This window comes from Chanodichthys erythropterus, chromosome 13, assembly GCF_024489055.1.
Source record: "Chanodichthys erythropterus isolate Z2021 chromosome 13, ASM2448905v1, whole genome shotgun sequence".
In the NCBI taxonomy this organism is placed as follows: domain Eukaryota; kingdom Metazoa; phylum Chordata; class Actinopteri; order Cypriniformes; family Xenocyprididae; genus Chanodichthys; species Chanodichthys erythropterus.
The window spans coordinates 86,652-152,643 of record NC_090233.1 but is presented as its reverse complement, the minus strand read 5'-3'; the positions used below and the strand labels follow the sequence as shown (position 1 = coordinate 152,643).

Genomic DNA, 65,992 nt, shown 5'->3' with positions numbered 1-65,992 from the left:
GCTATGATATTACATCTGCATCGGTGCAGTTCTTTGTCATAAATGCATTGCAGTTTACATAATGTATTGTTACTGGAGCATTGGGAGCACACGGGACGGCTCGGTTTCTCATCCAATACAAATACGTTTCGCTGCGTTCACCTTCAGCCCTTGTGTGATAGTTGTTTTTTATCCCTACAAAAATGAAGTGATTAACACCCATGAAAACATACTTTAGATTCAGAAAACGATCATGATTTATTTTAATTTACTTTTTACAATTACAGACATATTATAATGTATTTTGACATTACATTATGCAGCCATGCACAGAAATGACACACATCATTGTCTGAAAGCACTAGATGGCCCAGAGAGAGAATGTGGAGCTATTTTGTTTTGTATTATTAAATATAGTTTTGTATTAAGTAATAATGAATCAGGAGGAGTGTCATGATACATAAATAAGTGTAGAGTAAAGGGATTTTTGATTTTCTTGATTTATACTATTTATACTAGATTTGAATTGATAATTCATGTTGTTATTTTTAATAAATAGAAATAAATATAGAACAGATTAATCATATTGCCAATAGACAATTACATTAATACATGGTTTGTCTATATTCTTAATGAATATTAGCTGGTTAGTTAATCTACTTAAAATGACATCAATTTTCATGGGGTGACTTTATGAATATCCAACTGTATTGTTGATTATAAAGGCTAAAAAGCTAAAAAACTAAAATATTTTCATTGTAAAGATGGCTGCTAAAATCACACTGGGCATCTTGCAGAGACGGCGAGCTTGAGCGGGGAGTTCTTTTGGCGTGAGTGAGCAGGAGTAAATATTCTGATTAATTATTTTTGTATAATATTTTAAAATGTAACGCCAGTATGCCATATTAAGTTAATGCATACTATTGCCTGCGTAGCTTCTCCTCCTGTCTGTACGGTAATTTTCTCTACTGTGCGACAGAGAGTCGAGTGGTTATGACGCAATCGTTAGCCTATTTTTACAAAAACTGTTTCTACGGGGCCATAATGTAACATAGAAGGTAATGGAGCCCTTTATACATTGTCGTGTATGTTTAGAAATAAATTATGGACAAATGGAGTCTTTTAAACGCCTCAGATGTAAAGTTATTCGCTGTCAAAGTGACGCCAAAATGAATGGGAAAGTCAATGGGATGCTAACGCAAGTGAAGTTCTGCTACAGAAGATGGCGGCACGCAGCCGACTTTCAACTTCCTGGTCGACATCCTTGGGCACTTGGGCAACAGTCAGTCAAATAATATTTTTTTAATCATAGGTTTCTGGCTGGGGGCTGAGCCCCCTAAAATCAAAATCCTAGAATCGCCCCTGGCTGACAGTTATAACTATGTACACCAGCCGCCAGGTCATGTACAGCGACCCCGAGGCTTGAAGAAGAAAAAAGAAAAAGAAAATCACAAGCCGTGACTCTTTTTAGACGCCGATGCAACTAACTCTAATTTCCTCAGTCCCCGATTTCTTCACATGACGTCCCGTGCGTTGCAAGCCACGTCAGATTTACTTAAACACAAGTAACCAAACCGAATTCTCAGCCGCGTCCAGACCCACAATGTCTTTCAGTGGAACATACCATAACTTCCAGCCTAGGCAGTCAAGTATCCTGCGCATCGTCTTCCCAGAGAGATTGCGTTGATGTTCCATCATCGAAGCAGTTGCAGAAGGTTTCTTTGATGGGAGTAGGCTACCCGGAGTCTCCTTGGTGTCGAGGAATTTCTCTGCCTCTTGTGGTGTTTTGAAGATCAGAGGTTGGCCTCGATGTGTCAGTTTCAGGCTCGGCTGGGTAAACAAGGAATGGCCTAAGACCAAGGGCGATCATCTTCTTTCGTCAGACTTTGCTGAATTCCATCCGCTTTTCGTCGTCTCGTTATGCTGAAGTCGGGATAGAAGGACAGGGATTCGTTCCTTGTGTTTCTACAGGGTAAGCCTCTCTTGCGCCCAGAATTGCTCTGCCGATCAGCGTAATCCAAAAAGTTTGAAGATCAAAGTGCGAGAGCGCGATGTTTCAGTTTCCCTCCTGTTGTAAAGGCGATGCGCTCTCTCAATTTTAATCTCACGACCAGCCAGGGAGGGTATCCATAACGGTAAAAACTTCTTGATAGGTAAAACCCAATCGGATCTGACCCCTCTTCAGATTCTGGGTAAGCCCACTAGCCTCAGATTTGAACGGCGATTCCTGTCTTCGCATTTCCGTTAATCTTGCAGAGAGTGATGCAATCTTTCTATCGTGGTCTCTAATATCTTAATTTTTTAAGCACGTACCGTGGCATGGAGGGAATCAAATCGAGAGTTCGCCTTTTCGCTGAGGATTTACCCCAGTTCTTCAACGCGTCACCGGGCGAGACCGCTGGACAGATCTGCCGTTCGCCTGCTTGACTTGACATTTCAGATCTGTTAGTTGTGGTATCACAAAATTATCTACAGCTCCTTTAACCGCTGCCTGAACTGCCTTATCAAAGTGCTGTTGTTGCTCAGTCAAGGCCAGTTTAACAGCTCTTAAAATGGCGTCGTCGAGTTCCTCGGTTGATAGGCCTAGGATTTCTTTCGGTCTTTTCTTAAATTGGGAATTTGTACATTCCCTTTGTGTTGCCGATTTGCTAGACGACATTAGTAATCAGATGAATGCGGATTCTTAGCACGGGAATTCTCCAATATGTTAACTTTTATGGGGATTTGAGGATGAGCCTAAAAACTTACAGCCACATCGCTGGTCGAGGTCACGTGACTCCTAGATCAGATTTTTTGGATGATAACCCCCTTTCTAAAAATATACATATAAATATTCATTGTGTAAAGCACAGTGTGAGAATTTGATATTAAATGTACAAAATGTTGATTTTATTTTATATTGTTACTTGTTCTGAAGCCAAAATTAAAATAATGTCTGAAAATTGTTTTTTAAGTGATTAGTGTTAGATTTTAAGTTCAGATTTACTTGTATATGACTTTTCACCAATAAATACAGTTTCAGAGCAGTTTACAGTTTACATTAAGGTCCTATTATTTAACATTAGTTAATGCATTAACTAACAATGACCAAATACATTTGTTATAGTATTTATTTATCTATGTTAATGTTATTTAATAAAAAATATAACTGTTCATTGTTAGTTCATGTTATTAAATTTAAACAATGCTAAAATGTGTTACATAGAACTGAGAGTACTTCACTATTTTTGGTAGCTAAAATCATAATAAAATTAGCCAAAATATTTAATAAACTTGCACACAGGGAACAGGGAATACATGGAACTTGTGCTGCAGGGTTTTGTGGATGCTGATTCCATTGGTGCATGGAGAGCATGTTCAGATGAATCCTGGGTAACTGGATGTGCTTAGGTGCATGGTGCAGCACTTGTACCAAATTATTTTTAAGTACACCCATTTGATCTTTTGCCAACACCAGGCACAGTTCCTGCAGCAACTGTGAGGTTGTCAGCAAAGAACTAGTAATACAGTGATTTTTTTTTTCAGTCTTATGCAATATAAAATGAGATTTGAATGGAGGAAAGGTGGCATGAGGATAAATGGAATGAAAGAGAAAGAAACTGTAAACTCTGGTAAACCTATTGCGTGCTGCTCCAGAGACTAGCATGAAGACAGAAGAGTTGTAGAACAATCCCATTCCTGCTTACATAACCAACATATGTATACCAACACCCACAAGACGCGGTCGCCTCAGGCTCCCAATGACACACTCTGCAGAGATTACAGAAGCAGAGAATGTGCTCTGTAACCATAGTGTCAGATATGTTTGTCTTCACTAACACACAAACTTTAAGGGTGTTTTTGTCTCTAACTTTGTGTTTAAGTAGAGAACGTGGTGGTTCAGGTCAGGTCTCAGATGATAGTCACCCACAGGAGTTTTTGGACGAACGTGAGGAACCATTGTCCAGGTCATATTTTACACCAAAATCAAAACAGAAATCTGCAGTTATATTTGCCACAAAGTAACTGAAGCCTATTTTAGGTCCATTACAATTTTTGCATTATTAACACTATTTTGTATGAAAATTAAGTATGTTTTCCATCAAATTAAGTTTTTATTTTTGATTTATACTTTTTTCTTTTGTTCTCAGTGATGATTCTCATTACTGTAAATAAAGTATTACAGTAAAAATACTGTAATACAATGATTTTTAATTAAATCAACAAATTAAACACTGTATAAAAGTTACAATTTTGTATAAATATGAATATAAAATAATAAATAATTAGTTTTTATATATATATTCTATCACTGAAAAATTTGGGGTTGGTAAGACTTTTTATTGTTTTTGAAAGAAGTGTCTTATGCTCACCAAGCATAAGACACTTCTGAAGACTTTTTCTACTCTTGCTTTAATATTCACTTTTCTACTCTTACTATAATATTAATTTCATAATAAATCCAAAAGCAAAACACATGAAAAGAACTATAAAACAGATTGGAAATGGCAAATGAGCTAATGAGTGGCCCCCTGCAGCCATCTACTAGTTATATTGGTAATTTCATGTCATTTTAATGTTAAAAATGTTTGTTTTCCACCAGGGGACAGAAATCTTCCATTAAAGCATGGCAAATTGTCCATGTTAATGCTATGAATGAAAATGAGAAGTGTTTACAGTTAATTTTACTGCACAAATGAAGAGTTAAAAGTGTTTAAAACATTACATGTTCAAAAAAAGGTTTAAAAAAACATTTACTTCTGTATGAATATAAATATATTACCTAATAAATATTTTCACCCCTGATACGTTTGAATCTCTGTATTTAAACTGATAATAAGAGTGAATGACAGAGACAGAGAAACATCATGTGGAGTTAATTTGTTCTAAAGATTCTAATCCCCTATATTGAAATCCTAATATTTAATTCCTAGAATCACCCCTGATACTGAGGTAACTCAGCACACAAAGAACGTTACACCTTTATGTCTCTCTTCTTCCTCTCCCTCCATCTTACATCTGGAGACTTAAAAACTGCATGGTGATGGAATCAGCTCACCCCTCCCTCTCTCTCTCCTTTTCTCCTCCCACTCATTCTTCCTCTTACCCTCTGTTTTCTGGGGATCAGACGTTGAGGAAAGCGCAGCAGAGAGCAGCGGGAGAGAGATGCAGGTGGAGGAGAGAGTTACTTTAATATCCACTGAAGGATCTATACTTTAAATATTAAACTTGAGAAAAGGCAGAAACATGGCAATGTTTACTTTCCTCCAGAAATGAGCCCTTTATTTCACAGGGTTCATTTTTATGTTGATTTTCTGTATCATTTTGTTAATCCATCTTCAGAGAGCACTCAACTTAAGAAGTGAAGAATTTTGTCTTGTGATCTCCAAGTAAAGACACAAGAAAAAAAAGTTGTATTTTTTATTTTAGATAAGTGTTTTTTATCCATTTGCTGTGAAGAATTTGGGAAGAGTTTGATTTTACCTTTGGGAACCATTCTACTGGTGTTCCAGGAGTCAGCCCCCCCCCCCCCCCCCTCTTTCTCTGTGCGTTGCTGTGAGAGGAACACAGACAGGATGACCGAGATTGTGGTGACGGACTGTAATCTGAACTCAGTGTGTGAGCGCGTGGAGCGGCACTGCTGCGTGGACGATCCTTCAGCCATCAAAAAACACACCAACAGCGGCGCCAAACTGTGGGGCCGTGTGCGCAGTAAACTGCTCCGGCAAAAGGTCACTTGCTCTTTCATTCTTTCTCCATCTGTTACATTCTCTCTCTGCAGCTTCTGGTCTCATTCTTTTCATCTGTCCTGGCTTTTAACTCACTAAAAATCTCTGAATGAACCTGCACTTTTTCATGCTGTCTGTCTCGAAATGCAGAACGTTGATCCTATAAATAGTTGGTCTCACTTTATTTTAAGTGTCTAGCATTGTACTAGCATTTAAAAATAATCAAAATGTACAAGCATTTAAATCAATCATTTTATGCTTATGCTTTTACATTGTAAATATAAATATTGTAAGTACATAGTAGTTAAAGACAAATATAAAATGTATAAACAAATAAAATGTAAACAAATAGTTTTTATTTTTTGTATTAAAAAGGTATTCGCAACTCTTGCAACTCTCATATTGCAAGTGAACTGTACATGGAGACATTTAAATATATATTTTGGGGGTAAATAGCAATAGAAGTATGTATTTTCTCCTTTCTTTAATTTTCTATATTGTTTTACGTGTGTGTGTCGGTGTGTGTGCGTGTGTGCGTGCGTGTGCGTGTGTGTGCGTGTGTGTGTGTGTGTGTGTCCACTCTTGTTTTATGAATGAGTGTGCTCAATGTTGTTGAATGTTAGATGTTAGGCTGCTGTGTGTGTGTGTCTGTCTTCAGAGCCCTTGGCAAGTATAACCCACCCACTGATAAAGATCGATTAATCATACTTTTACTCTTACACACACCATTGTATAATATTTCATTAATAATTTTATTAATACATGGTAATAAATAAATTAATCTATGAATCTTTATTCACTGATGCAGAATCAAAATCCAACTTTTTTCAGACAAATGGAGGTTTTGATGATAGAACATTTGTGAGTATGATAGAAATCCCAGTTGAAAATAAAATTAGAATTAATAATTAATTAATTTTATTTTTAAAAATAAATGTGAAAAACGAAAATGAATAAAAAATCAAAAATATGACTAAAAACAAGGCACAAGGCATAGAGGGAAAAATAGAGGAAAAACTTGATAATTACAATTTTATTACAATTTAAATAATTGTTTTCTATTTTTATATATTTTAAAGATTTATTTATTCCAATAATGGCAAATCTAAATTTTCATCAACCATTACTCCAGTCTTCAGTGTCACATGATCCTTCAGAAGTCATTCTAATATGCTGATTTGAAATCATTTTTTTTTTATTGATTCTTTGAGAAATTTGAAAAACAGCGTTTATTTTAAATAAAAATCTTTTGTAGCAAAATGTTAAATTATAATTCTTACTGAGCCCAAAGTTTTGAACATTTTTTTGTGTAAATGACACCTGCTCTAGAGGGAAGGAATGTATGTCATTTCGATTATGAGTAGTATAACATTGATGGGATTGCATCTAGCTCAGCATTCACTGTTGCTGAATGATCGTCCTGCTGTGATGATATCAGTGCCTTCAGACTCTGCATGTAACTTGTGGGAGTAGGTGTGTGTGTGTGTGTGTGTGTGTGTGTGTGTGTGTGTGTGTGCTTTTGTTTATATTACATTGTGGGGACCAAATGTCCCCATGATGTAATATAAACCTGAGTTCACCTACATCGTGGGGACCAGCCAGCGGTCCCCACAATGTAAATGGGTTTATAAATCATATAGAATGAGTTTTTGTGAAAAAGTAAAAGTTTGCACAGTTTCCTGTGAGGGTTAGGTTTAGGGGTAGGGGCAGGGTAGGGGGATAGAATGTACAGTTTGTTCAGTGTAAAATGCATTGAAGTCTATGGAAAGTCCCCACAATTCACAAAAACAAACGTGTGTGTGTGTGTGTGTGTGTGTGTGTGTGTGTGTGTGTGTGTGTGTGTGTGAGAGAGAGAGAGCGAAATCTAGGTCTCTCCACATGGGGTATCTGCCCTGCCAGCACTTTGAGCAGTAATTTATGTGCATAGTCTTTCTGGCTGTAAAAATAAAGCATTTAGACTCTGCTGTACTTATGTGTGCCTTCTGCCCATGGGGTCAATACTCTTCCCGATCCATTGACCCAGGGCTCACCGTAGAGACAGACAGACGGATTACAGACAAAGACCCCTCGCATATAATCCTGTGGCTGTAACACCTAATTTTCACTCTACAATCTTAAAAATAAAGGTTCTTTATTGGGATCTAACATTCATGAAACCTTTCCTTTACACAAAAGTGTTCTTCAGATTAATTATGTTCTCAAGACTAAGGGGGGAAAAATGGTTCTTCTATGGCATCACTGCAAAACCCCAGTTTTTTTTTTTTTTTTTTTTTTTTTTTTTAGAATTAATAAAGAATTAATTTTGGTATGAAAAAACAACAAAACAGGAAACGTGTGTTTCCATTTGATGAGCCCATGCTCTTTGAAGTTCTCTTCCTCTTTTCTTTCCTCCTGTCTGTCTTTCACTGACTTCCTCTTCTTCTGTTGTTTCTGAAACATCATTCTGTATTGTTTTGATCTAGTAGCATAATCCTTTATAGGATTATGCCTGTAAATCACGTACATGTACTGTGCAGACACACCCTGCCTTTGTCTTCCCACAGTTATTGGTACATAAAGACTGTCTTTCAAATGTATATACTCATATTCAGACTCAGGTGTAATAGATATACACATAATTGCCACTTACTTTCAATTACATTTATAAACAAACCTCATTTTGCAGCCATTTGCACTATAAAATGCTTTGAAACACACAGTATGAACTCTCTCACAGATGGCCAGTCTCATTGACTGAATATTGAATGAGTCTTTGTGGCCAACAGAGTGTGTGTTTATCTGTGTGTGTCTCTATGATATGGTCATGAATGATCCCAGTGTTGTCTCATGACCTGCTTATAATGTCTGACCTCCACAGATGTGCTTTTATTTGATAAACGTAAACCTTATCAGAACACACTGCCACTTTAACCCCTCAGACCACAAACAGCCTGTCTGAAATCATATACCCTTATATACCCCCTATAGCCTTATATAAGTGTACTATTTGAAGGGACAGCCATTTGTAGTGGTGTCAAATCCACAGTGGACATTGTGTGCACTCATTCAATCCCATAATGCACTACAATAACTAGTGTACAACCGATGTACACTCAATGGCTAGCCACTAGAGAATACCAATGCACTGAGCATTGCGCTGAATAAATTCTATGTCTCTCCAAAAGATGACGTCCACAGCACTTCTGACTCACTCAGTGTCTGAATTCACTCATTAGTTTTTATTTGCTACTTAAAATGTACTATATTAGTTATTACTTATTAGAAGTAATGTAGGGAATAGTGCATGATGGTGTAAGGAGTTATTTTAGATAAAGCCATACTCAATACAGCAGAGGTTCTCAATTGGTTAGTCTTGACCCAGAAAAGGATTGCAAATATGTTAGGTCTGTTTGGGGCAGCACAGATAAAGTGGTAAATGCTAATAATAAAATGAAAATAACAGCATAATTGTGTAGAGTTAGGACAATAATATAGGCTTATCACCTTGCTCTTGAATATTTGGTTGTCGATATGAAAGGTGATATGCTCATCCGTATTTTGGTGCAAATTCATCTGTCACTAGTCAAATTATGTAGATGATTGACTGAAAAGAACTTTTGTGTTACGGCTGGTGGTGTAGAGATGAGGCAGATAACAGATTTCCACAAACATATAAAGACTTTAATATAAACAAAGGCAGCGTACACCAAACTAGCGTCTAACATACAACGAGAACGGACAAGGAGTGAATGGGAACACAGGGTATAAATACAGATGACTAACAAAGGGATCTAAACAAGGTGATGGGATGATAAACAAGACACAGGTGAATCAAATGAACTAATCAACAGAACAGGGAAACTAGGTCACAGGGGAAGACAAACATGGGGCTCTGTAACATTTTGTATGATTGTAATATTTTTGCTACTGTGTTGGATCGCCACTTGATGTGTAAAATCAATGTAAAATCTTAGTCCTGAAGCAAAAGCAGCTGAGAATCATTGCTCTTTACGAAAGCACAGATGCGAATACTTTGCCAACCCATTGCAAGTATGATTCATTTGTGCAGTATTTTATGATCACTTTTTCCTTACTGTGGCATTAAAGGGAAAGTCCACTCAAAATTTAAAAAAAAACAAAAAAAGATATTATGGGTCCAAACAACACTGGACACTATTGACTTTCATTGACTTCTTTTATACTCCACAGAAGAAAGTCTATACAGTTTTGGAACAAATTGGGGGTGAGTAAATGATGACAGAATTTTTGCTTGATTGATTGAACTCTCATTTTAACAAACCTCAGTACTCAAGGAGTGTGGTGCTATTATACTGAATTTTCTAAATTGTTGCCATGACATGAAAGAGAAAACTGACTGCATCGAAGAACACAGTTTATGCTAATGCTCGCTATAGTGACCCTTGTGGCAATTGTTCCTCTTTTGAAATGAAAGGAACAACAGAAGGAGGGAGGGTCTATGTGAAATAGATTATGCATGAGAAGAAGAATATTTCCCCAGAATGAACCCATTCTCTGCTGTAACTATCTTCTCTCCTGCCTATACTGCCTCACAAATGGTGTTCGAGGTCTTAACACGCTAATGACTGAAGCACTGATGAACTTTGCTCCTCTTTAACTCTCTGGAGTCTGTTAACATGCCGACGCGTTTTGCAGGATTTTTTTCACATTGCAGGAAAGCAGACTTAAAAATACTCCGTCATTTCTTGTCATAGAGACATAAGTAATATATCAGTTGAAACTATGGATATCTTCTTTTATTTGTGTACACTCAGAGTAAAAACACAATGGTGTGCTTTTTGTAAAATAAAGAAAACTAACATGAAGCGTGATCTCTCGTCTGCCTCTGAAGTCCAATCTGATAGTTCTCAGAAAATGAACTGTAACTTATGAATACTAATGACAAAAAAATGACACATATGTCTAAAGAAACGCTGAAATGTCAGGTTTTAAATCGTGCAAGTCAAATCGAAAACAAACATTCTGTGTTTATGTAATCTGTATGAAAAGAGAGTCATGTCAGAAGTCTGTGATTCAGCTCATTATCCGCTAATTCGGCCACGCCCACGGAGCCAGCACTATTCAGAGGCAAATTCAGAGGCAATACTTGTATGCATTGTCTCAATCGTGTATTTATTGTCCTGAAAAGTGTTTATCTGGATGTTAAAACCATGGTTAGCGATCTCTAGAAGACATGCCGTTGGTTCTTTTTCTTCTTTATATGAATCTGTGGCCTGAAGATGTACAGAGAGCGCCCTCCGGCTGCAAGTATGAGTTGAAAACACCATTCCTGAAATGTCCTCTTCTTCTTTAGAATAATTTGTGGACTAAAGGTGTACAGAGCGCCCTCCGACTGCAAGTATAAATTGAAAACACAGAATCCAGCACTCATAGTGATGACAATACTGAATAAATATTACTCCTCTGTATAGAAAATTGACATAAACATATAAGAATCCATCAATATTTCTCCAAATGTGCATGCTTTTAAGCTAAAAGGCTATATGAAATGCCATAGAGGTAGCATAATTGTTCAGATACTTTGCATCACAGAAATACATGATATTTTAAATAATATAATAGAATACCATTATTTTAAATTGAGCTGAGACATGATTACAGAGGGTTTTTTCACAGCCTACCTGACTGAAAAGCCTCATTAATATGCAAGTCATTTCAGGTCATTATTATGTGATTCTTTTGTCTTCTCAGATGTAAATGACCCATTATTCATGATGATGAATAATGGCCTCCATGCATACTGTGTTTCTTGACAAAAAGTGTCTTACAAAAACTAAATCAATATATTGTTTTATATGAAGGAATAGGCAGCATAATTTTTACATAATTCTGAAGCAAAAACTCCAATACCCAGAAGTCTTGTCAATACAGATTTAATATACTTTTTTGGCCTTATTTCAGTGACTTAAGTTCTTTGTTTTTTCAATAACCACGCATAAACATTATTCCTTCAAAAACACAAACATGTACATACATGTTCCTCACATATTATTGTAGCCTAGTTTGTGCTGACATGCTGTACTTCACAGGAGTGTAATGACACTTGTGTCATTAATATGTTTATGAACAACTGAAAAAAGCAGAAATGTCAGGGCATGTCAAAACCTCTCCAGGCCCCAAATCAGCCTCAGACTCCAGAGGGTTGAATTCCAGCTATATGCTAATGGATGCTTTTACCACCCACATAAATCTTCTGCTGCCAATGTGAGGGCACCAGAACCCTTTGAGGGGCTACTGAGCCCCCACAAGACCTTGCTTATTGGGCTAATGGGACTGGACTCAATGGCTGTTGACCTGCTTAGATTTCTTTTTACAATTAAGTGCTCTGGCAGTACTGTAGTACAATGATGGGAACACCATGGTACTTTGATATATATCATGGCTCTGGATGATTTCGTAAAACTTTATTTTAGTCTCCTCGTTATATTGTTGTTACCATGTACTTACCATAGTAATAATGGCAGTGGTATTTACTGTGCATGGTACATCAAAATTACCGTTGTTGTTGTTCAGTCACCAAGTCATGTCCAACTCTTTGCGACCCTGTGAAGTACAGCATGTCAGGCCTTCCTGTCTTCCACTATCTTCTTGAGTCTGCCCAAATTCATGTCCATTGCATCGGTGACACTATCTCTCAATCTTCCTTCCCCTTCTCCTTTTGCCTTCAATCAATCCCAGCATCAAGGTATTTGAGCTTTAGCCTCAGTATCTGTCCTTCCAATGAATAGTCAGGGTTGATTTCCTTTAGGACTGACAGTTTTGTGACTAGTCATGGAAAGTAGGGACACAAGTCGGTTCTGGGGCATTTTGAGCCATACCCCTGTAAAGCTGCATGGTTGCATAGCAACGACAGACGCAACGGGAAAATCGGACCGCATACTATTAATAATAAAGGATAATGTGCATTGTAAATGTCAGTAATTTATCTTTTTTGAGATTAGAACTTTTTGAACAGGATTCTGTGATAACTGTATAGTCCTGATTTAGACCTTAGTGGTTAGACCTGGTTTGAGTCAAAGGATTAAAAAATTCCTGTACATTAAACTCTTCAATACTTTTACTTTTGACTTATAACGCACATTTTACGGCTACGGATACTTTATACTTTTACTAATGTAGGAATTTAATCTGATACATTTACTATTACATTAGTAAATCCTTGTTAAGAAGTAGTAACTGGCTAAAATTATTAGCATCACATTCAATTCAAGAATAGTAAGGTTTACATGAGCTAAGTCATTCACACCAGTCAATTCAAGCAGTTGAAGCGTTATTCAAATTAACATGCTAACATTACCATCTAAAAGCCCACTATAGTAATGGGGGTTTTTGGCAAGTGATACGGTAAATTGCCGTATGTGTTCTTAGAATGAACACCAAACGACAAACTTTGATGTTTATGGAAACTCACCCCATAAGAAGCAGAAAAGATCTTGTTGCCTCCAATGAAATAAGATGTTCGGGCACACTTTCTCTTTGTCGGGGTCTTCTTTGTGGATGTAACCATCTCCGAAGTTTGCACTATGCATCTGTTTGCCTCTAAATGTCCAAAAATTTGCATGTCCTGCCACTCTTTTTCCGCAGCTAAAGAATCCAGCCGTATGTTTTACTTCAAAACATCTTAGTCGTAACGGCCACGGTTCGGCTCGTCTGCGATATTCTTTGCGGCGTCCATCTTCATTAAATTTTGATATTAGCTAGAGCCGGCCAGAGCGCTGCATACGAAGTAGCCACGCTTCCCTTGGAGGACGGCGTCAATAACAAAAGAAACAAAAGCTGGTGTATCCGATTCCAGTATGGAAATACAAACAGACAATGACACGCCCCTACTGCGAGACAGAATCTTTGAAAAACAAGCCGATTTCAACCTCAAAATGTACACTTTTAAATAAACCAATACTGCTATCTAAAACACAGAGATGCTTCTTCATGATCTCAACTAACAGATTCTGCAAAAAACGAAAATCACCAATTTTGACAAAAAACGCTTATTTCTCAGTTTGCTCAATAGTTTGCTGCCGACTTGTGTCCCTGGTTTCCGTGACGGGTCAAATTTGATCTCCTTGCAGTCCAAGGGACTCTCAACAGTCTTCTCCAACACCACAGTTCGAAAGCATCAATTCTTCGGCACTCAGCCTTCGTTATGATCCAGCTCTCACAGCCATATGTTATTACTAGGAAAACTTTAGCTTTGACTCTACAAACCTTTGTCGACATAAGACCATTGTACCATGTTAAAAATACATTGTAATGCTTTTTGGATTTTTTTAATGTTATTCTGATTCAGTACTACTTTCATGTTTTGTCTTATAATTTGTGCATTTTACAGAATGGGTCTGTGAGGAGTTGTTAATATTATTCATGGCTCTTTTTTAACGGATGTTTAGCTTGATTTGTGATGCTGTCCTCTTTTAGTTTAACTGGTTTGCATTTATTAGCAACAGAGACATTAGCATCTAATAGTAACTGCCATTATAAACATCTGTTAAAAATATATCTTATGCTCCATAACTATCGGGGTACTTACTGTAGTTGGGTTTCTCAACTCCTGGGGTTGTTGTTTTAGTTCCTTAGTTACTTAATTCTATTTTTAGTAGTCAAACACAAAAACCATTTTAGCATGTTTTTTGGACTTCCTCAATTAGCAATATCATGTTTTAAGGCATACAGTATCCTATTGTGTTCTTTAAAGAATCTTCCCATATAAAAATTTACTCTGGCAGCACCATGGTAATACATGGTACTTTGATATTCATGATCCATGGTACTTAAATGGTACTCCAATAATACCATACTAATTTCAAAGAAATAAAAGTAACAAGGAGCTTTTTAACTCCTCTTTTACAGGAACAATATATAATAATCATTCAATACTAGGGGTGTAACAATATATTGTGTCACAATATATCGCAATACAAAAATGCTACAATATGTATTGTGGATAGTGACAATATATATTGTGTATAGTTCACCCAAAATTAAAATTACTGCATAGTGTGAATATCTTTAGATCCCATCTAAAATAATTCTGTATTTTCAGCATCAGAATCATTAATATTTTTATTATGGTATGACCATTGTCATGTGCATTGGGTCACCAGCATCAAGTCCAAGCCTATTCATTTCCACCCCCAATGTAATACCAACTTTAGCATTTTAATCAACAGTTTATTTTTTGTTAACCTTTTAACATATGTCTTAGAGTATCGCAATAATTTTGTTTCATTAGTTCAGTATCATGATATGTATCAAATCATGACATGACGGTATCGTTACACCCCTATTCAGTACCATGGTATATAGTTCTATAGTGTTGCCATATTGATACTGTTGCTGTACCATGGTAGTACCACAGTATATTTTTAAGGATGGTCAAGTGTTGTGTTTACCTTATATGGAAGAGCTTTAAATGTTGTACAATAAAATATGATGATGATGAAAGATGTGAGGATGTCATTGATGACAGTTGTTTATGAGTCATCAGATTATTGGCATTTCCTGTGTGATTAAGTTACATTTACTGGAAGAGGCCCAGCCCAGCAGGCCCAGCCTGTGACATCAGCCCAATGCATCAGAACACTAAAGCAAACATCAGCATGACCTCTACACTAAACTCTGAATACCACAGTAATCACGGCTTTTTCCCACACCACGAACAAACACAAATTCTCCTGCAAATGCCAAGATGTTTCCAGAGTTAGAGCTGTAACAACTGGCCTCATGCTATAGAGAGATGTGTGTAGGGTAACTTGAGCATGTCATCTGATATTGATGAATAGGATGGTCAGGACATTGTGAAACAGTGTGATATTTTACTAAGAGTTTGTTGAACAAATTGGTTTTCATGACATTCGGTTCCAATATGTGTTCTTTAATGTCTGGATTCATATAGCTCAAATTGCTCAAGAAGTTAATGCTGGTTCTGATAGAAAGGTGTCAGAATACACATTGCATCAGTTTGTTGAGTATGGGGCTGCATAGCCGCAGACCAGTCAGGGTGCCCATACTGACCCCTGTCCACCGCCAAAAGCACCAACAGTGGGCATGTGAGCATCAGAACTGCACTGCAGAGCAATGGAAGAAGATGGCCTGGTCTGATGAATTGCATTTTATTTTACATCATGTGCATGGCCGTGGGCGTCACTTACCTGGGGAACATATGGCACCAGGATGCACTATGGGAAGAAGGCAAGCTGGCGGAGGCAGTGTGTTGCTTTGGGCAATGTTCTGCTGGGAAACCTTGGGTCCTGCCATCCATGTGGATGTTACTTTGACACGTACCACCTACCTAAGCATTGTTGCAGACCATGTACACCCTTTCATGGAAACAGTATTCCCTGGTGGCTGTGGCCACTTTCAGCAGGATAGTTCACCCTGCCACAGAGCAAAAATGATTCAGGAATGGTTTGAGGAGCACAACAATGAGTTTGAGGTGTTGACTTGGCCTCCAAATTCCCCAGATCTCAATCCAATTGAGAGAGAGAGAGAGAGAGAGAGAGATAGATAGATAGATAGATAGATAGATAGATAGATAGATAGATAGATAGATAGATAGATAGATAGATAGATAGATAGATAGATAGATAGATAGATAGATAGATAGATAGATCTAGATTCAGAATATGTGTACTACCCAAATAATGACTAAAAGTAATCCACTATTTTGAACGACAAAGCAGTCAGGAGTTAGATTAACCTCGGTGGAGTTAAACTTGAAAAATTGTGTATATTAACATCTTTCCGCGTTTAAAACGACATTGATTCTCATGTTCATTCATGTTTATTTGATGCTGTGGACTCGTAGTAAGAGATGATTGGTTTACGAGCCTCTTGAGCTGAGGGGCTACAGCAATCTGTCACAACCATGGTTTGACATTAACTTTTTTGCTCACCAGCCACTGTGGCTAGTGGTTTTCCAAAGTTACTAGCCACTCAGCATTTTCACTGGCCACAATTTTGATGTTGGTAAATTACATTTTATATGATTAAAGTTGACTTTGTTATGCTTAAATTACTTTATTTTGAGTAATTTTACTTGATTTAGAAGATTTAAAACCCTTTCAAACTTTTAAATGCAGATTGACCACCCAAATCAAGACTACCTTGTATATCAGCTGGTATGTACAGGTGGGCAAGAGGTGGACAATATGAGCATGGGCTAATATGAGATAAGTTATTTGTGTTAGGCTATATAAAAGAACAAAGAAGCTAATCACAAAAACAATAGTAAATTAAAAATAATCTTTTTTTCAGATACACTAGGTTTAACATATAGCCTACATTCATTTAACATCTTTTGTTGTTTGATTAACATTAATGACCTATTTAATTGGGCAGCTGAATGCATGGACGTAACTGACGCATATTCAGTTATTACTCGCCTGTTAACGTCCACTTAAGCCATAACCGACTGTATTCACGCGAGATACTCCACACGATGGACATTTAGACATCTGTGTGCACGTGTATTTAACTATTCAGGCGCGAGGTGAACTGATCGTGCTTGTGACAGAGAGAGAGAGAGCGCACGCGAGAGAGCACTTTTGTTGTGTGTCATTCAGCGCAATTCCACCTATCCCTCCTTCACTAACTGCACATAAATAATTAATTGTGTGATTGGATTGTAATTTTGTGCTACGACGGTCTTCGGCGATCATTTGGCTGTAAACTGAAATTATATTCAACCCACCAAAGTGGCTAGTGGGAGTGGCTGTCTTACCCGCCAGTTGAAATCTACCCGCATTTGGCGGGTTGGCGGGTGTTAATGTCAAGCCTCTGAGCTCTTCAGGCAGTTCCTTTGACCTCATGATTCTCATTTGCTCTGACATGAACTGTGAGCTGTAAGGTCTTATATAGACAGGTGTGTGGCTTTCCTAATCAAGTCCGAATCAGTATAATCAAACACAGCTGGACTCAAATGAAGGTGTAGAACCATCTCAAGGATGATCAGAAGAAATGGACAGCACCTGAGTTAAATATATGAGTGGGTCTGAATACTTAGGACCATGTGATATTTCAGTTTTTCTTTTTTAATAAATCTGCAAAAATGTCAACAATTCTGTGTTTTTGTGTCAATATGGGGTGCTGTGTGTACATTAATGAGAGGAAAAAAATGAACTTACATGTAAATGATTTTAGCAAATGGCTGCAATATAACAATATATATATATAGGAAGGGGTGTATACACTCATGATGGGGGAAGAGAGAAAGTGAGCAAGAGGGAGATTTGAAGAAAGACTGCAGAAAGCAGATGGCTGAGAGACAATTACAAAAGAGAAAAAGGTCAGATAAATATAATTGTAAAAAGAAGAGATAAGAGATAGAGAATATATAATATATATATATATATATATATATATATATATATATATATATATATATATATATATATATATATATATATATATATATATATATATATATATATTATACTGCTTTCAAATGGAGCGGAATTTAATAGACAGAGCCGTAGATCACTGATAAGCCACGCAATATCGCGTTCAATATCGACGCGATTCATATCGATATTGAACGCGATATTGCGTGGCTTGTCAGTTAACTACGGCTCTGCCTATTAAATGCCGCTCCATTTGAAAGCAGGTGATGCCGATTTAGTGGTAATCAGGGAACTGGCTTTACTGACGAAATGCGCGTGACAAAAGCATTCGATATATCGCCCAGCCCTACTGCAGTCTTTCTTCAAATCTCCCTCTTGCTCACTTTCTCTCTTCCCCCATCATGAGTGTATTCACCCCTTACTGCTGATTGGCTACAAGTGCGTTGTGGTGCTCAGTCCGATCCACTTTCAGCATTTTCTCAGATATCGCTTACTCCTTCAGAAATCATTCTAATATTATTATTATAATATCTATTATTTATTATTATTATTATATTGTTGAAATTCATGCTGCTTAATATTTATGTGGAATTTTTTTGTTGTTTTCCTGGATTCTTTTTAATAGAATTGTTTTGTAACATTATAAATGTCTTTACTGTCACTTTTTATCAATTTCCTTGCTTAAAGTGTTATTTTCTTTCAACAATATTACTGACCCTAAAGTTTTGAACAGTAGTGTATATTTCAGAACATTAAACCATGGGAGTAAAATATGACAATGCGTCAGTCATTTTCACAATATTGGTGAAATTGTTTGATTGTCTCGATCAAAACAAGCTGTAAATGTTTGCTATATAAGCTACAAGGTACATTGTCTATTTATTGCACTGTGCAGTTCATTGTTAGGAATGGAAGAAGGAAATGGAAGAGAAGAAAGGGATGGTGACAGGGTTTTAAACTCTACTTGAAGAATGTGAATTAAATATTTGATTTCTTTTGATTAAGTTGTGTGATTGCAACTGAGATGGTAGACCGAGTTTGTTTCTGCAGATATTATCTAAATTATCTGGTTCATGTAGTTAAAGGATTCTCAGCTTGATTGACCAGTAAAATCAGTCTAACCTAGGTTTGCTAAATAATGTGCTGTCTGTCAGTCAGCAGCCCTTCTCAAAGTTAAAACCTGTGTGTGTGTGTGTGTGTGTGTGTGTGTGTGTGTGTGTGTGTGTGTGTGTGTGTGTGTGTGTCTCTCTACACTGATGTATGGCTCTACACTGATACACACACATTATATATATATATATATAATAATCGGAGGAGTAGTGAGGCTTTATAGTAATCTTAACAAGGACTTGCGTGTGCCCGTATGCACATGCTATATTTGTAACAAATGAACTAATATCATGTTCTTCCTCCCTCTGGTTCATGTAGTTAAAGGACTCTCAGCTTGATTGACCAGTGAAATCAGTCTAACCTAGGTTTGCTAAACAATGTGCTGTCTGTCAGTCAGCAGCCCTTCTCAAAGTTAAAAACTGTGTGTGTGTTTGTTTGTTTGTTTGTTTGTTTGTTTGTTTGTTTGTTTGTTTGCGTGCGTGCGTGCGTGTGTGCGTGGCTCTACACTGATGTATGGCTCTACACTGATACACACACACATTATACATAGATACAAGGACTTGCGTGTGCCCGCATGCACATGCTGTATTTGTAACAAATGAACTAATATCATGCTCTTCCTCCCTTTTTTTCTGTAAGTATTCTCTGTGTAGTTTGTCTTTGAGTATAGAGAGAGCAGAGAGAAGCTAGCCAGAGAACACTGTGTTCCCGCTCTGCACAGCAGCAAACTGGCAAAACAGAGAGAGATGGGGTGGGCAGGGGGGAGGGACACGCTGAATGCGAGAGGACGAGACTGCAGGAAAGAAGAGAACAGAATTGTGATCTGTATCTCCAAAGTTCAGTGTAAGATGTGCTCTATACTAGTTATTTATATGTACCATGATTATATCATGTGTTTTTTTAATCCATCATGGTAACATGATTTCGCTGTGTTGTGGTACCAGTTCATGTTGACATGGTTTTTGGGCATCTACCATGGTAGTAATACCATGTTATACCATGTGTTTTCAGTATGTACCATTGTTATACCATGTCTTTGAGCTTATACCATGATTATACCATATTTTTAGACATGTACAATGGTACATGGTACCATTTTTACGTTTGGTACATTTTACGTTTATTTTGATAATACTATGGTTGCTGAATATTTACTGTGATAATATCATGTTTTTAGGCATGTCCTGTGGTAATACCACATTTTTTGGACATGTTCTATGGTATTATGTTGTTTTTTATATTTATCTTGATGATACTATGGATTCTGGATGTTTACCAAGGTAATGCCATGTTGTTATGTACAGTGGGGATCGAAAGTTTGGGTATGAAAGTAAAGCAGTAGCAAAACACGAGAGGTTGCTGATTTGATGTGAGAAACTTGTCGTATTAATATTTGTTTCGATTTGCACACGCAGACAACAATCAAAACACCCGTGTTACGAAGTTGTAGTTGCAGATTAATAAAACCTGTTAAAACTAATGATATTTTAATGAAAATATTGTCTTATACATATGCAATTATTTCTTTCCGCATGCCAAGTCGCACCGGATGGCGTTGTTCATTGGTCAGGCATCGACCAATAAAAGGGCTTCACCCCCCACCCACCCCCGTTCCGCTCTCTCCCTTTTGCTTTCAAGTGCTCAAGTCAGTTTTGCAACAGGGATATCGCAAAAAGAGTAGCAAAAGTCAAAGCACCAGGAATTGAACTTGTACTGCCAGATCTGAGAGGTTGTAAGCGCCGACTTGAAGCTGTACAGCGAAAGTGAAGCAAAGTGCAACAGTAAATAAGTCTCATACATTTGTGTCTGTCATTTTGTCTATCTATCTGTTTTGATTGTTGTCTGCGTGTGCAAATCGAAACATTCAGCTTTTCACATCAGGGCTGTGAGTGTAAATTTCAGTTTTCAAATACAAATATTAATACGACAAGTTCTCACATTCAAATCAGCAACCTCTCATGTTTTGCTACTGATTTACTTCCATATTTGGGCACCCCAGGTAAAAAATTTGTATTCATGTGCATAAAGAAGCCAAGAAAAGATGGAAAAATCTCCAAAAGGTATCAAATTACAGATTAGACATTCTTATAATATGTCAAAAAAAAGTTAGATTTTATTTCCATCATTTACACTTTCAAAATAACAGAAAACAAAAAAATGGCGTCTGGAAAATTTTGGGCAACCTGCAGAGGTTATAGCATGCACCGCCCCCGTTGGAAAGCTGAGACCTAAAAAAAAAAAAAAGCGTTTACAAGCTGTGATACTTGCCAAAGGGGGCAGTACAAGGTATTAACTCTGCAGGGTGCCCAAACTTTTGCAGAAGCCATTTTTTGTTTTCTGTTATTTTGAAAGTGTAACTGATGGAAATAAAATCTAACTTTTTTTTTGACATATTATAAGAATGTCTAATCTGTAATTTGATGCCTTTTGGAGATTTTTCCATCTTTTCTTGGCTTCTTTATGCACATTAATACAAATTTTTACCTGGGGTCCCCAAACTTTCGATCCCCACTGTACATGTACCATGTTGGTACCTTGGTTGTTTGCATAATTGGCATTACCATCATAATTTTAAATAACATAAATACCATGGTGTTCTCATCTGATACCATCACTCTAGCTGCCCGGGTACTTTTTGGATACTACCACAGTACTTTTGTGTTACACTTTTTATTTTATTTCCTTGTTACAGTGTAATTACAGAAGTAAAAAAGTATTAATTCAAAACATATTCTTACTATTTGACTAGGTTTAGGGTTTGGTTTATAGTTAGTTGCTTGTAATTATGCATACTTTACTATTAGTACTATAATAAGTATGTATAATGTGTAACAAAAACACTGTAAAATAATGTTACCCTTTTTTTTACCATATATTTTTGTAATCACTCCCATATTTATGATACATTTCCATGTGGCTGATATTAGAGGAGCTATTAGTGAAGGACATTGAAGATACTACTGGCTTGGTGTATTATCCTGAGGATAGTTGTTCCATGCAGAGAGTGATGAAAACAAAAGTTTCCACTCTGACCTTCACCCCACCTCCATCATGATCATCCAGGCTGGTTTATAGGGAAACAATCGAGTACACCATTGAAATAATCTCATAGCATAGACATTCAGTTTGGACTCTTTCTTCCCAAAATTTCCCAGAGGAAAGTAAAAAGTGGTGTCTGTGTGGTGATCCCCCTGGTGCTTTAGTAAGAGTTTGAAGGAAAGCACTTGGGCAGATACGGTGACTACAAGGTGAGTCTTTGAGAGGGTAAGATGTTTAGCTGTATTAAAGGATTTTTTAGACATTTTCTAGAAATTTGATTCCATGTATTTTTGATAAAGCACTGTAGGACAAGCCAGAAGGTTAGAGAAATGCTCAAGTAAGGTCAGGTGTAGCGTGTGTATTTGGGTTCTGTAAGGCTTCATTCACACAGAAGTAGTTCTCAATACACAGTTTTGAATACACCTCCTCTATAATGAACATGTTTTTAATTTTCTAAATTAAAAAAACATTTTAAAATTTTATTTGGGCATAAAGTCAAAAAAAAGTGGAAAAAAAAATCCAAAGAATGACAGTTTTTTTTTGTTTTTGATTTTTGTTTTTGTTTTATTTTCCAAAAAAAGAAAACATTTTGAACCGTCAAGTCAAACTTTTGTCCATCAAACTGATGTGGTGCAGAAATGCCAAGTAAAATAAATAAACGAGTAACAGGAAATGGAAATTATTTCAGAGAGGACCTATGCAGACCATCATGAATGTGTGTCATGGTCAATATGTATCTTAAGTATGACAGAATTTGATCTAGTTATGTCCTCCCTATGTCACCACTGTTGATCTCAAAATATCCATTTATTACCCTGCTAATTTGATTGGTGTAAACATGTCATATTGGTTTTATAACCAATTTTTTTTGGTATTATAATAACAAGGCTCCAACATTCCATAAATATCAGATATCTAAGACTGATGCCGGAGTGCCTCGACCAAGAAAGGGCTACTCTTTGAGAAAACAAAGGAAATTAACATTTGAACTCTCTCTTACAAAATTAGCATCCCCATCCGAGATGCAATCACATTAGTGACACACTAGTCACTCACACCTCAGCATTGCCTTAATCTACATTTCCTTTCCTCCACCCCCTCTTCCCCCATCTCTTCTCTCTACATGCAGAGATGAACTGAAATTCACCCAAAATCTATATGGTTTAATGTGAACAATCATCACAGAATGCTACACATGTTTGGTATCGTTTGAAATGTCTCAGTGCAACTAGTACAATGGTCTCGTCTACATGGAAGTAAACTAAAGGTATTAAAGGTTTTAAAAGTTTAGAGATACTTTGGTTGCAACCATGGGTGTGCCCCTTTCCCAGGGTCCTTCATCCAAATTACCTCCTGTTCTACAGCAAGGTGCAAACTCCCTAGGTCTGTGACCCTAGTCAATGCAAATTCTGATTGTAAGTTCATGCCCCACATTGGGGGATGTTTTGTCTTGGTCTTGAGTATTTAAAGAAATGTTGCAAAAGGCTCGGGGCAATTTTGTATTCAGATGAGCCTACATTGCTGAGTGTCCAGGACGCTCAGCAATGTGTATTTTTCTAATGTCAGGTATGCATCTTACTCTATTTCTGAGCATTTGATGTTTTGTATTGATCATCTTTAAATTGATTATGTAATTGGCATGATACATTTACCTGACTAATAAATTGTCACATCTGATTTTATTCTGACTTACCCTGAAATTATTGACTTCAGTAGATTACGATGTATCCATTGTTACCGCAAATCAGCGTCAGGTTAGTAACGGACTAAAGTCCAGTTTTGAGTGGAGCATAGGGCACGCCAATTGTGATTTTAGAGCTCCGACTAATGCTTGGCATTAGTTTAAGTGTACTGTAAAGACTGTAAAGGCTAAAAAGGGAATTTCTGTTTAGGACAACAAAATGTTGATCGACCAACCTAAATAGGGTGAGCCTCTGATTAATGTAATGTTACTCTAGCTAAGTGTACATGGGAAACAATGACATAACCAAAACAAAGCTACTATCAGAGGAGTAATAATAGACTGGCTTATCTGTAGTAGTGGTTGTGACCTCTGACTAGAGATAGTGTTACTTTAATTCAAGTGTATACAGATCTATGGGGAACAAAATACAAAATACTTTTAGATAGAGCAAGCATGAAAGCGGCGTTCTAAACAGTATAGTCAATTACCTCTGTCTAGTGACCAAGACTGGCGAGTTTGTGATCGTGGGCCCGCAGCATAATTAATGAATGGCCAGTGCGAGGACCCTGTGCAACTCTGAGAACCGAATGAACGAGTACAATAAGAGTAAAGAGTTAAACAGAATATTCAAATGTAGAGCTAAATTATTATACAAATGACCAATAATCAGTTGACATTCTAACCTAAATTCGAGTTCATAATAAAATGGAGTCAGATAATAGTTTACTTGGAATTAAACTACTTTGCCATACTGAAAAGACCGAACACGCAAGAATCCTTCCCCGTCCATGGGAAAACCACATTTAGGCCTATTGGGCGGGCCTTACAGGTAAGAATCTTATTATAGCCCTAATATTTGTAGAAACAGCATCAGTAATGATGATTGCCCACTAATTGCAGTGAGAGAAGTGATTTTAGTGATATAAGCTAATGCAGTTTTATGTGCTTGACAGACCTTGCTAGACATTCTCATAAAAAGCTATTCAACCTAAAGCAATGTTCATTTTATGGGAGTTTTGTCAGCATTTGTGCTATTTGTGTTCCCTCATGTTTCAGCCAACTTCATGTTGATTGTTAGTGAAGTTTAATTAAATGCATACACACAGGAATTGGTTTAGATTCAGTCTTAGTGTAGACCAGCACCGCACATGTAGAGGATTTCTAACAGTGACCAGTGGTAAAGAACTGGTTTTAGACATGGTCAAGACTGTCAGGTTGTTAATTATTGTGACTTTAACCTTTGGGTTTGTCTGTGGCATGTTGCATGGGAAACTTGTGTGGAAGAGCTGTGTGTGTGAGAGAGAGAGTGTGTGTAACTAAGTATCTTCTCCTCAGAGAGTTGTGTGTTATGGCAAAGAGCACAGATTTTACCTAGAGTGGTTCTCCTTATGTTCACATGCAGGACAGTAAATCACCTAAATATTGTAGTGTGAATTCTTGTGAATAATGCGTAACACTCTATGGTATATATGACAGAAATGGTTTAATCTCTTAATATAACTGTTACAAGTTTGAGGTACTGTAGTGACTGTGCTATAGAGCTGTGTTACAGTGAAGTGTTCATTATAGAGCTTTATACAGTGTTCAGTGTTCAGTAGTTATACAGTTTGATTCATCCGTGACTTCAAGGCATCAAGATATTATGATTTTCTGTAAAGCTGCTTTGAAAACAATATGTATTGTGAAAATTGCTATACAAATATGTTTGAAATTTGAAATACAGTGCAAATGTTTACTGATATATTGCTCAAAACAGTAAACCTGAAATACCCTCATACCCTGATAAACAACATTTGTCCTGAAAGACTAAAAACTGAGGCTGTTTTCTGAGCCTCAGGACAGTTTTCCCTCAGGAGGCGATTTATTGGTGTTCATTGTTAAAATATTTTTTTCTGATTTATTTCACTGACCTAAAAGGTGTAAATACTTTCATAATTTACTTACCTTCAAAACCTGTATGAATTTCTTTCTTCTGATGAACACAAATGAATGTTTTAAAGAATATGGAAGTCATGGAAGAATATGGAAGTTTTTTTGTTTTGTTTTTTGTTTGGGTTTTTTTTATGACAAAGCAATACATGCTTTAAACGACATGAGGGTAAGTAAATTATGAAAGTATTTTGCTTTTTGGGTAGACTATTCATTTAATTTAATAATCCATCAGCACTCCTAATCTGCTCTGGTCTCCTCAGCTCTAACCTTTGACCTATGACAGTATTCTGTGAGGCCATTGTGTTTGCAATGCATTGAGCAGCAATAATTGCATAATACTTTTTTGTGTTTATTGATGAAGCAGTTCTCACACTCATTTCTCTTTGCCCCTTTACAGCTGGACCCACAGACTGTGCAGTCCAAAAACTGGCATATGGACGTCATAGAAATGAATGGGGTACTAATATATTTCTCATCAATCATATTAATATTTTTGCATTATTGCCTTACACAAAGTTTCTGACTTATGTGTGATTTACCTCATTATCTCATTCCTTTTCAGATTAAAGTGGAGTTTTCCATGAAGTTTACAAGTCGGGACTTAAGTTTGAAGCGGACACCATCAAAGAAACAGAGTGGCGTGTTTGGGGTCAAAATTAGTGTGGTAACAAAGTGAGTGAAATATCAAGCCTTAAAGTCGGCATAAAATGAAAATCCACCCTATCTGTTTTCTAAAAGAATGTTGTTAATCTCATTGTGAATGATTCGTTTGTGCATTTGTCTCTTTTTTACCTCATAATGATTACAGTTTTTTCAAATTGCTTAGACACTAAAAGTGGTACGTAAGGCCCAGTCAGTGAAAACATTCACTCATGTACTAAATCTTCAAACCAAGTATGCAAATCTACAAGCATGTTACATGCTTTACACTCAGTTTGCTATTGTAAAACTTTTTGCAACACTTCAAACACAGTTCTCTACCTTAGACACATCACTTAAAACTAATGATGTTTTATTAACAAAGTTCGGGTGGAACAGGTGCAGATAATTAACCTAATAAGCTCAGGTGGAGAGCATTCAGTTAATCAATGCAAACAATGACCAGAGGTATAAATACAGCAGACTTGCCTCTGTTCGTCTGACAGTTCATCAGATCCTTCACTTCAGGTCTATCTACTTCTACCACAGCTGGGGGAGTACTCTGGGTTCGGGCAAAAATTTCTGAGCTTGGAGCCCTCCCCCGGACAGCACGCCAAATACGCATAACTCAACACTTTCATTTGGGAAACACTGCCATAAATACCACACTAATTTCCTGATTACCTAAACCCAACAATCGAGTGATAACTCTCATACATAATTTGTTCACTTAGATTTCTGATTCAGATTTTTTTGATTTCTCAGTGTTCTTACCCCATTTGCATTTCTGTTTATAGTGTGTGTGTGTGTGTGTGTGTGTGTGTGTGTGTGTGTGTGTGTGTGTGTATATATATATATATATATATATATATATATATATATATATATATATATATATATATATATATATATATATATATATATATATATATATATATATATATATATATATATATATATATACATATATATATAAAATATATATATATATATAATATATTAGGGGTGTCCTCGACTACGGATTTACATAGTCGAATCGGATTCGAATCAGATTGGCTATATTCGACTGATAGTCGAATCATAAAAGAAGGGGGGAGGGGGGTCTACTAGAAAAACAGCAGTCCACTAGAGAGTGCGCACGGACTTTGAAAGGTTCGCGCACTGAACTGTGCATGAGATGGAGCAGGACATGGAAAATGAAGGCCTGGCAATAGCCTACCCGCGGCTAAAGACAACTTTTATTTTCTTTCACACACAGCACAGAGAAACATCTTTCTAATAAACCGACCAAACTGCCTGTCAAGTGATAAACGAAACTGACAATGATTTTATCTTTTTTAAACAAATGAAAGGCAATGTGGATAAACATTCACAGCCACGATGTACAGAACACTCTCAAAGATATAGAAGAAAATTAATAAAAACATTTTGGATCAATAAACTTTAAAATATATATATTATAACTGCAGAAAGGCCACACTGCAGATAGAAATAGATTTCATATGTCGGCAAATCAAATTACATCAGCTAAATTGTCTGTGCGAGCAAGCTTTAACTAATCTACAGCGCAACATTGATGCACCAAAAAACATAAATAGATAAATAATTTAATAAAAAAATTAAATATTTTTTTATCAAACATTAATTTACAGAATTGAATTAGAACAGAATATACCGTTCTAATAAATGAAAATAGCCTAATTAAAAAAATGAAATATGATCAAGTCAAACTGCAAAATGCCTGAAGTGCAGGGGAATATATATTTAAAACACAAGCCAGAAATAGTTAAATTAGATAACCCAGAGTGATCAATAAATAAATTAAAATTAAATAAATTATTAAAATAATGAAAGTATAGTTAGAATTGTCAACTTGTCTTTTTAACTACAGAGACAATAAACGCTAAACTGGAGTGGCAGTCTTTTTAGCAAAACATTCGCAGCATCAAAAAATAAAATTACATCTGGCTGAAATAGTTTGAAATCACTTGTAGCTACCCTACCTGATTGAGAGACAAAAATCCAGTCTTTCACGCGATCTGCCTGTGTATTTGAGTCTTTTCAAATAGCGCACTAATCAGCTCGTTGGCCAGCAGAAGCGCGCCGCAGTGTTTGTCGTTGTTGAGTTCTAGGACATGAGCTGTTGGCACAAATTGCATCATATGTTTTTTTTTATCATCTTTTACCATTTCAAAGTGCATCCAATTGTACACTTTATCCCAGACATTGTTGAAGATTTAATCCCTGTCGTGAAGATGCTCATCTGCCGGTCACGGATCATGGAAGTGAAACTTAAATCGGTCACAGGTTGGATTTATTCACGCACATTAAAAAATATTTATTAAAAGCTTCTTTCTTTTCACATTTTTATTTATAGTATTAACATAATAGGCTGTATATTAACCTATTGGGAAAGAACCGGTAGGTCTATGTAAAATCAGATATTTAGCGCCCCTATATCTCTTCTCATAACACCTCTGCGACGATTCAACTGTGAGATTGGTAGTCAAATCAGGCTCCTCCTATCGAAGATTCGATTATTATGCAAGTGACATATCAGTAGGCTTGGGTATCGAGTATCGATTGGAACCGGGACTAGCTTTGCGATTTTCCCGGAATCGTTCAAAAGTTTAAATTTCGATTCCTAGTTTCGATTCCCAGTCCGCCGACTGGAAGAAGAAACCGCTTAACATCAACGAAGAAGCGTCCACCGAAAGTGTTGGCATAACCGAGCGAGTCGAACATGGATATCGTGCGTCGGCGGTCCAAAGTGTGGCTTAAATTTTCTAAATAGAACGAAATCTCAGCAAAATGCAACATTTGCGGCAAGATTGTTTTGTGCATAGGAGGGTGCACGTCGAACATGATAAAGCACCTCCGAGTTCATGGAGTAGAAATAAATAAATCTCTTTGATGCGCTGCGCCGACCGTCCTCCGCTGCCTCTTCCTCTGGCTCCGACCCCCAGTCTGGCAATCCACACGAGATCCGAGTTTTTTCGTATCCAATCTGAGCCACTTCCAAATGTGGTTTTAAATCCGATACATATCCGATCTCTGAACATGCGACGTACGTCTAAACACGCATATCCGATTCCTATTGAAATTCCAAGCCATCAAACGGCGTGGGCGGCACGTTTGCTCACTAAAATATAGCTTCAATGTTGTATTATGAAGCAGACGTGCATGTATGCACTCGCACTAAAAATTCGCAGCTCAATATTAATGTGGGAACTTTGTCTAACATGAAAGAAATTGCGCACACACATATACCGGCATGGCGACATTTGACTCTCGAGTTAGGGGGGGCAAGAATTTTGATTTATTTATTTATTTTTTTTGCAGGTAAACATCTTTTTGTACCTGCATCAGCAAATTATTCACGGAAGTTTTAAGCAAACAAGTTTAAGTTTGCTTGTTCTTTTTTTTTTTTTTACTTATTTATTTAATAATTCACTTAATTGTATTATCACGGGAAATGACGTGGACGATATCTGGAATCAGAGTTCATCATTTTGCGAGCAACTGATGATAAAGAAAAATGTCACGTCACAATATTGATAATAGGTATTACGATTTTAAACCATGAAGCCGAGCCAGTTGATATCACACAAACAATGAGCAAACTTTGCGTGAGAGTTATGCGGATGAAGTCTCACTAGAGAACAGTAGCGGCTCCTTGCCATAAATATAGGTAGGGCAGATTCTGGGTGTTAACGCTAGTTTATTATAAACATTTTGCAAGCTTTATATTCTAATCGCTGAACACATCAGACACACTTTTGGCAGGATTCGAATGTCCTTGCCTTATTCAGACTGAGGGTGGTGCTCTAATGATGATTGACAGACTTTAGTACACACAACACACAAAATCTTTGAATTGTATTTATTGCTTTTGTTTTTAGAATATTGTTTTAGAATAGTTATGTAGGAATTCGAGAAATGAGCACGTTTAAATTAAAGGGTTTATACCCTCATTAATGTTATACGCTACTCCACATAGGAAGAACAGACATGCCAAACAGTTACTGACCTGATGCAGACACATATCTGAAGCGGACTGATATCGTCTTGGTCTGGAGTGAGGTGTACGTGAGGTGTGTTTAACGTGGAAGCCGGGCAGCCAGAAATCTGCCACTATGGCTCTCTATGAGAGGGTGCTGCAATTCCATTTTTCACCACACATTTACATAGGAAAGTTGTGTGGCGCTGTAGAGCTGGGATGGGGCTTCCCCGCTTAGTATTATGAATACATGCCTGTCGAATCCATGCGCTACAATTTAATATATCCAGCTCACTTTACGACTTAAAGTAGTCTAGAAAATCTGAAAATTATTTGTTGCAAAATGCTGAACACATTTATAATGTATTATTAATTCAGTGTACATAGGGTTAGGCCTATATTTTAGGATTAATATTTTGGTAAGGCTCTGCCCCACCTACCCATACAGAGCCGCGGCTGGTACAGAAACTGAAAGTAAAAACCATAGACTGTGGTAAAAACTGAGCTTTTGGCATCTGTCGGCGCATATCCTCTTAGAGACTATTAATTTATTAATTTATTTTCTTAATATTTCTCTTGTGGTCCATAGTGAGGAAAAAAATTTAAAATTTTACGAAAATAAACTAGTTGTTTTTTAAATGAAGAGTATCCAACTAATCTTTTATCCTCACTCACAGCCCATCGTTTATGCGGTGATGCGCTATGATATTGTGGGGAAAATTAATTACAATATTATCTGAATAATAAAAGTAGCATAATAATAATAAGAAGAATTTAATAGCCCTGCGTGCCCCGTCCGATATACGCCACTGTGAAGGGATAAATGGCGTTCGGGCACGGCATCAAAGCGATTAACTGTTTTATCCAAATCCACATGCATGGACCGTCCAATGTTCAGTACTGCATGTCTCCTGTATCTGATGTTTATCATGTGTTTTCAGAAACGTTTACTAGACGGTGGACTAGCTTTGACTCTCTGAATAGTGGCCGCGTGTTTTGTGACCACGGTCTTTCCGCGCTCACGGGCAAAGGACTCGGAGTAGGCTATCTTTGAAAAGCTCTCGCTCAACTGTGTGCGAGAAGGAGCGATGGAGCTGTAGCCTACCCGAGAAATTATATATATATATATATATATATATATATATATATATATATTAACCGCTCCAAATTGTAGTGGAATAGCTGACTGATCACATCGGGAAAAATTTTGGGGGCCCCCCCCCCCCCCCCCCCCTAATGCCGCCCATGTATACCGGTATTCAGCAGCTTCGCACGCACACGGTCTCTCCCTTGCTCGCTCGAATTCATTCAAAAAACGGAATTCTAAAACTAATAAATGTAGATAAAATATCAAAAACACAAATTACCTTTATTTTCCGGTCTATATCCGTTCAGTCAGAATTCGCGCTGCAATACATGACAGCTGTTAACTTATCCATTCTGACAGGCTAATCATGGCCACTCCATGAATTATATAAATAATTTTAATAGCACGGCCATTCAAAACCCAAGGTTCTACTATGTGCATTTAAAACTATCAGTGACCATCATTTTGGGGCAGGAAGTAGCCTAATGTAAACACAGATATCGATACCAGTCGCGTCTAAAATGAGTGTAAACACACTGGCCAAAAAATCGGATATGGTCAAAAGATCGGATTTGTGCATTAAGACTTGCAGTGTCAAAATTTATAATATTTATATTCAAGTTCATAGATTTTATATTTATATTGTAGTTGAAAACAGCCCTGTGAGAAATTCATAGTAAAGTTCATAAAAAGTAAAAAGTTCATAGAATTAATTGATGGAGAAGGTCAGACTATTTCCTTCAGAAAGACCGTTGGTTAGCTAGCTCATTTAAAATATCCTAAACTTTTTTTGACCCTGCCTCTTAAAAGAATCGGAATCGAGAATCGTTAAGAACCGGAATCGAAACAAGGAATCGAAATTGGAATCGGAATCGTTCAAATTCAAACGATACCCAACCCTACATATCAGTAAGATTTCAGTAGAATAAACATTCAGATTTTAGTTTTTCTAAAAAAAAATGTATGTTTGTTTATTTATCCATGTCTTTTTAGATAACTGGTATCAATCTCAGACAAAATAATTTGCCAGGTCTACTTATGTCTATGGAAACCCTACTTGGAGGTTGTTCCACATTATTAAACAACTCACAGTTCTCATGGAGAGGAAGAAAAATCTTTCTGAAGATGAAAAGCATGAAATGGTCCAATGTTGTGCAAAAGGCATGAAAACAACTAATATTTTGTGAAAACTGAATGGAGATTATCAAATTATCATAAGATTTCTGAGTGATTTAGAGCACAGCAGAACTCAGTCAGATAAAGGCTTATTAATGAAAGTTCCTGTCAAAAAAATTAATTGTATTAAAAGGGCAGCTATAAAAACAGTGTTGAGCAGCATACAGGTATCTGAAGCTGCTGGTGTCTCTGGAGTCTCGAGAAGCTCTCCATGCAGGCTGGCAGTTGTGCGTAAAGATGCATTTCAGCCATCACTAACCAAACCTCACAAAGAGAAACATTTACAGTGGGTGAAGAAATACATTTTCAAACAGTTGTATTGCTGTGGTGTTTTTTTGCAGCATGGGATAGTGCATAGTGCATTGTATTTCAGAAGGCACTATCCACTATCATAGCTGAAAATGGCCAGTTATGAACTTCACATATCTTGCAAAAGTCGTTTTAATACCCTCAGAGACCCTAAAGGGACCTTCCATCTCACTTCCCAATATTCCAGCCCAAATCATCACCCACCAGCTCCTTGCTGACATCGCAGTCTTGTTGGAACGTGGTGGCCATTCACCAACCATCCAGAAATCCATCCGTTTAGACCATCTACTGTAGTACAGCATTAGTCAGTGAATAAAACTATTTAAAAAATGAGTCTTCATGTATTTCTACACCCACTGTTAATGTTTCTCTTCGTGAGGTTTAATTAGTGGTGTCTAAAATGCATCTTTACGCACAACTGAGACACCAGGAGCTTCAAATACCTGTTTGCTGCTCAACATTGGCTTTTTTATAGCTGCCCTTTTAATACAATTAATTTTTTTGACAGGAACTTTCATTAATAAGCCTTTATCTGACCGAGTTCTGCTGTGCTCTAAATCACTCACAAATCTTATGATAATTTGATAATCTCCATTCAGTTTTCACAAAATATTAGTTGTTTTCATGCCTTTTGCACAACATTGCACCATCATGCTTCATGCAAAGATCTTTCTTCCTCCCCATATTGCATGAGAACTGTGACTTGCTTAATAATGTGGAACAACCTCTAAATAGGGTTTCCATAGACCTGGCAAATTATTTTGTCTGAGATTGATACCAGTTATCTAAAAAGACATGATATGTCACTTGCATAATAATTTGGAACGCAGTATATATATATATATATATATATATATGTATATATGTATATATGTATATATGTATATATATATATATATATATATATATATGTATATATGTATATATATATATATATATATATATATATATATATATATATATATATATATATATATACATTAGTATACATTACATTACATTACATTACATGTGTGTGTGTACCTGTAGATGTATATATACATACACACAAATACAGTCATGTTGAAAAAGTTAGGACACCCTATTGAATTCCATGGTTTCCGTATCAGGACATAATAAAAGATCATCTAGTGCTTGGCAGGTTGTAAAATTTGGAAAATAAAACCTTAGATGAACAACACCACATGACATATCACACCATGTCATTATTTATTCATCAAAAATAAAGCCAAGATGGAAAAACCGTGGGTGACAAAGTTAGGACACCCTATAATTCAATTGCCTGTAGATCCAATTTTAGCAGCAATAACTAAAAATAAATAAATGAAAAGTAATCATTTTACTTTATCAGAGGGACTTTATCAGTCCCTCACATTATTCTGGAGGAATTTCGGCCCATTCTTCTTTACAGTGTTGCTCCAGTTTAATGAGGTTTGTGGACATTTGTCTATGCACAGCTCTCGCCACAGATTTCAGTCGGGTTGATGGTCGACTCATTGACTTTAATGGCTACAAAACAAGCCTAAAATCATCAGCCTTATACCCGTATGCTTGACTTTTGGTATGAGATATTTGTGCTGATATGCTTTTTTGGTTTTCACCAAACTTGATGCTGTGCATTCTGGCCAAACATCTCCAGTTTGGTCTAATCTGTCCATAGAACAATCTGTCAGAAGTCTTGTGGTTTGTTCAGAAGCAACTTTGCAAACATAAGCCATGCTGCCTTGTTTTTTTTTTTTAGAGAGAAGAGGCTTTCTGCTGGAAACCCTTCCAAACATGCCATACTTGATCCGTCTTTGCAATTTCTCTGAGCATTACACGCTCTGATCTTGGAGTGAATTTGCCTGCACATCCATTCATGGGAAGATTGGTGTCTGTTTTGAATGTTTTCCAGTTGTGAATAATCTTCCTCACTGTAAATGATGGACTTCAAATTGTTTTGAAATGGCCTTGTAACTGTTCCCAGATTGATGGCTTCTCTAAGATCATTGCTAATATCCTTCTTCCTTGGCATTGTGTTAACACACATCTGAAGGCTCCAGACAGACAAACTGCCAGAACTTCAGCTTTTATAGAGGTGATAACACTTGCTGATGATCAATTAATCAAAGGTATTTGATTAGCAGTGCCTGAGTGTTACTTGCACTCTTAAATTACTATGTTTACACAGTAAGGGTGTGCTAAGTTTGTCACCCATGGCTTTTCCATTTTGGCTTTATTTTTGCTAAACAAATAATGACACTGTGATATGTCATGTGTTGTTGTTCATCTGAGGTTTTATTTTACAAATCTTAAGACCTGCCAAGGACCAGATATTTTATTATGCCCTGATACAGAAAACCATGGAATTCAATAGGATGACGTAACTTTTTCACATGATTATATATATACAGTTGCTGGTCATATAATTAGAATATCGTGAAAAATAATATTTTGAGATACTGAATTTTGGACTTTCATGAGTTGTATGCTTTAATCGTCAAAATAAATAAAAAATGATATATATTTATATATTATTACTATATATTCTATATATATTCTAGAATATATGAAAGTTTCATTTTTAAAAATAATTTACAATAAAAAAATTAGCTTTTTCACGATATTCTAATTATATGACCAGCACCTGTATATTGTCAAGTGAATCCTCACTATTTTGCAAAGTGCTCAGTGTGCAGAACTCTCCCACTTAAACAAAAGGCCCAATAAAATAAGAATTCAACTGGACTTTACTCATTGACCACACTTTTGCTCTCTTTTTTTCTTTTTCTTTTTGAAAGCTTGATGCAGTGTTCATTCAGTCAATCAGTCAAGTGAAAAACCTTTAAACACAAATACAAACACCACTTTAAGAGCAGTCAAATACAAACAGAATTTAGCGCAAACAGGATTTAAATGCTCGATTATAAATTTGGAGTGTCTATTTACTCTAAGTGCAAATAGCTGCTTTTGTTGGCAAATTTTATTTACACTAGCTCTGCCCACCAATGTCTGGTTGGGCCACTCAAGTTTTAAATAAAGACGCATGGAAATTAATGTCTTCGGTGGTGCAGCAGTAGTGAGTGAGGCTCGTAGACCTGGCTTTTAATGCGATCGAAACGGGTTCGAATCCCCTTTTGCCAAGCTCAAAGTATAAAGTTTTGCCAATATAAAGTATAGATAGCATCTAATTACTATTTACTGTTATTGAAAAGAACTGATACTTTTACATGGTGTAAATAGAATCTATTGCTATTTACACTTAGTGTAAAGAAAATGCTGATATTGTCAGTTAGTGTAAATAGAATATATTGCTTTTTTCACTTAGCGTAAATAGCATCTACAGTTATTTGCACTTAGTGTAAATAGCATATTTTCTTAGTGATAGATGCTATTTTTACTGTGTATATAGCATCTATTGCAAATAGCTGCTGCCTTTTAAATTACCACAAAGAAGACCATGTAAGTAGGCAGCAGATATTCAAACATTTACACAGAAAATACACTGTTTTTAAACGGGTGATTTAATGATTTTAAACATTTGCCTTTCAAACTTTTAATCTGAATATATTTTATATAAAACTTGACATTCATCCACAACCCAGTAATGTCTAAATACACCCTGATAATGATATAATGTGCAATACAAAAATCATACAAGAAAAATAAAAAAGTATGAAAGCTCTCTGGCTACTTCTTCAATGATTGTAGTAGGCTTAATTCTTAATTCTGGAGTTTTACTCCAGTGTAAATAATGGCAAGTTTGCAGTGCTTACTTTCCAGTCCCGCTTTCTGTTGCTGCTCTGCATTGAGTCAGTGTCTACCCTGCTAATTAGCAGATCAACTTCATCTGGTGCATACTGCATACTGGTTGGTACATTCTGGCTAGGAGGGGTGAGGCCAGCAGTTTGTCACCACACACACACACACACACACACACACACACACAATAAATTATATATATATATATATAACCAGGTTCTTGCTATTGCTCAAGTGTAAGGGGAGGTCACTAAATACTTGCCACTTTGGCCTATAGAAGTTTTTTTTTTTTTTTGGGGGGGGGGTGGGGGGATCTATTTTTTAATACGGCATACTGTATTTTCTGGTTATATTCTAATAATGAGACTGAGATTACTGGTCATTACTATTTCTAAAACAACAGAACAACATTTGGTGGCCTGAGACTTTTGCACAGTACTCTCTGTGTGTGTGTGTGTGTGTGTGTGTGTGTGTGTGTGTGTGTGTGTGTGTGTGTGTGTGTGTGTGTGTGTGTGTGTGTGTGTGTGTGTGTGTGCACTCAAGCACTTTATACATTATAGATTGTTTCACAGCAGCTTCACAATAGTAAGAAATTTGAATTCTGCTGTAAAGCATCTCTAACAAATATAGTGTCAATATACAGCCCAAGTTTTACTACACAAAAATACCATTTTTAGAATAGTTAAAATAGTTTTGAATTATGTGTTTGCTTTTGAAATGATGTGACACATTTTGCATATTGTGTCTGTGTTTTGTGGTTTTGTATGTAGAGTTTAGAGAATGGAGCCATAGTTTCAAAAAGTGTGTGCAATTTGATAAAAATGTCGGAACTGGACCTTCCTGTGAAAATGACGGACTTCTCCAATTATTAGTGCACTTAAACTTCACCCCTGCAAGATCTGCTTTCATTTTTGTGGATACTGCATCTCAAAATACAATCAACAACCGATGGATAGAAGTCCCCAGCCTGATTTTTTTTTTTTTATTTGATAATTCGTTATGCTCAGATGCATGTCACAATTTGGACAAAAAGATTTGTTGTTACTCCAGTTGCATTGCATCTTTAACATTCAAAATATAAAACTATTTAAAAGTATAAAATGACAGATGGAAATGCCTTTTTATGATAGTTTAGCCTTAATGAACAGCAATATTTTGCATTCATAAAAAGTTTGCACAGTTGCTCTCTGTATGTTTACATCATGTACATTGGTTTTGCCTGTTGTTATTCCTCAGGCGAGAACGATCCAAGGTGCCTTACATTGTGCGGCAGTGCATTGAGGAGGTGGAGAAGAGAGGTATTGATGAAGTGGGCATTTACAGGATCTCTGGAGTGGCCACAGACATCCAGGCTCTCAAAGCTGCGTTTGACGCCAGTAAGAGTCCATTACACTTCACACGCTCAAACTAGGGTATGACGGTAACGGTACACAAAACTGACGGTTGAGTACGTACCACGATTTTGAAGTCACGGTTCAGTATGGGTTTGGTACAGCAGGGGGAGAAAACTAAACATAAAATTGCTTTTTTTTTTAATTAATTTTTTTCAATTAAACAGTGGTTTACTGAAAAAAATGTGTGTCTGTCTTTAGATAAATTCAAATTCTAAGTTTATTAAGGATAAAAAAAATCTATCTCTGCTAATGCTATTAAACTATAAAGAGAGCCCTTATATGCTATAATATTAAATGTCACAATTAACAACAGAGCCCAAACTATTAAATTCGGTTGCTAATCAACACTCAAACAAAAAATTGTATGCAAACATGTAAATTGCATATAAGTCAGTTTTTACTCTTTTTCAATTCTTTTTCTCAGTTTTTACAATTCTTTGTTGAAATATAATCATATAGACAAATCTGTCATGAAAACAAGTTATGACAGCCACTATTTAAACATTAATTAATCAAGACATCACTAACAGGTTAAGTAAATTTTAATAAATATATAAGGCTAATATACAGTAGTGCATTTATTTAGCAGAACAGTATGCATCAGTATTGCACACACAGTGGCTTTAATCTGGTGCAAAACAGATCCCTTCCCTGATTTTTCTCCATTTGTGTATTTTTAATACATTGTATATTTTGCTTTTCATGATTTCCCATCAGTCTCTTTTCACTGTTTTCTCTCTCTTTGGTTATGTGAGGTCTGTGTATTGAGTCTAAAAACAGCAACAGTGTTGTGGGAAAGGCCATCCAGAGGTCTGACCCCCTCCAGCTGTCAGCTGGCTCAATAAATACACACACAGAGTCTGTAGGGAGTATCCAGAGCCGTACCTTCAGCTAGCATACATGTGTTACTTAGTATTATGTCATATGTCATGCCAGGAGCTTATAACTCAAGCCTGCATGACTGTTTCCTGCAGCATTTGTTATGGTGGCAAATCATGTACTCTTTTTTTCTCTCTCTCTCAGATACCAAAGATATCCTGATGATGCTAAGTGATATGGACATTAATGCTATAGCAGGGACACTGAAATTGTATTTCAGGGAGCTGCCAGAACCTCTTCTCACAGACCGGCTGTACCCAGCCTTCATGGAGGGCATTGGTATTTTCATCTTTGATCTCGTTTACATTTATTGTTTCAACATCTTAAGATTATTAAAACATAATTACAGTGTGATATGTAGCAAATAGGGTAATTTCAAATGCATATGATTGAGGTGTGATAACATCATCACACTCCTCTTTATTACAGCTCTATCAGATCCTGCAGCAAAAGAAAACTGCATGATGCATCTGCTGAGGTCACTTCCAGACCCGAATCTCATCACATTCCTCACCCTACTGGAACACCTGAAGAGGTAAGAGTGCACATACAGTGTTTCTTGAGCAGCAAATAAGCATATTAAAATGATTTCTAAAGGATCTTGTGACACTGAATAAATTACAGTTTTAGCACGACAAAATATATTAAAATAGAAAAACTGTTTTTTTAATTGTAATAATATTTCACAATATTACTGTTTTCACTGTTTTTAACAAATAAATGCAGTTTGGGTGAGTATAAGAATTTTTTTTCAAAAACATTAAATAATCTTACCGACCCAAACTTTTATATTGGCTTGTGCCTATGTTTTTGAATCATAAATCTATAACCTTATCACAGTCCATTAAACACAGCAATATTCAATGAATTTACTCCATGAGGTCAAACCTAAGGGAGGTAAGGATTAAATGTTGTTTTCAGTGACTCTTTAAATGGGACCTATTGTGCCCCTTTTACAAGATGTAAAATGTCTCTGATGTCCCTAGAGTGTGTATGTGAAATTTTAGCTCAAAATACCCCACAGATAATTTTTTATAGCATGTTAAAATTGCCACTTTTTGGGGTTGAGCAAAAACGCGCCGCTTCAGTGAGTTCCCTTTAAATGCCTTAGAGGGTGGATGTCAGAAACTGTGAATATATGCTGCATGGAGATAGAACAGGTATAGTTTAGTTTAATTACGGTTATAACTTATATTATATTATATTATACAAGCCAGTTTACAGAGTTTTATAATGTTTATTGTGCTTCACACAAAATATGAAGCGTCTGTTTTCACTCTAGAAAATCACTGTAAGAGCTTAAAACACAGTGCAAGTGTACATTAAAATCATATCCATAATCTCTCTCTCTCTCTCTCTCTCTCTCTCTCTCTCCCTTGCATTATCATCAACATACATAGTGAAGTACACAGAAACACTCTTTACACCTAACAGTAAACAAATATATAAAGACCTTATGCCTTTTCGGGTGGTGCTTTATAAACTGGTAAACTTTATATCTGTAAATCAACTATGAGAATAAAGTGCTCTCACCTTCATTACTGCCGTATCCAGTATCACTCTGAAGACTGTAAGCTGGATCTCGAACAGTTACTGATCTATCCTTAAGTAACAACTTTTTAGCACAACCTCTGTTTTGTATTGTTCCTTTGTATTGGCATTCATTCACAAAGCAGTCCGGTGTGAAATGATTCACGCAGACATAAACGAATTTCGGTAGAGTTGAGGGGAGCATTTTCTTTGAAAACTAAATGAATCCACCTTGTCTTCAGCGGCTCAGATTTAGGGAGTAAATGGAGAGAGCTATGTGGATTAATCCATCCAGCTACAGAGCAACCAAAACGCTTGGGAGACGTTCTCGTCAGTGCAGCAATGGCGTGTAAACTCGCTGTGAACTCGCTCAGGGCGGTTCTATGTTAAAACCGAAGTGTCAACATTCGTGGGCAGGGCCTGTGGCTAATGTGACGTCCCACTGCAAGGGATCTGGAAACGGCTTGTTCTGAAACACTGCTTATCATTTATGGGGATTAAAAAAGTGGTTGGATTTTTTATCATTATAGGTTGGTTGTGTACACACACTGCCAACACACATTTATGTCCAAACACCATGCAAAAGTGATTTTTGCATAATAGGTCCCCTTTAAAGCCAGCAGCTTCATATGAACAGCTGTTCAGTCTCCATCACAAATACCCAGGGTTGTGTTTTATTTTAGTATTATTAAACACTGTCACAAATAATCTCTATGGAGGCATTATTGCCAACTCTAACTGCTGCCCATTAACACATCACAGTCACTCCACATTATCAACACTGCTCACTGTAGACACCTTCTGGCCAACTCTATACATCACACTTGAGCTACAGTGCATGTGTAACAGGGACGACAGAATAAGAGGTGAGTGTATTTAACCCAACAGAGGTTAAATAAGGCCTAGGTTCGGCTCTGGGAGGATTTAAATGAGAAGTTTGGGCCAAATTTAAATTCAAGCAATTAACAGCCGGCAAATTTATTACAAAGACTCAAAAACTTTGAGTGAACAATTCTTCACAATGTACACGAAATCACAATTGTCCAGTTTCCACTCAACAAGAATGTGAAGTCAAGGAAAAAAATAAAATAAAACAAAAAGTCTCAATAGTCCTTCTGGATTCCTTGTATGTATGTGTGTGTGTGTGTGTGTAAAATACTCAAATGTCCATTGTGTATAAAGGCCTTTTTTTGTGTTTTCTACCCGGGTAGTGTGTATGTGCTTAGCTCTCAGTTCGGATCCGTGTTGAATCACGATGATTCTTTTGAATCTTAGATCAGGGTCTGGCTCGCCGTTCAAAGGTAAATCACTCAATCAGAATCAGCATGCAAAAAAAAACCAATCTGCACAAAACAATGCAGTCACATTAAACATCTCTAAATGTCAACAATTTCTACACCGAGATTTACTGTCAGCTGCACAAAATATCTGTGAGTACAAATGTTAATCTAACATGTGAACACACGTGCACATAAGCATGCTTAAACACATAAAAGTGCTTAAATATACAAAATATCTGGTTGTACAACACCTTTTTTTCCATTTGTTGCAGTTACATACTCATGGATGATGCAATCATTTAACTAAAACAGTTAAACTAACGTTGTACACGAATTAATTAACTCTATGCCAATTTGGCCTTTTAAACATACAAAAATACTTTCTAAAACATCATATATAACTCTGATTGGTTTTTAGGACATATAAAGAGAAAGATAAATGTCAATTTGAATGTCAAAGTAATGCATAAACAAGCAAAACTCACCAGAGTTCTCGTAAAAGAAAAACCAGTAATCAAAAGCATTGACCGGCATTTTTTTCCTCAGTAACAGGATGAATTAGTAACCTAAATGATTAATAACATTCTTTATAAAAGAATATACACATAAAAACGAAGAAAAATATCAAAATTGAATCATTTGTGCAATCTCATGCTAACCTCGTGCGTGCATGTTCAGCTGGCTTCTTCATCTGAATTTAATATAAATCGACTCTCAACATGCTGCGGAGTTAACCGCCCTCTAGTGGTTAATCACAGTACTGCACCAAAGATACCGGTTTCTTTTTGTAGTATACAAATCAAAAGTAGCTAAAAATAGATTTACTGTAGAACAAAAACAAGTAAAATAAAAAATATGAATGTACAATTCAAAGGGGTTACACATGTGTTGAGTCATCATAAACTGTGAAATTTTCAACTTGATGATTGCATGAGATGTGACAGTATTGATGTTTAATTTCCTCTCATTTCAGGGTGGCAGAGAAGGAACCGGTCAATAAGATGTCTCTGCATAATTTGGCCACAGTGTTTGGCCCCACTCTGCTGAGACCCTCAGAGTCAGAGAGCAGTAAGGCCCACATCACGCTGGCCTCTGACATCTGGTCACATGATGTCATGGCACAGGTCAGTCCTGACTTACACAGTGAATCCTGTCAAGAGTTTTACAGTGTCTGGAAATTACTTGAGAAATTTTGCCCAGTATGGATAGAATATCACTATAATGCTTGGGGTCGGCAACTTATGGCACACATGGTATATTCGCTGACACATGAGCAAAAGCGAGAGAGGTGTATGTATTTCATTCAGATAAAGTACCTTGCATACAGATCTACATTTTGAGGTAATCATTCCTCATAGTAACACAGCTTGTTTTATTAAGTTAGGAGTTATAAACAAAAAAAAATACTATTAAAGTGTGAGAATTAAACTGCGCAAGTAAATGAAAGCATGCAGCTCTGGTAAACCATAGTGTGACCGCTGCACATCACACACACACAAGTTACTCAGTGACAGCTTACAGCTTGGTCTGCTGTACATAGTCAATGCTATAAATTTCAGAGATATTCAACCAAGTAATTTGAATCCTATTAAACATTCCATACACATCAAATTGACTGTGATGCATGTGGAAACTCTATTCAATGCATACCTCATCACTTCATGTGTTTTCTCTGATTGGATAGCTATCCAATTGTGAAAAGACCGAAAGAGTGGGCATTTTTCCACATTCCAGCTGAAACTTGACAAAATGCATCTGGTTGTTAAAGCCACAAATGTACATTTTACTCCTCCTAAAATGGTAAAAATGAAACATGCAAGAGTGTTATAATTGCTCACGGTACCCAGATATGACAGCACTACAACAGCACACATTGCCAGAGAGGAGTAGCTGAGCATCTCTTCAGCAAGCTGACATGCAAATTGCCGCAAATGAAACAAGTGAAATTTCAAATGAAAGTTCACCGTCACATCCTGAAGCTCATCATACAGTCTTTTATTAACTAGATCCTCTGCAAACAAGTCTTTTGTGAACCTATGTGCAGTTTATTAACTTGAACAACGTGAACAAATTACAAAACAAAGATGTGTCATGGCTTGCCGTGGCTTGGCATAAACAAAACAACAAACTCGTCTTTGTTCTGTTAGTTCTGTGAAAAAGAAAACATTAAAATAAATGTTTTAAAAAAAAAAAACTCACCAACAGTGGTTACAAGGACAATACTAGACCAAGAACAATGGCAAACATGAGGGCTTAAAGACACAGACACTCATGACGTAACAAGACATACCTGAAAGCAATGATTAAACCAATGACCCAATGACAACCTAACACATGAGAACAAGGGAATCACATGGGGACATGGGAAACACATGGCACATGACAACAGGGAGCAGATGGCAAATCTGGAAACAAAGCAATGAAAAACATAACAATAAGACATGACTAATAAATATTAAACAAAACCCAACACCATTCGTGACATCTTTATTAATAGTAGTGACAGTTATCTTACCAGTGATGCTGCCACTCTCTCTCTCCAATCAAAACACTATTTTTATGTTAGCCATTATGAATATTTAAAATATGTTTGCGTATTTATACGTTTCTCACAGTTGTGGCACAGTTATTAAGCTTAGAAAAAAGCGGCACTTCATGACAAAAGGGTTGTGACTCCTGGATGTCTTTAAAAGTTTGAAGATGCACATCAGCACTCTGTTTATAGCTTTCAATGTATCATTATTACAGTTGTAGTATATCCATCATCCTGATTTTCATACTGTAATAACACACTGACCCCAGGCCATCTTCAGCTCACACGTTTATTAATGCAGCCAAATAAACCAGCGTATTTACAGTGTCAGTGGAACTGAAGAGACACTTTGACTGTTTTTGCCTTTTGGTTTGTGCATGACATATCTGAAACTGAGCAATCTGCCTGAGCCAAAAATCATAACCAGCCATGACATGAGAAGTTTCCATCGTTAAGCAATTTTTCTGTCCACACTGAAAGCACAGTGCACACAGACAATCGAATCACATTTTTTCCGTTTTTTTCTTTTTCCCTTTTCTTTTTTTTTTTTTTTTTTTTTTTTTTTTTTGGCCCAGTAGTGTTTATTTATATTAGTCTTAATATAATATATTAATAATAATTAATATTATTGTTATTACTACTATTATTGTTTTTGTTATTGTTATTTAAAGTTTGGAAGTGGAACTCATACGCTGTCATAATTTTATTATTATTATTAATACTACTGTTATTATTAGTTCAAGCACACATACATGTTAGTAACATACACTCTCAGTGCAGAAAGTGATTAAAGTGCTTGAGTAGAAGGTGCTTAAAGTGCTTGAAGTACTTGACTGGCTTTTTGAAATTTAAGTCCTGGAAAAACCTTGAAAACAGCCATATTTATGAAAAGTTACTTGAAAGGGGATTGAATTATCGAAAGACTAAATTTCCTTGTTTACAACCTGGTCTTCTAACTCACTCTTAAAGCCAGTCCCTTGTTATACCCATCATTAACGTACAGACCTTTTCTCAATACCTAGTATGCCAATAACTTTTAATATAAAATTCTTAACAAATAAATTATATTTTTGCAATGTAATTAGTTACAATCAAATGCTGTAGGACAATTTAAGACAATACCTAATTGCATGGTTGAGATTGTTTGTGTCAGGATAGTATAATCATTGTGTCACATCCTCTGTCTTCCTCCTCTTTCACAGGTTCAGGTATTGCTGTACTACCTGCAGCATCCACCCATATCCTTCGCTGAGCTGAAGAAGAATACACTCTATTTCTCAACTGACGTCTAACCCACAAGTCCTTTTTCTCAAATGTATTTTTTTCTGTACAAAGCCAATGGTACAGTGGGGAGACACAGAGAGACTGTGCCTGCTCTCCCCTGCATTAGTTGTCTCCAGTTATTTTCATGTGTAAAAGGGGCTTAAGCTTCGCTCCAGCATGGAATTGCAGCGAGAGCAGTGTGATCTGGAGCGACCCCAGGATTCGGCATCACATTAAAGAAATGTTGCACTTATCACACAGGAGTTCTGCCAAACACAAACACACTTCCTAACATATCAAACACCTTGTTTACCATCCCATCCGAAGGTTAGTGTCTTGGGATGTTGGTTCGTCAGAGTTGCAGATGCATGCAAGGATGGCTGCATCTGTTGTGGCGGCGACTCCTAAAGCCCAGTTCAGTGATCCCGGGACTGAAAGTGAACTGCAATTGCTCTCTTTCCTGAAGAGATATTCTAATAAACATCAGCATTTCCATGTTTTATAAATATTATTTGTTTTTGTTTTGTTTCATAATTTTGTGCATGTGTTACGAGGGCAGTGAGCTGTGAGAGAGAGAAAGAGAGAGAAGCAAATGCATTTGTTCAAAATAAAATCTCATGCTCCAAGTGTTTCCTTATGGGCAAAACATTGAAATCCCAGACCTTCCTTTTCCAAGAGCATCCAGGACAAAAATTGCCCTTTCTATTATGAATATATACTGTTAATTGTGCCTGTACAGTCTAGTACACATTGAGACTCTATGGAGTCCTTCGTTTGCATTTTTTGATCTATTCATTTTAACTGTTGGTATAGGCTTGATTATACTTTAGAAGAGAGAAACTAACAGTTAAATCAGCCAGCTTTTTGGACAAGTCATGATATGCAATGTACTGAAATTATACTTGGAAAATGCAAAACTTTGTCTTGATTTAGGGAAACATAAGGTAACATTGTTAATGTCACCTTTGCAATTTGAAGTGTCTGGTGATGCTTCGGTGTATTCTGTAGAAAGATCTTTCTTAATGCCCTTTTTGCATGTTCTGCTTGTCAGATAAAAATGGGCAGGTAACCCAAAGGTTCATTTTTGTATTTTGAATTTATTTAATTATTATTGTTATTTTTACTTCACTGCTGAAGGCCACTGGCAGAGTGGAGAGAAAAACAAAACAACTTTTCTGCTATAAATCCAGTGATGTACTTCGTAAGCACTGTTAGATTGCAAACTATCTGATATTTTAATATAATATTAAAAGAAAATTAAAAACTGGTGTATTTTATTTCTGTTGAAAAGATATTGAGTGTACTTGCTGTATTAACAAGGGTTATGTTGATGTGATTACCCCCCCCCCCCCCCCCCCCCCCCCCCCCCGTTTTGAGTAAAATGAATAAAATTGTACCTTGAGCACCGCATGTTTTTTGTTTTATTAAAAGGTAACCTATTTATATGATAACCTATTTATATGATACCTACAGTGGCCGAGAGTGTTTGACAAAACACATGCTGCATAAGTTCACAATGCACCCACATACAGAAACGCGCTGCAAAAGTTCAAAACACAACCAAATACAGAAACCCGCTGAAAAAGTTCACAACCAAATACAGAAACGCTGCAAAAGTTGACAACACAAATACAGAAACGCGTTGCAAAAAGCACATAGCCTACCAGGCCCGGCAATCTCAAGCCCCCCTCTGCGATGATGATGATGATGATGCTACTTTAGAATTAAATTCATGTTTTCATTTGCCCCGCAATAATTTATAGTGCATCACTGCATAACCAACGCACTGCATTGGCTGCAATAAGATGTTAAATTAGCTAACACCTCATTTAAAAAAATTATAATTTTTTTAACACGAAATAGCCTACATCTTTTCTATTAAAAATAAATTATGGTTAAAGACCATTATAACTGAATTATAAGAACATGTTGAAGTAGAGCTCTCATCGCTGAATTTGTAGTTTCACTTTCTGCAGTGAATAATTGACTGGGATTTGAGAGATAAAATCAAGTAAATTATTAAAAAATATATTATGAAAAAAGTTCTGGGTGTGTTGTGAACTTTTGCAGCATTTTTTTTTTTTTTTATTTGTGTGTGTTGTGAACTTTTTCAGCACATGTGTTGTCAAACTGATGAAGATGTTTTCTTTATTTGTTGGTGTTTTTTCTATTTGCATGTGTTTTCTTCAGTTGCAGCACGTTGAGCTCTCTTTCTTGTTGGATAGTCCTTTACTGCAAAAGAAAAAAAAAATCAAGCACAGTGCATAACTGTGAAAACTGATAAATATTGGACAGCATGGTATATAAGTATAAAAATATCATAAAAATCCAGTGACCCTCAGATAAAGTGCATGATCTGTGTGCTGCTCACTTGCTCAAGCAATGCTACATTACATACACAACTTTATCACAAAAGTTAGATAATGTTTTTCTTTTTTCAGCATACATGTATAATGTCTCTGTGCACAAAGTGAGGTCTATAGAAACATTTATCTCTGGTGTGGTATAACTGGAATGGCCAGCGCGAAACCTGGATGTAAACCCCACTATACCTTTTTGTTTTATTTAAAGAGCCAGACAAACCCCATCATTCAATAGCAGTGCCTGAACTCACTGATGCTTTTGTGTCTGGGATCAAATCCATGCTTCCATGACCCAGTATCTCATTACATGCTCAGTAGCCACATCTGAGTTTGGTGTTTGGGAGATTTTTTTCGGGGGGCGGCAGCGGCTATTTGCATGTAGATGCTATTTACACTAAGTGCAAATAATGACAGATGCTATTTACACTAAGTGAAAATAGCAATATATTCTATGCACACTAAGTGACAATAGCAGCATTTTGAATAGCAGCATTTTTAGCCCCCTAAGCACATTCTATAAATAGCCCCATCTTGCCTTTAGCAATCTAATGTAAATCACGGCTCCAGACTTCGACTAAATGGTATAATTTTGCGACCTTTTTTCGTTCCAGTGAGACAAAAGCGGCACAAAGCTTGTATGAACTGCGCAGTGCGGACCACTTATCAGCTTGGCCCAATAAGCGAGCGCACTCAAAGCAGCTGCGTTTAAGTGCGGGCTTAGGCTGATATCGATCACACGATCATTATTAATATGCGCAAGCTATGAAAACCCCTTCTAATGCGCAACATGGGTCAAAAATGACCCGTATTCATTTCCTATGTAATTTCAATCATGGTTGAGTGTTTCTTTGCTGAATCTTTGAAATAAATGTATTTTATCATTCATTTATTCCAGGTATTCTTTAAATATCTTGTTTTTGATTGTCAAAAATCATTATGTTAATTTTTCTTTCTTACTTTATAAACAAACACAGTTTTTGTATGTCTACATCAATTTTACACACATGGTTAAAAAATGACCCGTATTCATTTCCTGTGTTATTTCAATCATGAGTGTTTCTTCGCTGAATCTTTGAAAGAAATGTAATTTGTCATTTATTTATTCCAGGTATTCCTTAAATATCTTGTTTTTGATTTTCAGAAATCATTGTTAATTTTTTCTTTCTTACTTTATAAACAAACACAGTTTTTGTATTTCTACATCAATTTTACACACATGGGTCAAAAATGACCCATATTAGAAACCATTGCAAATTTTCGCAAGTAGGAACATATTTACTGCAGACAACTATTCATCCGCCACACATTTCACATCTCAACATGGCTGCTTTTGTATATTTGATGGATGAAAGTCGTATTATATTTCATAGGCTATATATTATATTTCATAATCTTTATTTTTTTTTTTTCATAAACCAATGCTACTGGTCACCTTTTACATCTATCAGTGTTCCTAAAAAGTAAAAGTTTTGAACAAGGTTTCTGTCCAACAGTGAAAATATATATTAAGTGTATTTGAATTAGAAAATTTGAATATTCTTGTGCTTTTGATTTTCTTTATCTAGAGTGTTAGTGGCTGGTCATCAACAGAACTGAGGTGGATGATGACATTACTGTAAAAAAAAGCTAAAAGTATACTTTGCGAACAGTCGAACACAATTTAAATGTGTATGTGCAGGTTGCACATATACACAGTTACAGAAATCTGGTGGAAATTATAAAAAGTTACAAAAATCTGTATGCTGACCCTCACATATGCATAAAACCTGAAGTATACTTTGGCCTTTAGAAAGATAATGACACAAAAAAAAAATTCATTCAAAAAGAAAGGAAAAATTTAAATAATGATTTGTTTATTGAGTAATACCTGGAATAATGAATGATGAAATTAATTTATTGTAATATATCGATATAGAAAATAACTCGTTCATTAGACCCATGTTGTATATGTCCAAAACTGTTACTTTTCGGGAACACTGACAGATTTAAAGGGTGACCAATTGCATTGATTTATGACAAAAAATAAAAAAATATGAAATATATAGCCTAATATATTAAATATAATAAGACTTGCATCCATCAAATATACAAAAGTAGCCTTGTTAAGATGTAAAATGTGTGGCAGATGAACAGTTGTCTGCAGTAAATATGTTCCTACTTGCAAAAATTTGCAAATATAAAAAAAAGATTTCTATATGGGTCATTTTTGACCCATGTGTGTAAAATTGATGTAGAAACTGTGTTTGTTTAAAAAGTAAGAAATAAAAAATAAACAATTATTTGTAGAAAATCAAAAACAAGATATTTAATGAATACCTGGAATAAATAAATGACAGAATACATTTCTTTTAAAGATTCAGCGAAGAAACACTCAGTCATGACTGAAATTCCATAGGAAATGAATACGGGTCATTTTTGACCCATGTGTGTAAAATTGATGTAGACATACAAAAACTGTGTTTGTTAATTAAGTAAAAATGAAAAAATGAACATAATGATTTTTGACAATCAAAACAAGATATTTAAGGAATACCTGGAATAAATGAATGATAAAATACATTTCTTTTAAAGATTCAGCAAAGAAACACTCAACCATGATTGAAATTACATAGGAAATGAATACGGGTCATTTTTGACCCATGTTGCGCATTAGAAGGGTAGTGATACAAAAAGGTTTTTATTAAAAAAGTAAGAAAAAAATTATTTATATTTGTGATGATCAAAAAGAAGTTAATTGAGGAATACCTGGAATACTGAATGATGAAATTCATTTCTTGCAAAGATATAGAAAATAAAAACTCAGCCGGGTCATTTTTGACCCATGTTATGCATCAAAGGGTTAAACAGATGCGCGATCCAGTGAGAAGCTGTGGTGTTCTTGAGTAAGCCACTAGAGGGAGCTCTTTGTGTGAGAGCGAGAAGGACGTGAAGTAGTAGTGCATGTGATGTGAGTAAATAATAAAAGATTACGGAGCTCCAGTTACCGAGCTTGGATAAGATTTATTTCGAGGCACTCCAACATATTGGCGACGAGGGATGGCTTTTAGTTTGAGCCAGCCCACCCCGTTTCTGCAAACACCGGGAGAACCGCCGATTCCATTCAAAGCATGGATTAAAACTTTCAATAATTTCTTGCTGACCCTGGGAGAGGAGCTTTCTACTGCTAGGAAGCATGCTCTTTTGTCTTAAAAGTCTTTCAAAATTTTCAGTATAGTTATGGTTTTTCTTGATTGCTAATGCACAATTCATGAAACAATTCAACATTTTCTCACAAACACAATCTCAAAATATACCAACTTGTACAAACCTCAAACTTCTAGGTCAAAATAAAATGTTCTAGTCAAAAACTTCTTTTCTGAATTCTTGTCTGACAAAATCAAACTTTGGCATCAGATGTCACAAAAAAACGTAACAAATACACAGACTACTGCACTGCCCAGTGAAAACTAGTGAGATCAATTCATATAAAACTAACAAAAATACTTCTTACTGGGATTCAGGAATTATTTTGCAGCTCAATGTCTACTACACAATACAAAAATATATTTACAGATGCAGATACAGTAATACACAGCACTGAACTTTTGGAGGGATTTTTTTCTTTCTTTTTTTCATTTTACGATAAATAAATTGATCTTGCAGTAGATGAAAAGCATGAGAAAAATATGTATGAACTTGGTATGCACCACAATACAGTATACTGTCAATTACAATAAAAGTAAATTCAGCATCCTTTGCACATTTGGCTAAATTTCATTACAGTATATACAGTACTATAGCAGTGTATTGGTCTTCTAAACGTAAGACTATATCCCTAGGCAGTCATTTTTCAGTTCTACAAAAATACAGTAGGATACACAACAAATGGATACAAAGAAAGGTGACAATCACAACATTGAGGTTCTATAATGTGCTACAGTTTACTGTACATAGAATAGTGAAATTTCCCTCACCCAGTAGCTACTACTGTGTACAGTAATTATTATACTGTATTTGTAAGTTTAAAACCCCTGTAAATGATTAATTCAGCTCTCTTTTAGATTTTGACTGGTGTGTCATCAGTTTTGCTACCAAATGTTGTTATTGTTAGACGTTTTGAGAAATGTGTCTTTGTTTTGAGAACTGAACGAATGGTTTGGGAAACTGGGCCAGTTTTAATACTGCGCCGCGCGTCGAAAATACACGGTCAAGCCCAACACGGTCTCACCCCTATTCGTCACATACTGCCGTTTGGTCATTTCCCCCTCACGTCCATAATCCGACGTTGAGGGTACCCCCTATTCGTCGCTTGACAACGTAGAAGGTCGCCTTATAGATTTGAGTGCAAATCCCTGATCTTTGAATTTTGACGAAATGGGGTTATCCATCCAGCGGTTTGCCTGCGCTGGAAAGTAGGTTTCAGGCGATTGATTTTATGCTGCAAATGTGTATTTTGCAGTAGCGTGCAGCGCATATACCGTTAGAGTCATTCATTGGTGCGGTGATCATACATTTTCGTGGTGTCAGAAACCGCTATCACGTCTTTTTCTCTCTCTTTTTTATATAATTTTGGGCTAACGTTACATTAAAAATGACATATTTACAGGAGTGTGTACTTGCTGTATGCTTAAAGCATGCCTTAATTAAGGTGGGATGTTTTATAATTTTCGATCACATACTGCCGTTTGGTCATTTCCCCCTCACGTCCATAAGCCGACGTTGAGGGGTAAGTTACCCATATTCGTCGCTTGACAACGTAGAGGGGTCGTCCTATATTTGAATGCAAATCCCAAATCTTTGTATTTTGACGAAACTGGGTTATCCATCCAGCGGTTTGCCTGCGCCAGAAAGTAGTATGGTTTCAGGCGATTAATTTTAATGCTGCAAATTGTGTATTTTGCAGTAGCGTGCAGCGCATATACCGTTAGAGTCATTCATTGGTGTGGGGTCGCCATACATTTTCGTGGGGCAGAAACCCTTGTCTAAATCGGTATCACGACTTTTTTCTTTTTTTAATATAATTTTGGGCTACATTAAAACGACACAATTGCAGGACTGCATATTTGCTGTAGGCTTAACAAATGCCTTAATTTAGGAGGGATATTTTATAATTGTCGATGGTTTTTTTTTTATTTTGCTTGGGCTTAGTTAGCCTACAATTTTTTTTTTTTTTTTTTTTTTTTGCGACAAAAAAAGAATAGCCTACTTTTATAGAACTTTCATCTCAATACTGATTATGAAGTTGTGATAAATAGCCTACTGTAGAAGTCTTTATATTGCTTAATATGGACATTTCCTTTGGCAAAGAGATGGAGGCATTCTGGGAAGTGATGTGTTTAAATATAATGGCTACATATACCCGTGTTTTCTTCACTTAGATATTGATGCTTACCCCTTTGCAATTTTTAGCAGGGGTAAAAAATATTGAAACTGTACTTTTTCATTATGATTGATATTTTGGCGCAATTTTGTGCAACACGTCACTGTGTGCGACCATCGCAGAACCATTGCCCAGCGCGATTCCACCACGGTAAGTCGCTTACAACAGCCTAATAAGCAAGAGAAATGAATTAGCATTTACACGTCCAAAATTAATAAAATTACGATTTTGTAAAAAACGTGTATATATTGTATATATATATATATATATATATATATATATATATATATATATATATATATATATATATATATATATATATATATATATATATATTGTGTGTATATATATATATATATATATATATATATGTTACACATAAATCCACAACATTTTTTTTTTTTTGGAAATAAACTCAGAATTTTATTTTGGATGTGTAAATGTGTAAATATAAAAATATATATATATAAGTTTATACAAGCACCCTGATCATGTTATTCCTATTTGTTTATCCATTTGAATTAAGGCAGAACCAGGATGTGTTCAAAATATCATGATAAAACCCTTGCTCACACAATGACTTCTTTTTAAAATCATTCATTTTTTATGATATTGTGATTGCATGAATGAACAAGAGCAGCATTTACTTAACTTCTTAGCCTAGTAGTTATTCATATTGTAATATGTAGTTTGTTGATCTATTCTCTTTTTATTTGTTCTTGTCTTTCTCTGCAGGTTCCTCAATCCCTGTCCTTTAAAAAAAATCAGCACCTCATTACATAAAAAAAGGCACTTTTAAGAGCCACATTTGTCTTGTATATTGTTTTATTTGTATTGTTTATTGTCTTGTTATTTCTCTCTCTCTCTCTCTCTCTCTCTCTCTCAATCTCTCTTCATCCCTCTCTCCCTCTCTCTCTCCCCTACCATCTGAGTGGTGGTTGCTTTTCAGAGGAACGGAAGAACGGAGTTGCTGCCTCTTCTTTACTCACTTTTATCAACTTAAAGTGTAAAGGTCGGGATCAAAGAATATAAAATAATTTGTTGGTGTTGTTTTAAGCGCACAATATACCAATTAAATGGATAGAGACTTGCATATAATACCTGGTTATTGCACCAAATGAAATTCTGCACAATATAGGCCAACCTATAAGATTGCTGTTAAGCATAGCCTACTGCTGTATGACACATGTTAATAAATTGACTAGCTCTGTCTTTCTTGTACTTATGTGTGTTTGGATCTCTGTATGATATTTAATATATTTTTTTTTTTTATGTGTGTACATTTCAGAATGACAAAGCCAAAATTCAGGCCTTGCCCTAGCTGCCAGGTCCGTCAGCAGGCCAACCGCAAAACTTGCAGTGCATGTTTTGCCACACTGCCAAGCAAGCGGTTTTTAAAAACTGCAAAAATTAATGATGACTGGGGCCAGAGGGTCATCAAAAACAAAAATGCATCTCGGGTGGTGGCCTCTGCCCAAATAGCTGTAAGTAAAAATGCTCATGCTTCATTAATTGAGCGGTAATCAATATTAAGCCCAAAGTACATACAGTATTTGGTACCATGTTTGTTGATGGACAGAAGACATAGTGTGTGCTGTGTACCAGGCTTCACATGTGTGCTTAGATGTTGGAAGTTGGCACATCTTGTCAGTATGAAATTTTAGACAGACAATCACTTTAAAAACCACACCATACATCCCTATGAAATAGCTTTTGCAGCACACATGACGTTCAAATGATAAATGTATATCACATGCAAGTTGCTCTGATAAACAGTTTGCCAAAAAAGCTCCCCATACAAAATATTTAAATATACTTTCATTTTATGCAGGTGTACTTCTGTTGTGAAAAAAAATACTTTAAATACTTAAAATACTTGTGTAACTGATGGCAGGGACTATGGATAGGGATGAACTATGAATCAGTTAGTACCTAGTTTATACACCAAGTATATTGCCCTCCAGGGACGTGCACAGGAATTTTGAGGGGCAGTTGCTCTGACCTAAAAAAAAGGGCACCAAAAAAAAAAAAAAAAAAAACACGGTCTATATGGTATAAGCGGAATAATTGACTCCGCTTCGAGTCGTGACCGAATCACCACCTCAGGTGTGCATTATTTTTCTAATAATTCAACGGCCCCTTACTTGAATCACATCTTAAATAGTGTTTTGACATCGCCAACCCAAGTGCATTTTACCTCAAACTTGCGTCTAGTTAACTAGCAATCGCTTCTCGGGTCGACATTAACACACTGACAAAATTATATTCAGAATTAAAAATATTTTTATACCACTTTTTAATGTGTGATTGTGTAAAGGTTTTCACGAGATACCAACCTTTCGCGAACTTGCTTCCAACATGGAGGCGCGGTGTGCACGGAGGGGGTGTGGGGCTGTGCGCGCGCGAGTATGTGAGAGAGAGACGCGTGAGTGAGAGACGCAGGGAAATGAAATGCAGCTGAACGTTTGCTCTATGAAAGACATTGACAAAGATGAAAACTAAGAACATTTAATCTATAATTTTATTTTATTTTAGTTAGTTTTGCCAAACACACACATTACAGTTTTGGTTAGTTATCGTTTTTTTGTAATGCCTCAGTTTTTATTTTTATTTCAGTTAACGACGATGTTTTTTCCCACCTAGTTTTCTGTTCGTTTTCAAGGTTAAACGATTATAACCTTACTCACCTTTCCGACAATGTTAAGTCGTCTCACCCGACAACCGCGACAATCTCCTTCTAGTGCCGCTCATGCAGGCTCAGCTCAGGTGCCGGTCGCGTGCAGCGCTGTACAGCCAAGTAAACAGAGTTTGCCTTTCCCCTACTGACTTTCACTTTCGGACGGAGTGCCCGAATATGGAAGTGAATGAGGACTTTGCGATTTTTTATTTTTTATCTAGGCCTACGTGAAATTCTGCATCCATTGTACGATTTTTTTTTTTTATTTTTTTCCCACCACGGAAGGGCAACGTAAGTCGAGAAGGGCATATGGAGCAGCGTTCTTGCCCGGGCAACCCTGAGCAACCCCTGTGCACCGTCCCTGTTTGCCCTCTGTTTCTGATTCAAAGTCAGTGTGGAGAAGACTCCATCTTCATTACTGTCACAACATCTTATTAATTATTTAAAAAAAAAATTTGAATATATTGACATGTTGCAATTTAAGAAATACTCGTGAATTAATATTTCTGTGTATTCATTTTTACAATATGTCTTTAATCATGTGTTAATTACTTTGTTTCATTTCAGGTCCAAAAACTTTCTGCCTTAGGCTATATGCCCATACTATTTATCAGCCAGGAGGCACAAGGAGCACAGAGCAAGTTGAGTGGCAGTGATGTAGTCACGCATCTGCCACCAACTCAAAATAATATGCGTTTCCTAACTTCAGCATGTAAGAAGGGGCATATGACTTTATAATCAAACTGTATGGTATGAAAAAGTTAATTAGTGTTTGTTGTTGATTTCTTTGACAATGTGTACTGAATTTATATTTTTGATAACTTTACAACAGGAGTGCCCCAGCCTCAGCAAAGACCAAGACCAGCCTCAGCAAGACCAGCCCCTGATCCTAGACCAGCCCCAGCAAGGACCAGCCCCTGCCCCTAGACCAGCTAATCCCACAAGACCAGCCCCCTGCAAGACAAGCCCCAGCAAGACCCAAGACCAGCCCCAGCACAAGACCAGCCTCCCCAGCAAGACCAGCCCCTGCCCCTAGACCAAAGCTAATCCCACAAGACCAGCCCCAGCAAGACCAGCCCCAGCAAGACCACTTGTGACCAGCCTCAGCAAGAACCAGCCCCTGCCCCTAGACCAGCTAATCCCACAAGACTCAGCTTACCCCAACAGACCACAGCAAATTATTACGCTTGATTTATTTACATGATCAACTTCTCAGGCTCCAGCAGCATGTGGAACCTAGGAAACCCAGGAAAAAAAGTAAGTAATCTTGGCATTGCACCGCATCTGTAAATTTGTCCTATGTTTTTTTTTTTTTTTCCAATCAGGGCACAATATAAAACAAGTTACACGTGGTGAATTTCACCTATTTTACAATTAATTTAGCCTCTCCTCCAAAATACTAAATATACAATTCTCAAACCTTTTTCCTCTTGCACCTATCCAACCCCGGGCCCACCATCCACCCCAGGCCAAGGCAGACGAGCCCCCACCATGCATCCCAATGCCCTCAACTAAAGAAGAGGCGAAGTAAGTAATTTTTGCCTTGCACCCCATCTGTAAATTGGTACCATGGTTTTGTAATCATTGTGTTAATATATAATAAGTTAACTAATGTGAATTTCACCCTATCTATTAATTAAGCCACTTCCTCAAGATACTATATATATAATTCTTAATCTTGCCCCTTGCACCCTAAGCCACAGGTACAGAAACCACAGAAGCCCCACCCTCTACCCTGGCCAAAAAGAAAGAAAGCAAAAAGCAAGTAGACTTTTTTTGCACCACATGTGTATATTTGTTTCTATTCTTTGCACCCCATGTGCATATCAGCAGCCATGTGTTGGGTGTAAAAGGTGTTTTTGCATGTAGCCCCCCTTAATTGGACCAAACTCAGGTTGTATTCACACTAGGTCTTCACACAGTGACTCCATATATAAGACCTCCAAGCAAACTCAGAACCCATTTGAAGTGAATCAAACTTTTTTTTGCCTTTGTCATTTAAGGTTGCAAATGCAGTCGACAGACAATTTATCCATACGATAAAATATTGGAAAGAAGCGGATATGAATGGGGTAAGATGTAGAACCATATTTTTCATTAGGCTCTCTGATTATCTCTTGACTGATGTCTGTCTCATCTTTCAATCCACATGTGACAAAACAGTAACACTGAGCAGCAGTTATCAGACTTTTTCAACTATCAACCCTCTCAACTATCAACTCAAAGTGCTACCCCTTACGAAAAAGTATTTTTCAAGTTAATTTTATGAAGTATACTTAAATAATGTTCAAGTATACTATTTTTAAGTATACTTTATGTAGTAAGTATACTAATATCAATGTGTACTTGTAGTAGACTTGTAAGTGTACTATTTCCAATACATGGGCTTGAACTAAATTGGCCCACTTTTAGTATATAAAAGTATACGTTTAAGTGTACTAAAAGTGCAAACTTTAAGTACACAACTAGGTTTCTCATTTTTAATGCATCTTTACTACAAGTGACCTTATAAGTATACTTTTAGTAGTTTACTATTTTTAATACAAGTAGTAAATTTTTTAGTTTTATGAAAGTACACACTGCAGTGTACTCTCAGTAAACTACTAGTTTAGAAAGTTTATACTGCAAGTGTAGAGTTTTCTTTAAGGGAACATAACATTATAATATTTATATATTATTTTGCACTTGCAGTATACTATTATTTTTTATACTTGAAAAATACATTTTAACTGCTTTAATTTTAATAACATTTTATTAGCACTCTGAATGTTGGTAAGTTTCATAAAGAGCAACATTTTAAACAAAGAAGTTGAGAAAATCACATTTTTGCGATCAGATTCAGGATGATGATCAAAACGCAGATGGTGTAGATCAGAGTCCAAGAACCCCAAAGCTTCACAGACGTTTTCTCTTCATGTGTTACGCTCATTTTTTTTATTCAATATAATAAGCAAGCAGTTTTGATTTACAAGCTGTTTAATATTTGATAGGAAACCTACCTCTCTTGGTTCACTTGGTTCAGCTTCTTCTCCTGTGTTTCGATCCAGAGTTTCTGTACTAGAAGATGTGTCATAGCGCATCCTACCGTATAACATTGAAAACATGGATAGCTGGAAAATTCAGTCAATGGCGTAGGAAAGAGTAAAGTAGAATTAAAAGTAAATTCTGATGTACAGATGCCAGTGGACTAGCCTACACAAAATTTCACATATGCAAAATGAGAAAACGTATCTTTTTTTATATCAGTATTCTAAACAATAATTTCACAAGTTTCATAAGACTGTATATGAAAACTATGTTGTAAAAGAAAAAAAAAGTTAATTTAATAGGCTACTCGATCCAAAACCGTTAAGAAAACTAAAAGCCAAGTATATTTTGAATACTTCTTGATCAAAAGATAGAGTACAAGTAAAGGCCAAATATAATTGGACTTTTCTCTCAGAAATACAAGTCAAGTACACTTAAGTGTAATTAATTGTATATTTTCGAGAATTAAAAAATGTAGACTTAAAATATACTTTCTTATTGTTTGTTTTAAAAAATATATACTAATAGAAAACTTTGGAATTCACTTATTTTTTTGTAAGGGACATACTGCAAACCCTAAACAAAAACAACAATGCAAATGGAATGCAACAACATATTTTTTTTTTTCATTGAGTTTCTACAACAAATACATAAGTACTCTTGTCAACTAAATGATGTTCCACATAAGAATGTCAGTACAGAAGAGCTAAGTAAAAATATTATTTGAATGGTAAAATCATTGATGGTACATTCACTATACTGATTAAGTTTGTGTGTCTGTGTCTCTCTCTGTGTGTGGGTGTGGGTGTGTGTGTGTGTTTCTGCAGGGGACGGCAGCAGAGGTCAAAGTGCGCTGGCTACCTTACTCTTCCTGGTAAGTGATAGCTGATGTAATTTAATCCATAGCTACAAACAGTCTTACCCTCCAGTTTCACAGACAAGGCTTAAGCTAGTCCTAGACTAAAATGGCATGTTTGAGCTGTTTTAACTGAAAGCAGCACTTTCACTGACATGTCTTAAAATTTGTCATTGCCATTGTTTTGTCTAAACATACATATCAGTAAATGTTTTTTTCTAGGGTATGTTTATAAAAGCAACTTAAATACCCTAATTGAAATAAGGCCTAATCCTTGGCTTAGCGTAAGCCCTGTCTGTGAAACCGGACCTTAGTGTTTAAAAACCTGGTTCTATTCAGCCCTCAAAGTGAACTTCTTTTGAGAAGTGAAAGTGAAAGTGGGACTGATAATTGTTTTGGGCACAAGGAACTATCTAAGCATACTCCCGGATCCCTTTTAAAAGTGAACTGAACTGGAAACCACATGAGAACATGTGCACACCAGCCTTCAAGTAGTCATCTGGCTACAAAGTTTGGTCATTTGACATCTGAAGCAAATGACATTCTAACCTGTTTGCCCTATACATTTGCTAATTCTATTTTGTTCATTTGGGTTATTTTGTACGGTGTTTGCCAAACAGCAGTTATTTTTACAAAGGGAAACCCCACTCCCCATTATGAACCAAATGTAGTATAATTAAAATGCCCTGTGAGGTAGACTGAACCAAAAACAACTCTTGTCTCTTTGTGTTCACATTATGAGTTCATTTAAAGATGATGCAGAATCACTACTTCTAGTCCACTTCAAAGCATCTGATGGAGTCTTAAGCTGAATTCATAGTTACATGCTGACCCCTCTCTGCGAGCGAGCATATAGGCCTTTAACCTCATAATTTCTGTGCCCATCACGATTGTGGTGCAAGTATTTGCTTAACGACACAGTAAACCCGATGCAGAACTTCAAAGGGTTGACTGTAGGGATGAGTGTGTATAAGCAACTGAGTCCAGTAGTTTTTTACTTGGAACAAAAATGACTGCTGCTTGACAAAGCACCATATAAAATAAACTAAAATTATTAGTTTATTTTATTAGTTATATTAGTTTATTAGTTACATTACTTCTGCTTAAGTTTGAAGATATGTCATCTTAAGCTGAAAAATACGATTTACCCTTTTCTGATGGATAATCAAAAAAAGGGTAAACCGTATTTTTCAGCTTAAGATGACATATCTTCAAACTTAAGCAGAAGAATATTTTTGAGCTGTGGGCTGTACTATGCTGTGTGTAAGATGACTTTTTTACTTTTTGACTATTTACAGTGGCAGAGTCTGGGACGACACCTGAGAGCCGGCCAGCAAATTTGCCTTGATGAACCAATATTGTTGTACTGTTTGTTTTGTATATATTTGTCAATAATTCAAATTCCACTATTGTTACATTTTTATGATTTGTCTGTCAGTCATTGACTGCACTGAATAATTAAAGTGTCATGACTTTGTGCTGTATTTGATGGGAAAAAGTGAGAGATAGCGGAAAGTTGCATGTAGTGACAGTCAAGCCACCTAACCTGATCATGAAAATTTTAGTCAGTATTGATGGTAATTTTGGAGCAAAGTAAATGGGGCCCCTATCCTGGTGACAGATGCCTACCGCATCAGAATGTATTACTGGAATTCTTTTTTACTCTCTGATCACTAGCAAAAAACACTGTTTTTGTTATCATGGTTGTCTGTTCAGAAAAATTATGAGAGTTCTTAAGATATTTCAAACATTCCCAAGGCACATTTATCAATTTTCATCAATGGTACATGGAGTCAGGCAATGATTTTTCAGGTAAGAAAAGAACTGACAAAAAAATAGGAAAATGAATTGAAATCTCACACAGCATCTTAAGTGCCACTCAGGCCATTTTTTCATATCCTTTCTTTCATACAAAGACAGATAAGTCAAATTTCACAAATAATTTCCTCATCCTCTATATCAACAATTAACGTACAGTATGTGCCTGGACACAAAGGTGATCAGACTTCACAGATCAGAAAGACTGGAGACATGAGCCTGAGAAATGATTAAAGCCAGGAACAATTCCAGCTTGGCCATCAATATCATTTAAAAGTCTAATGTTTTCTTGTCATAAAATCAGGGAGAGAGGTAGGTTTCCCTGACAATAGGGAATGTGCCAGGACACTGAGGACATCAATCTGGTCAGCCTGGAAAGACTTGACTGTGGGCGGTTTAGTAAGGCCTATGACAGTGGTAGGAAATCTAAGGCCTGGCTGTTCAAGGTGGGCCACATGTGGCCTGATGTGCTGTTTAATCTGGCCAATGTCTTCATGATCAAACACTGCAAAATGCTGTTCTTACTTAGATTATTGTTGTCTTGTTTCTAAGTCCTTTGCAAAATATCTTAAAAGTTCTTAAATCAAGAAGCATTTTCTTGACAAGTAAAAATTATTTTCTTGTTTTCAGGAAAAATAAATCTAAATTCAAGTACGTTTTTCCTTAAAACAAGTAAAATAATCTGCCAATGGGGGTAAAAAGCAAAATAATCTTAGTCCAAACTGAAAACAAGATTATATAGTTTATTCTTGGTTTGAAATAAGATTATTTTTCTTACCCCATTGGCAGATTATTTGGTCCTTTGCTTGTTTTAAGGAAAAACTTACTTAATTTTGACTTAGTTTTTCCTGAAAACAAGAAAATAATTTTTACTTGTCAAGAAAATGCTTCTTGATTTAAGAACGGTACAGATATTTTGCCTTGAAACAAGACAAAACTCTAAGTAAGAACAGCATTTTTTGCAGTGAAGGCCTCTGGTCTTACTGTAATTGTCAGGAAAATGTTGCATTATTCATGAAATACTCTCCAGTCCACACTTATTCTAACCTTAACCTTAACTATATCTTTATTCTCCAAGTGCCAAGTATGAGCTCTAATCCTCAGGCATAAGATATAGGGGACCCCAATGTAAACTAAATATTTCTATACTATAGGCCAATTTAAACCTACCTCAATTAAAAATGTAAATAATGTTGCCTGAGAGTGCAATAGCTTCATGATATAATGCATATAGGGTTGTGTGTAGGTTGAAAGATGAGCAATAGACTGTGGCTTTGATTAACTTCAGTCTGGCTACATATCACTTTGTTAAGTCTTATGTGTGAAGCATTTGAACTCAAGGCAAAAAATCCCTCTGGGGACAATAAAGGAGGATATCGCCTGCAAATTGGTCTTCATGATATGTAAAAACTAAAACGTTGTTGGAGGACTATAGCAAGCACATCATTAGACAAGTCTCAACCTCGGCAGTAACATAAGTCAGTCTGAAGAGGATACATTACCTCCTGATTTAAATTATTGACCTCTGCTCTGAACCTTGAAACTCCAGGACATGTTTGAAGGCTTGTCATTTAGCAAGGTGCTATACACATACTGTAGGACGGTCCAGCTGTTATAGAAAGCTCTGGATCTTTGCTGTCATGCAGATATGGTCTCCAATATTTAACTGTAAACTGTAAACAATATGAAATATGGTAATAAGCTATTTTGACCTATGTAACGATTCAATTTTTAAAATTTGATGACACCAGTGTGTTCCCCATACCCTCAAATAACAAAAAAAAAAAAAAAAAAAAAAAAAAGGGTATATCCAAAATTCTCACACTGCCAACTTCTACTTATGAGAAATATACCACTATATTTTAAAACTACAACTTCCACTAGAGACATACCATAGAACACAGTTACAAAGCTAGTGTTACTTGTAGTTTCTTTTCTCGGGCTGGGTGGGTGGACTTGTGATCCGGCTCCTGTTTTTCTGCTGTCTGCTGTGAATGGGCTTCAAATACACTCAAAAAGTTCAAAACCAGACAAAGTGTTTTTGCTGGTGACAAAATCACTGATTAAATCTGTACATTGAAGCTATACTGGTGTTAGTGACCCCCTGACCTGCATTGCGGGATATGGGATTCGCATGTGACCCACATTGTAGTGTTCTGTCCTTACAGCATAATACACCCTAAAGAAAAACTAATACACCCTAATACTCCCCTACAGCATACTCCCACATTATGGTATGCCCTCTACACTGCACTTCTCTAACTTTGGCAGTTCAACACTGGATTATACATACACACTGCATTAAATACATCAACCTAACTGCTTCAACTGTATACACCATGCACATCCATGACATTTTCTGTATCCAGTTCACATACAATCTGTTGCACCTTAGCATATTTATATTTTTACATTTTTTATATATATATTTACTTATGCGTATGTATGTCTACATAATTTATAATGTGTTCATACGGTGTATAGTTTATTATGTGTAGTGCTAACTGTATGCACGGACATGTTGTGTATAATGTGTAGTGCTAACTGTAAGTATGTCTAATAGTACACTGTGTGTACTAGCTATATGTATGTACATATTGCACATTTTTATCTGTAGAAGTATATGTATGGTTATATGTAAATTGTTTCTGCAATTCTGGAGCACGTTCCCAAGAATTTCACTCACCAAAGCACATGTGCTGACTTCACATACTGTAATGTTTTACCAATAATAAGAAATTATATTATTAAAATAATGTAATGAATACTATGATAACATGTAAATAAATGCTGATAGATTTAGCATTATTGTTTTAAAAATATCAATAAACAAAGCAATCAATCCAGCTTCCCTGGCCATAAGACATAAATAATAACATTAAAAGCAATACATATAAACCATATGATCTCATGAAATAAATGTTATCTGTGTATCCCATGTAAGTATGGATCTAGGACATGGAGTGAAACTGTCATGATGAAATGTGTTCTTCCCCCTAGTACAGACACTGTAGTTAAGACGACACACCATATTTTAGGCATTTATTAGCTTATACAATCACAAAAACAACACTCATAGCTCAGACACATAACAAAAATCACAAATGTAAAAAGTGAAGAGCATGTCACAGTGATTACAATGGCCAGGTAAGGACTGACCCTGTGATACATGATGTGCAGCTATGGAGAGATTTGCAGTGGTAGTATAGTGCAAATGTAAACAGTGCAGGGATTTAATCAGTGCATGTTTAACATGTTTAATATGACTATGGCAAAAAGAGTATGAGCAAAATAGTATTAAGCTTAACAAAAAACAATATAAAGAAGATAAAAGAACATAAAATAGATAGAACAACAGAAACTGAAATATATATATATAGATTATACATAAGCACAACAGGGGTAAATGTTGAAACCAGTCCAGAATGTGTAGAGGGGCTAATGTAGCCCGTAAAACAGTCAAATGAATAGTGGATACTAGACAATAGAAAAAGTGATGTGATGGTTCGAGCAGGGTGAGACTCATGCTGAAAAGTCCATATCTCCCCTAACCTTTTCTGTTGAGTTGCATTGAGTTGATGTTTTGCCCCTGAGACAAAGGACCTCATCAATGCTGAGCATGACAGAAGACTGCTACTGCATACTATCTTCAGTTTGTTAAATGATTAACTCCAGCTCCATTCCAAACAAAGAGCCAGCTTTCCTTACCAACCTGTCCCAGAGGCCCTCTTCTTAATGCTGCCACCCTAGCACACAACAGCATAAAAAAGGTCTCTGGCCATGTTTAATCTTGCTCAAGAGTCACTACTGGTATGGTATTCCTCAGAATCACTATCAAAGTTAATTTCTGTTTCAGTCAGAACTTGAACATAACATTTCTTTTGGGTATGCTTTGCCAGGCTGTTGCTTGCTTGCTTGTTCTTCATCGTCAAGCTCTGTAGACCTCGGATACCATCTGGAAGTAGGCCTCACAACTCACCTTACATGATAAAACACATTGAGCCTTTATTAATTAGAAACATTCAGAAATATTGTAATGTATGCCAAGTATAACAAATACATACCTGATGTAATCACATTAGAAAGCTTGGATGACATCTGCTTCAGGGTGCTCTGCACGGGTGCAAAGAGACTTCCAATGCTTGTTCATCTCTGCAATAAGAATTTTCTTCTCCTTCTTCAAGTCTCCTTACTGCCATCACAATGTCGAACGCCTTCCTCTTTGTCCTTAGATCTACAGAGTCTGGAATACA

General features: G+C 36.3%; 1 protein-coding gene across 1 annotated transcript; it reads left to right on the top strand.

Moving 5' to 3' along the window:
* The first annotated feature begins 5,518 nt into the window (after nucleotides 1–5,518).
* Nucleotides 5,519–46,991, top strand: LOC137034906 (active breakpoint cluster region-related protein-like). The gene is made up of 8 exons (XM_067408145.1): nucleotides 5,519–5,690; nucleotides 26,206–26,265; nucleotides 26,371–26,480; nucleotides 37,997–38,136; nucleotides 39,178–39,312; nucleotides 39,463–39,568; nucleotides 42,817–42,967; nucleotides 45,579–46,991. The coding sequence occupies exons 1-8, from the start codon at nucleotides 5,535–5,537 to the stop codon at nucleotides 45,666–45,668; spliced, it is 948 nt and encodes a 315-aa protein (XP_067264246.1). The 5' UTR covers nucleotides 5,519–5,534; the 3' UTR covers nucleotides 45,669–46,991.
* The last annotated feature ends 19,001 nt before the right edge of the window (nucleotides 46,992–65,992 follow it).

Coding starts and splice junctions, on each gene's coding strand:
- LOC137034906 (XM_067408145.1), top strand. CDS start 5,535: ATGACCGAGATTGTGGTGACGGACTGTAATCTGAACTCAGTGTGTGAG. Junction 26,266..26,370: donor ACGTCATAGAAATGAATGGG/GTACTAATATAT, acceptor ATTCCTTTTCAG/ATTAAAGTGGAGTTTTCCAT. Junction 38,137..39,177: donor CAAAGCTGCGTTTGACGCCA/GTAAGAGTCCAT, acceptor TCTCTCTCTCAG/ATACCAAAGATATCCTGATG.